Source organism: Setaria italica, chromosome V, assembly GCF_000263155.2.
Source record: "Setaria italica strain Yugu1 chromosome V, Setaria_italica_v2.0, whole genome shotgun sequence".
NCBI classification, from domain to species: Eukaryota; Viridiplantae; Streptophyta; class Magnoliopsida; order Poales; family Poaceae; genus Setaria; species Setaria italica.
Genome location: NC_028454.1, coordinates 491586 through 559594, shown reverse-complemented (window position 1 = coordinate 559594; position 68009 = coordinate 491586). Strand labels below are relative to the sequence as shown.

The 68009-nt window shown below is 44.9% G+C and overlaps 9 protein-coding genes and 1 long non-coding RNA gene across 24 annotated transcripts in view; 8 read left to right on the top strand and 2 right to left on the bottom strand.

The window, feature by feature from the left end:
- Window positions 1–8349: 8349 nt before the first annotated feature.
- On the top strand, window positions 8350–9365 carry LOC101785680 (protein SPEAR1). Its single transcript, XM_012845875.2, has 2 exons — window positions 8350–8803; window positions 8897–9365. Exons 1-2 carry the CDS (start codon window positions 8537–8539, stop codon window positions 9131–9133), a joined length of 504 nt encoding a protein of 167 aa, XP_012701329.1. The 5' UTR covers window positions 8350–8536; the 3' UTR covers window positions 9134–9365.
- Window positions 9366–9775: 410 nt separating this feature from the next.
- Window positions 9776–18454, top strand: LOC101765968 (casein kinase 1-like protein 3). 10 transcript variants are annotated; one of them, XM_022826978.1, is made up of 19 exons: window positions 9779–10109; window positions 10229–10269; window positions 10977–11046; window positions 11133–11281; window positions 11529–11624; window positions 11712–11782; window positions 11893–11954; window positions 12035–12098; window positions 12644–12728; window positions 12808–12934; window positions 13026–13090; window positions 13594–13648; window positions 14355–14494; window positions 14899–15093; window positions 15178–15674; window positions 15769–15866; window positions 16338–16449; window positions 16779–16929; window positions 17964–18454. In XM_022826978.1, exons 1-14 carry the CDS (start codon window positions 10034–10036, stop codon window positions 15088–15090), a joined length of 1293 nt encoding a protein of 430 aa, XP_022682713.1. In that variant the 5' UTR covers window positions 9779–10033; the 3' UTR covers window positions 15091–15093; window positions 15178–15674; window positions 15769–15866; window positions 16338–16449; window positions 16779–16929; window positions 17964–18454. The 10 variants fall into 10 exon arrangements, with proteins under 10 accessions (XP_022682721.1, XP_022682713.1, XP_022682719.1 ...); XM_022826984.1 differs by lacking the exons at window positions 16779–16929; window positions 17964–18454 and having other exon boundaries at window positions 15178–15348; window positions 15597–15674; window positions 16338–16599; XM_022826980.1 differs by lacking the exons at window positions 16779–16929; window positions 17964–18454 and having other exon boundaries at window positions 15178–15348; window positions 15588–15674; window positions 16338–16599.
- Window positions 18455–19531: 1077 nt separating this feature from the next.
- LOC111257429 (VAN3-binding protein-like) lies at window positions 19532–20284 on the top strand. Its single transcript, XM_022827191.1, has one exon. The coding sequence runs from the start codon at window positions 19532–19534 to the stop codon at window positions 20282–20284; it is 753 nt and encodes a 250-aa protein (XP_022682926.1).
- Window positions 20272–21170, top strand: LOC101765556 (VAN3-binding protein). Its single transcript, XM_022826987.1, has 3 exons — window positions 20272–20531; window positions 20626–20683; window positions 20784–21170. Exons 1-3 carry the CDS (start codon window positions 20322–20324, stop codon window positions 20987–20989), a joined length of 474 nt encoding a protein of 157 aa, XP_022682722.1. The 5' UTR covers window positions 20272–20321; the 3' UTR covers window positions 20990–21170.
- Window positions 21171–26218: 5048 nt separating this feature from the next.
- Window positions 26219–31746, top strand: LOC101764886 (activating signal cointegrator 1 complex subunit 1). Of its 6 annotated transcripts, none has more exons than XR_002677928.1 (14): window positions 26220–26450; window positions 26610–26676; window positions 27071–27212; window positions 28010–28269; window positions 28388–28425; window positions 28526–28605; window positions 28719–28831; window positions 29343–29619; window positions 29938–30050; window positions 30137–30202; window positions 30621–30711; window positions 30899–30974; window positions 31130–31167; window positions 31260–31302. XR_002677928.1 is itself a non-coding variant. In XM_012845721.2 (14 exons), exons 1-14 carry the CDS (start codon window positions 26422–26424, stop codon window positions 31444–31446), a joined length of 1569 nt encoding a protein of 522 aa, XP_012701175.1. In that variant the 5' UTR covers window positions 26223–26421; the 3' UTR covers window positions 31447–31746. The 6 variants fall into 6 exon arrangements, 4 of the variants coding, with proteins under 4 accessions (XP_022682875.1, XP_012701175.1, XP_012701176.1 ...); XM_012845721.2 differs by having other exon boundaries at window positions 26223–26450; window positions 30907–30974; window positions 31260–31746; XM_004967339.2 differs by having other exon boundaries at window positions 26225–26450; window positions 28719–28786; window positions 30907–30974; window positions 31260–31746.
- Window positions 31747–32238: 492 nt separating this feature from the next.
- LOC101764478 (aquaporin TIP4-4) lies at window positions 32239–33410 on the top strand. Its single transcript, XM_004967338.4, has 2 exons — window positions 32239–32567; window positions 32670–33410. The coding sequence occupies exons 1-2, from the start codon at window positions 32441–32443 to the stop codon at window positions 33293–33295; spliced, it is 753 nt and encodes a 250-aa protein (XP_004967395.1). The 5' UTR covers window positions 32239–32440; the 3' UTR covers window positions 33296–33410.
- A 514-nt stretch (window positions 33411–33924) lies between these two features.
- Window positions 33925–36409, bottom strand: LOC111257288. Its single transcript, XR_002677713.1, has 2 exons — window positions 35783–36409; window positions 33925–35272 (listed from the first exon to the last, which is right to left on the bottom strand). It is a non-coding gene; the product is annotated as an uncharacterized LOC111257288 (long non-coding RNA).
- A 3564-nt stretch (window positions 36410–39973) lies between these two features.
- LOC101763394 lies at window positions 39974–49079 on the top strand. The gene is made up of 4 exons (XM_004967335.4): window positions 39974–40321; window positions 40915–41153; window positions 41246–41613; window positions 47987–49079. Exons 1-4 carry the CDS (start codon window positions 40192–40194, stop codon window positions 48801–48803), a joined length of 1554 nt encoding a protein of 517 aa, XP_004967392.2. The 5' UTR covers window positions 39974–40191; the 3' UTR covers window positions 48804–49079.
- Window positions 49080–50439: 1360 nt separating this feature from the next.
- On the bottom strand, window positions 50440–51954 carry LOC101785277 (protein JINGUBANG). Its single transcript, XM_004971413.1, has 2 exons — window positions 50671–51954; window positions 50440–50565 (listed from the first exon to the last, which is right to left on the bottom strand). Exons 1-2 carry the CDS (start codon window positions 51952–51954, stop codon window positions 50440–50442), a joined length of 1410 nt encoding a protein of 469 aa, XP_004971470.1.
- An 8380-nt stretch (window positions 51955–60334) lies between these two features.
- LOC101762991 (tRNase Z TRZ3, mitochondrial) overlaps window positions 60335–68009 on the top strand; it is an 11668-nt gene continuing 3993 nt past the window's right edge. Inside the window, exons 1-13 of the mRNA XM_004967334.3 lie at window positions 60335–60706; window positions 61295–61384; window positions 61654–61698; window positions 61838–61892; window positions 61997–62040; window positions 62141–62530; window positions 62939–63204; window positions 63550–63685; window positions 63768–63818; window positions 64267–64700; window positions 64795–65398; window positions 65720–66016; window positions 67740–68009. The exon at window positions 67740–68009 is cut by the window's right edge and continues 489 nt beyond it. Coding sequence (XP_004967391.2) covers window positions 60368–60706; window positions 61295–61384; window positions 61654–61698; window positions 61838–61892; window positions 61997–62040; window positions 62141–62530; window positions 62939–63204; window positions 63550–63685; window positions 63768–63818; window positions 64267–64700; window positions 64795–65398; window positions 65720–66016; window positions 67740–68009 — 3021 coding nt within the window. The 5' untranslated portion in view covers window positions 60335–60367. The remainder of the gene's footprint in view (window positions 60707–61294; window positions 61385–61653; window positions 61699–61837; window positions 61893–61996; window positions 62041–62140; window positions 62531–62938; window positions 63205–63549; window positions 63686–63767; window positions 63819–64266; window positions 64701–64794; window positions 65399–65719; window positions 66017–67739) is intronic.

Here is a 68009-nt window from a genome sequence, read left to right as displayed (position 1 = left end):
CAAGTAATAATAGATGCTGTCTCATCGAGGGCTAGACAACCTACACAGCAAAGAGCTGATTCTGCTTGGTACCAAGCTAGAGTAGCAACGGGCGAATCCGCTGGCCCAGGATCGGAGATACATGTAAACTGAGCTCTTTGTGAAGCTAGGGTGCAAGTGTTAACTCATTATTTTGCTCTTTGCCGCTATATATGATCTGTATCACTGGGAATCTGCACCTTGACCTTAGCTCCGTTCAAGATGATGTCTGCAAAAGGAATAAAAGGCATTAGTCTTAAAATGGATGGCTGACCAACCATCTAAGCAGCAGCATAAATCGCATAGCGTATCCATGCAACTGTAAGGCTAGCTACTGCTAACAGCCCCAATACTTCAGGGTGTTGTACCAACAGGACATAGGAAAGTTTTTGCTAAACCACAGCATCACCAATACAATATAATTCACTCGAGGGGAGACATGCATGATCCCTCAATCGTATTTTGCGACTTCATCTGTACTCGAGTAGAGTAGAACATTGGCTAGAGCTAGTTAGCGAGCACTGAGCAGCACACCTTAGATCATAGTATATCCACAGTAATCAAGGACTAGGGCTGGTCATGAAGTGATCCATAGAAACTAGAAATGATAGCCAACAGAAGTTATTTTGCATCACTACGTTCTGTTACCTCCTTTGGATCAGTCATCTTTACCCAGAAAAAAAGAACATTCCTTGAGAACCTGGTTAATGCGGCTGGTTTTCTTATTCTTGTACTTACCATCCACTCCTTTGAGTCACTGGTGCTAATTACAAGGACTAAACTTTAGCTCACCCATTAGTTACGCTTTTGCTTCAACCTGCTCGCATCGGGCAGGCCCTTTGCCTTAGGGCCGTCATAGGCCTGGCCCATAGCTCCGCTTTGGTCCCCGTGTTGATCCTCGGGCCGCTTGGTCCCCGTGTTGATCCTCGGGCTGGCGCTGTGGCCTGTTTGCCTCGATGTTCGAGCGGCACGCCCATGCCTGACGGGTCAGTGAGCTGTTGCCTCGCTGGATGGGTTTTGATCATTCATGTTTATCTGTAGAGAAGTAAATGGGAAAACACCACCTAATGAGGGGGTGACCTCTATATATATGGCCAATATAGCTTGGAGTACAAGAAATACATCAAGTGTAAAGGAAAGGATAAATACATCCTAATATATACTTATACTTCCTAATACCCGCCCGCAGTCAAAGCGGGAGGATCACGGACGCACAGACTAGACCTAAACTCGGTAAACAAATGAGTTGGCAGGCCCTTCGTCATGATATCCGTGAACTAGTGAGAGGACAGCACATAGAGGACCCCGAACCTCACCTAAGGCCACCTTCTCACGAACAAAGTGAATATCAATCTCGATGTGCTTCGTGCGCTGATGATGCACCAGGTTGGCTGTCATGTAGACAGCACTCATGTTGTCACAGTAGACAACAGTGGCCGAAGCAAGCGGGACATGAAGCTCCTGAAAAAGTTGACGCAGCCAGCAACATTCTGCCACAGCATGAGCCACAGCCCGGTACTCCGCCTCAGTACTAGAACGAGACACCGTGGTCTGGCGCTTGGAGGACCAAGGCACCAGATTGTCGCCAAGGTAGATGCAGAAGCTGGAGGTGGAGCGTCTGGAGTCCGGGCAGCTAGCCCAATCGGCATCGAAGTAGGCAGTCAGAGACTGAACAGGGCCGATGCCGATGTGAAGCCCGGAGGAGAGTGTACCCTTCACATAGCGTAGGATGCACTTGATCAGGGTCATGTGGGTCTCACGCAGGTCATGCATGAAGAGGCACACCTACTGAACCGCATACGCCAGGTCAGGTCGAGTCAGAGTAAGGTACTGAAGAGCCCCAGCAAGACTCCGATACTCAGAGCCGTCCTAGAGCTTGGCGTCGTCGTGTGCCGAAAGCTTGGCATGAGTGTCAACAAGAGTTGCTGTAGAGTGACACTCAGCCATGCTAGCACGCTAAAGTAGATCTAGGGCATATCGTCGCTGAGATAGGAACAGGCCCTAAAAAGAATGCGTGACGAAGATGCTAAGGAAGTGGTGGAGGTCGCCAAGATCCATCATGGTGAACTCAGAGTGAAGATGCCCCATGATGTGCCGAAGAAGAGTCGAGGATGAGGTGGTGAGGACGATGTCGTTGGTGTAGAGCAGCAGGTAGGCGATGCTCGACCCCTCTTTGTATACAAAGAGGGAGGTGTCGGAGTTGGAGGTGACGAAGCTGAGCTGGCGAAGGAAGGAGGCGAACCACTGGTATCACGCTCTCGGGGCCTGCTTCAGTCCATACAAGGACTTCTGCAGGAGATAGACGTGATCGGGGGCGGCGAGGTCGACGAAGTCGGGAGGCTGCTGGCAGTAGACAGTATCCGCGAGGTGTCCATGAAGAAACACATTCTTCACGTCCAGCTGGTGGATCGGCCAGGTGCAAGAAGTGGTGATGCTGAGGACGGTCCGTATTGTCGCCGGTTTGATGACTGAACTGAAGGTCTCGTCGTAGTCGATGCCGTGACGCTGGGAGAAGCCACGAACCACCTAGCACGTCTTGTGCCGGGCGAGGGAATCATCGGCATGGAACTTATGCTGGAAGATCCACTTGCCTGATACGACATTGGCACCGGGCGGCCGTGAGACGAGCGCTAGGTGTAGTTGTCAATAAGGGCCTGGAACTCATCGACCATGGCGGCACGCCAGTTGGCGTCAGCCAGAGCACTGCGATAGTTCGCCAGAATCGGAGAGGGCGGAGAAGAAGTCGAGACTCTCATCGTGTGCGTGTGTGTACATATACATATATACATACAAGCACCACCGGTCGCTATCTGCCATTCATCAGCAGATTATTAGCATAATAATATTTAACATCGAACGCTCGCGGTGGCCTTGGCTGGTTGATGGGCAGCAGCTTCGCCGCCGGCGAGATGTGCATGGACAGCGGCCGAAGGCGCGGGGGAAGAAGGCGGCGGCGAACCACCACAAGGCCAACAAGCAGCCGCAGCGAGGCCTGGGCGTCGCGCAGCTCGAGAAGATCCGCCTCCACAACCAGATGATAACCGCCTACCGCCACCACCAGGATTCCAGCCCCAGGGCGCAGCAGGCGCCGTTCGCCGCTGCTCCGGCCCTCCTCGTTCCAGCAGCCAGCATACCTCACGGTACGCACCTGGAAATGCATTTCTCCTCTCAAGTTCTTATATATGCCTGATCAGCCATTTAATTTGCAGAACTGCTTCGAGGAGACGGAGCGGGGCATCGTTGCCGTGCACTACTACGACGGCCATCTGCCACACCGCCGCCGTCGCTGTTCGCGCACGACGTCAGGGATTCCTCCGGCCACAGGCTGGGCCAGCTAGCCGCAGCACCAGCAGCACTACTGGATCTGCAGCCCGAGCGAGGGGTCCAGGTCCGGCGGCAGCGCGGAGGAGCTCGACTTGGACATGAAAAGTGAACCCACAAATGAAATTTGTACGTTATGTAGATCGAGCAAAGCAAACCGAGCAATGGTGGGAGCTCCCAAGCAACAAGGCCGCCAGCCCGCCAGAAGAAGCCTCGTCGATCGATGCCAACAAGATTCGCTGTAAGCGTCTTCATCCGCAGATCGAAGCCGAAAAGGCGTTGTTTTTGGGCCAAGTACACCACATTCGTTTTTGGGCGTTGTAAGGGTGCAGCCCAGTCAATCCAAACACTGGGAAAGAAAAACTTAAAGAACTCGATCTGTAAGCAAACCACGACTGGCACAAAAATGTGCAAAGAAAAAGAAAGGCAAGATTCCATCTGTGAGCAAACCTGGCCCTGGAGACGAACAACAGATGGAGATGCAACCTTTGTTTACGCATGTATTCACTGCTTGGCGTGAGAACATTTCACCCCACGAGACACCTACGCACCAACATTTTCGCAAACCCCGTACCACAGGGCACATTTTGGTTGGCCACATGGAACCCGACCCGTATAAACAAATTGAAACTTGCCAAACTTTTGGATTCCACGTCAGATACCTTTCCCATATCACGAGAAACCAACACACCTGCATATCATACGATAAGGTCCGAAATATCTAACTATAGAATCTTCTCTCCTCCTTATCTAATTCTCTACCATGTAAAATATCTTGTTCTAGAGAATTCCACAACTCACCATGTATTATGGTAACAATGGCTCATGCAAACACTCTAATCTTCTATAACCCTCTTACCTTACCATGATCTTATCTTATGCATGGCAAAGTTAGTCTCTTGTGATTTCTACAATCTTCTAGAATGTTTCCAGTATACATTGCATATTTCAACAACTTGTACTATTTTATTTAGTTATTCCTTCTATATATGGGTGAAGAACACGGCGCAACATCCTACTCAAACACTAGTTTTTTTTTCTATCTTATTTATGATGTAATCTTTTGGACGATTCTTTCACTAACAGGTGGTAGTTCTCAGGACTGATCAAAAAATATTAACACATAAAAGGAACATCTTGGGAATTGTTATTATAAGCAGGTCTTTCAAATCAATACTTGGAGAGTCAAATGCAAGAAAATTTTGAGTGTATTTTGCATCTATGTATCAAGTATTAGCAAAGAGATAAGAGCTAATACATCTTTCCTATTTTGAACCAAACTAGAAAGAACTAGGAGGTATTGAGAAAAGAAAAGAAATATGCACCCTAATTTTAGTATAATTTTAAACTGGCTTCGCTTGCAACCAGCAGCACATTATGCGAAATACAACTAAGAACATGTTAAACCAAATACAAGAGAAATTATAAATTCATACCACCATTGGCATAGTTCCAGTCATAGCGCACTTACTAATTGATGCTGGTGTGTTGCGGTGCCCTTACGCCCCACAAATTTTGTGGAAAATAGATGCATAAGACCAGTGCAATATTAGCAAATTTGATCTTCTCTACTATCTTAAAAATAGCACTATTCATCAGAATTGAATCTCTTCCTTTCATATATCAACTCATTCAAATAAATATGATACATGCTACTACAACATCCTCATCCTAACCTTTTTTTTGAAAAAAACATCAAAGTGTCAAATTCACCTATTTTTAATCACAATAATAATATCGCATGCTAGAACTTTTGACATACCTAATGGTGTCAAATTTATTGTATTAGTTAGGCCATCTTCTCCACTCAACTCAGCAAAGAAAAGTTGTTTCTCCTTTTCACCACTAGAACTTTTACCATAGAAGTTGACCATCAAATTTTTTACTACAACTCTCATTGAAGGCGCATTGCTATCCATGTATTCCAGTCAAATAAAAATGAAAATAGATTCATTAATACTTACATTTGCTCTGTTCCAATGGTTTACGACTTGAGACGCACAAATCATTGTCTGGCTGTTCTTTCAACTGTATGCATTGATCGCTTCCACTTCTCCTTGTTCACGCAGTCATTTACCATAAAGTGACTCAAATAGTACACCTGTGAGAAACGAAGCAAAGAAGTAAGAACTATCAAAATGAATGATATCATAGATAGATTCAATGTGCTTTTTTTATCATACCCTTGGAGAAAGTCTAAATTTACTCCACCCGCGCTACCTTCTAATTTAAAATCTACGGTTGAAATTTGTCTGAGCTGTTAGCAACTAGAAATAGTAGTAGTACTAGAAATAGTAGCAGTATGCAAGTGGTTTGCATCACCTGAGAAAGTGGAACTAGCGTCCTCCTACTCACGCTCCCACGCGTGAAAGAAGAAGCTAGAGATATCACTGGAAGGCAATACCGGCCGATAGTCATCACACTCGACAATGACAGGGTTGGAACCTAAGATTTTATTTTTCATGAAAACCCAATCAACTTGTGTAGATATCCATCCAATCAAGCCAATTAGATTTTTCCTGCCTTCAACTCGGCCCAGTTAAAAGATATCCTCCTATGCAAAGAGGCTCGACTATCTTTTAAAAAAAAGTGGCTTGAAAACCCAATCAACTTGTGTAGATGTCCGTCCAATCAGGCTAATCAGATTTTTTTCCATACCTTCAACTCACCCCGATTAAAAGATGTCCTCCTATGCAAAAAGGCTCGACTATCTTTTTAAAAAAAAAGTGGCTTGACTATGCTAAAAAAGTTACAAAAGGCTAGACAATACTGAGGAAAATGTGGAAAGTTTGAACAGTGATTCGTGAATCCATGCATCTCTCAACATTTCAGTGAATTGTTTAGTTTGAGAATCCAACCCAGCTAATTTCACCTGGTGCTAGAAGCGATTAACAAGTGCTTATCACAGCGGTTAGCATGACTTGTTGCCTATAGATCGATCACATGTGCCCTAGTTATACATGACCAAACGGGCTGGGCCTAATGGGCGGCACGATTTGGCCTGGCACTAGCACGGCCCGGTATGCCGAGCCAGGCTTGGGCTGCTACCGAGGCACGCAGACCGGCACGGGCACAGCCCAATTGGCACGCTATATCTTCCCGCACCCATTAAAAATAGCCCTGTGTGTGATTGTATGAACATGTTATACTTATATGTAATCAATATATGACATACATGTATATGTATATCACTATGTCTATGTGAAAGCCATCAAAATTCTGAATGTGTGGACATGTTATATGTATTATTTATACATCACTTGCAATCGGTTTGGAGGGGTCTTTTTTGTTGGCGGGCCGATGGGTGGCCCAGCCCACCTAGCTCGTTAGGCCAATGGGTCGGCATGGACCATATAATTACTACAAGGGCCGGGCCTAGGCCTATGAGATGGAATGGCGGGCACCTCAGTACAGCCCGTGCTAGGTTGGGTCGGGCTGCCCGTTTGGCCATGAATAGCCCCAGCCCCATAAAGATCACATGCGTCTTGTTTATCTACCTTTTGTTCTCCTACTGCTAACTCATCAAGAAGTAATGCCATCATGTTATAGGCCGCACCGAGATTCTAGACATAGCATGGCCCTCGCGTTTGTGCCGTGCCAATATGTTTCAAAATTATCATGTCATGCCATACTTTAGGCTATGCCAAAAGATCGAGCTTCGAGCAGCCCGAAAATGGCACAGAAAGTCCTAGCCTATCGCTTATAGTCAGCCACAGATCGGAGTAGCTGTGCATGTATCTTGTTGTCCCGATGGTATATATTATGTCTAGATACGTAGTAAAAAGTTATGTACCTTAAAAAGTCAAAACGGATAGTAATTTGGGACAGAGGGAGTATTCGACCAGACCAAGTTATATGTGTCCCTCTTATGCAAAAGCTCGGCAATGCATACTCTAAGCCTGAAGAAAGATAAAGTTTGAACAGATGAATTGATAAAAGATGTAGATGCCGCAATCTTTGAAATGGATCTACGTACCATGTCTCCCAAGATGATTCTGCAATCCATCTCTCAACTACATTCCGGTTGAGCGGCAACCCCACTCCTAGAAAAGATCACATCTGAAACCCGCACAGTACCCGTTGGGGAAAAAAATCAGCAAAATCTGCTGTGATCTGCGCAAATCATGCGCTCTAATTACCGCGATGATCACCCCGGATCGGTCACACACACACCGGCAACTTGCAACAGGGAGGATCGGATCGGAGTAAGGAATAATTTAGGCGCGTGAAATCCAATGCAGTTTGAACTCCGTACCGGTCGAAAACTAGCCTGCTAGCTAGCTCGATCTCCAGAACGAGGCAGCTTCTCCAAGGCTAGCTGTGGTGGATTCGACGACGATGATCGAGACGCTTGCGATGGCTGCAAAGGTATTAGGGTCAAACTGAAACCAACAAGAAGCTAGGCCACGCCGCGCGCGTATCTGCAAGTCATTAACGTACATATCTCTGCTTGTAAACAAACAATATCCCAAGGATCTTGATACGATTCCTAGCTAGCTACCTCCTGCCTGCTCCCCGTTTTGTTTATGGCATGGCCACCACCTCCGATCCCCCTGCTTGCTACGTCAAGTAGACGACTTGGGCATTTGTTTAATGCAAATATAATGGACCCATGATCCTTGATGCCATGCTCTCTGATCACCGTGCAAATTGCGAGGCGCGCGACATGCGTGGAGGCCTTTGTTTTTGTTTTTGTTTAGGAGTAGAGGCCGCACGGGATGCGTGGCCCCTTATCCTATTCGTCTGCTCCCTTCCAACTTGCAGGCGTCCCGTCCTTGCTCGTCGGAGCTGTCAGGGACCGGCCGGCCTCCATAGGTCGCTGCCGTGTGGGCTCAGAGCCTCAGGCTAGCCACGCGCATCAGTCGGGGTAGCTGGCTAACCACGGTGATCACCAGCTGATTGGCCATTTTTAAAGGACATGATGGCACCACAAGTCATCATCTAGTACCAGTTGCCAGGAGAGGGAGAGTAGAGCGATCGGATCCTTCTTGGAAGCTGGGTGAGAGCAGCTGGAGGAAGGTGGCACGGCATGCATAGAGAACAGAATCGGGAACCAGATCGCGCTCAATCTTTCCCCGGATCCCATGACAGCTAGCCACGCCAGCGCGAGATTATAAGCACCACCACCAGTCGCTATCTGCCATTCAGATTATTAACATACCATCACACACGCGCGCGCGGCGGCCTTGGCTGGTTGATGGGCAGCAGCTTCGCCGGCGGCGAGATGTGCATGGACAGCGGCCGAAGGCGCGGGGGCAAGAAGGCGGCGGCGGACCACCAAAAGGCCAACAAGCAGCCGCAGCGCGGCCTGGGCGTCGCGCAGCTCGAGAAGATCCGCCTCCACAACCAGATGATGGCCGCATACCGCCACCACCAGGACGCAGGCACCAGACAAGTGCCGTTCGCCGCCGCCCCGGTGGCCGGCGCCTCCTCCTCCTTCCAGCAGCCAGCGGCATACCTCACGGTACGCACCTGGAAACGCCTTAGCGCCGCCGCATGCATTTCTCCTCTCAAGTTCTTAACTTCTTATGCCTGATCTCAGCCATTTAATTTGCAGAACTGCTTCGAGGAGACGGAGCGGGGCATCGTGGCCGTGCACTACTACGACGGCCATCTGCCACCGTACGGCTCGAGCCCGCCGCCGCCGTCGCTGTTCGCGCACGACGTCAGGGATTCCTCCGGCCACAGGCTGGGCCAGCCGCAGCACCAGCAGCACTACTGGATCTGCAGCCCGAGCGAGGGGTCCAGGTCCGGCGGCAGCGGGGAGGAGCTCGACTTGGAGCTGAGATTGTAGCTAGCCTAATTAACTACAGTAGTTGCTGATTTTGTTCTTGGCTTGGGGTTGGACCTCCTACTGTCTACTACTAGGCTAATCGATGCGCATGGGCGAAGCATCATGCATGAGCTAGCACTGTGGGAAAAATTAAATTAGCTAGCTAGCTTTTTATTTTTCCTATCTGCAATTAATGTAAAGAGATTTAATGTGACAGCATTTTGATTTGGCACACACGAATATAATGCGTTTGGGGCTGGGAATATGCATCTTGACGATGACTAGCTTTGTTCACCATCTTGATTACAAAAGCTCATCAGTACGAATTTGCAACTTTACATTTTTTTAAAAAAAAAGCGAAGAAGAACTTGTTTGGGCCAGGCTGAATTCACGTTTGGAGTTCGCAAGAAGGCCCATTTGTGTAAGTTTTCAAAGCACACCACCGAGTCTCACTCTCTAGCCCATGTCCACATCGTCCAGCCCAAGTCCAAAAGCAGGCAGGCGCACCGACACGCGACACGACACGGGCGAAGGGCACGCCGCACTGCCGCAGCTGACGCCGAATCCTCCTCACCCGCTCCCCCCGCGGGCCCCACCCGCCCGAACTGCCACCTCACCTCCATCAGCTGCGAGGGCGGCGAGGCGGCCACGCGTTAGCTTTGTCTATTCCTCGCTTGAATTCAGACTGGACTTGACTCCCACCACCCCACCCCGCGGCGCGGCTGCCAACCCGAACCCCACCCGCTGCCGCCGCGACGTCGCCGCCAAGCAACCGGAGACGCGGGAGCCCCACGCCGCCCTCCACTCCACCCCACCCACGGGCGGCCTCCTCCTCCTCTTCTACATCCCCTACGACGCATACGCAGGCGTCCAAACAATAGCCCGCGGCGGAAAGCGATTCGCCTCACCGGAAGCGCGCGCATGGACCGCATCGTCGGCGGCAAGTTCAAGCTCGGCCGGAAGATCGGCTGCGGATCCTTCGGCGAGATCTACCTCGGTGAGCGGCCGCTCCCAATTCCCAATTCCTTTGGTTCCCTTTGGTTTACTGTTGTGCCTGACTGACCGCGCCGATGTTGTTGCTCCTGCTGTCGTCTTTGCCCCTCTGTTATGTTTCAGCCACGCACATCGATACCTACGAGATCGTTGCCGTGAAAATTGTGAGTTGCCTTGGATTCTCCTCTTCCTACTCATCTTCTCGTCTCTTGCTTTGCCTCCCGTGATTCAGTGGGTTGCTTTGATTCGTTACGTGCGTGTTGGCCTGTTGAGCTGGGTGTGACAGTGTGAGGATGAAATTTGACGGATGGCTGGGTTGCTCTGTTCAAATGTGCCATGATGTTCCTAGTTGTTTCCATGAACAGAGGATTATTCTCAAAAAAAAATCCAAGCCCTGATTTAATTTCAAAAGTCCATTCACCTCTCTTTATGTTTTTTTTGTTTAGTTCTGCTGTGATGATAGTATTTGACTAGTTTTCAACTTGCTGGTGGTTGATGGCCATGATTACGCTTTTCGTAGGCATACCGTAGCTGCTCGCTCCTTCCAGGAATGCTATGATTAGGACAGCATGGGTGAGAGCCGCAATTGCAGTTAGTACTTGCGTGTTAAGTAAAACCTCTCCAGCAGCCTGCTTCCTAGTCTTTTTACTTTAAGCCTTAATTAATTCTTTCTTTGTTCATACTCCCTCCATTCCAAATTACAGGTCGTTTTGACTTTTCCAGATGCATAGATATTATTATGGGTATATCTAAGTGCATAACAAAGTCTATGAATCTTATAAAGCCAAAACGACCTATAATTTAGGACGGAGGGAGTATAATATAATTGGACGCACCGGAGAAACTGACATTCGCAATCACCTCCCTACAGGAGAGCAGCAAGACGAAGCATCCCCAGTTATTTTACGAGGCAAAGCTCTACAACACTCTCCAAGGAGGAAGTGCGCCCTGCTGTTTCACACTTGCAATTGTTTTCTAACATAGACAAGCCATCATGACCTTACCGGGGAAAGCTTCTCCAATCCAGGTGGCATTGCAAACGTCAAGTGGTGTGGTGTAGACGGGGAAGAAAATGTTCTCGTCATTGACCTGCTGGGGCCGAGTTTGGAGGACCTGTTTGTCTACTGCGGCAGGAAATTCACACTCAAGACTGTCCTAATGTTGGCTGATCAGATGGTAATTATAATATCTGTGCTGCCTTTTCATTTCCTTATGGCATCCTGTGCATGATATGTAGACCTTGGAAAATTTTTTAGTAATGTTTGGAAATCTGACTTCGTGAAACTGTTTTCAATAATATGTCTGACAGACTTTCAAACCTTGCTTTCATTTCATTGTTGATCATTTACATTGTTCACTAGTTCCACAAATAACCTCTCTGTATTAACTGTATTAACGTTTTGATAAATAATCATCATGGCAGATTACAAGAATCGAGTTCATGCATTCCAAAGGGTACTTACACAGAGATATAAAACCTGACAACTTTCTGATGGGTCTTGGTCGGAAAGCAAATCAGGTACCTGGCTGTGATGGCATTCAAGTTTCCTATTAGGATGGCAATCTACTGAACTGGCTTACCTACAGCTCCACTTGTGATTATCAGGTATACATAATTGATTTTGGGCTTGCCAAAAGATACCGGGATTCTACTACGAATCGCCATATTCCTTACAGGTGCGATTATATTTCTAAGATGGCATTTTACTATATTCCTGACAATGATTTAGGCATTTAGCTAATCTTGTACATCTGTGAACTTTGCTTACCAACCTGCTTTTCTGTAGAGAAAATAAGAACTTGACTGGCACAGCACGCTATGCAAGTTGCAACACCCACCTTGGGATTGGTAGGTTATAACCCCCTGAATACCTGTGAAATCACCATCTGAATTCGATTTTGACCATTATTGTTGGATTTCATTGGCAGAACAAAGCCGCAGGGATGATTTGGAATCTCTTGGTTATGTCCTTCTGTATTTTCTCCGTGGAAGGTAAGTTTATGTTTTATGCTGTGTGATAGCACATACTGTGATGTTGCTTGTGGTGAAGTCTGTTAGAGACAGTGTGGTGCAATATCTGACAAATGTTACCAGGAAATGCCATTAGCTTGCTCTGACGAATAGCAACTTTGGCAACTTAATTGCATAAAACTGCATACCACTTTCAATAAAAATAGGTTAGTACTAACAATTGGCAATTATTTGAGAAGGGTTGTCGACTTGTCGTGTAGCAAGCTTATCTTCTAAGAACTACCCTTTACATTTGAGAGTTACATATTCTAATCTCAGGCACTTGACCAATTTTTTTATTTTGCGCAACATATATATGCAAATGCACATATTACACTGAAGTTTTACTCTCAAGGTTACCAAACTGTTGACCTATGTGACACTGAGGTAATAGAGCTTGATGTCCACCTTCGTTTATGTTAGGTCCAAAATCAGAGCTGTCATACTTTTCAAGTCTCAACATTTTTTACTTCAATTCATGATAAGTTGCTAACTCTAACTACTCTGTTATATATTGCTGGGTGAAGCCTCCCGTGGCAGGGACTAAAAGCTGCAACAAAGACACAGAAGTATGACAAGATATGTGAGAAAAAGATATCAACTCCTATCGAGGTTATCTCATGAACATATTAGACCATTTTATCTGTGTGCATATGTCTGTTTATTACTGATCAAGAAAACCCATGGTCAGGTCTTATGCAAATCCTGTCCAGTCGAATTTGCATCTTACTTCCATTACTGCCATTCATTGACATTTGATCAGCGACCGGACTATGCATTTGTGAAGCGACTTTTTCGTGACTTGTTTACCCGCGAAGGTATTCCCTGATTAAGTAATACATGCATGATGTCTCTAATTTTGTTATTCTCCTATTGTTCTAAAACCAACATTTTACTCATTTTTAATAGGTTATGAGTTTGATTATGTCTTCGACTGGACAGTTTTGAAATACAAACAAGGGCAAAAACAAAAGGTATGCCTGATTTCTTTCTTTGTGCCCTTTTCCTTTGGGGTGATGGGGCTGATGGTATGGTATCTATTGTTTGTACCTCTATAAGGTTGCAACTTCAGGCATGTGCTTGTGCTGTTCGGTTCTAGAGTTACTCCATTTGTTTGACTCTGCTAGTTGTTATATAACTTCGGGAATTGAATGCATTCTGCAAAATCCTAAAAGAATCCCTGAACCATCTTCTCGAAGTAATAAAGCTCCAGTTATCTCTTGTTACAGTTGCATCGTATATATGCATGTGGTGATGTTTCGTAAAGAGCAAGACTGTTGCTGGGCGAAATATGGAATTCACTTTTCATGCCCGCGTATCTACAACTCTGCTTTCTAAAACATGGAAATTTAGCCAATTATGGTCTGTTTTAGGAAGGATTTCACAGAACTTTTGGCAGTTCGTGATAGTTATTAATTTGGGCGATGGTGCAAGTGCAACTCTGATGGCTACTTAACAAATTGCCTTCTATTTGCAGCAAAGCCCTGGGGCACCAGCTCGACCAATTCAAGCAGATGTACAGAAACAAGCAGGTAATAGGGCCTATGCACTTTTTGATGCTCAGCTACATATGGGTACATCTGTGATTATCATTTCATGGTGTGGTTGGTGTCTTGGTGATTATGAAGATCAATAAAATATCTTACATAAACTTGCCTGTCATTTTATTTATTGTTTCTGTATTTCTTAGGACTGAGATGAACCAAATCTTGTGGTTCGGTTACTGTCTCGGTTGGTCATGTTATTATTGCTGTATCCAATAGGACTGAGAGATGATTGATGAGATCAACCAAATTTTCATGTCTGTTTACTGTTTCGATCTGCTATAGGATTCAGACTTGATTGGTTAGATGAACTAGAATGTTGTCTTGTATTTTCTATTTTTTTTATGTTTGCAATGTGTTATAGAATAGGTAGATGATTGATGGGATAGACCATATGTCTTGATATAAATCTATAATTTATTATCATTTCATCGCAGTGTAGATTGTGCTTATCAGCTGATATATAGTTGGACAAGAGGCACTTTTCGCTTCTATTCAAAAAAAAAGCCATGGTTTCATCCACCAAATATGGTATAAGTATAACGTTTATGTTAAGCGTCGGGATCCAACTTCTACTTCTTGTTACTTTTAAATCTGGTTGTAGTACATCAGATTAGAACATTAGAAATCATCCCTCGTGTTTGCCAAAGTTTGGATATAGGTTGATATGCATTGGCGGCTTTATGGTTAACAGGTGTAAATGGTGTTTTTCATCATAATGAAGCTCGGGAGCATGTAGAGACAAGCCATCCAGCAGATCAAGCTGTACAGTCTCAAGGCAAACAGGCAACCAATAAAGATTGGAATTCCAGCATGCAGCGTACATTGAACCTTGTAAGTTCTACAGATCAGTTTAGCATGTCTAATTTTCCTGTGACCAATAAGGCGCATTTACTTTCCCAAGGTCCAATTCTTTTGAGGTATATTTTTGATTTCCTATACTAGTATTGGATAGGAACAAAAAGTTTGAATCTGATTCTTCTTTTCTTGTTGGACTTCCTGTTCAGTTTTTTGTGCTGACTTAGCAACATTAGAGTGCAATTTGAGTTTGTCGCACCTGAATTAGTGCCTTTATCATATATAGAAAAATGACACTGTTTTATGATAACTCAGTTTGAGGAAGGTGACTTTGCCCTACTTGAAGAATGCTTGTTTCATGCTAATGATTGTTTCCTCCTATATTACTTTGGTTCCTTGAGCAGTTGTATGATATTTAATAAGATAGTTGACCATTTCAGAGACAAGATGTGGCTGCTGGAAAAGCACAGCTGACGTCTGTCCCGCTTCTTAGTTCCCCGTGGAAAAATGATGGTGATTCAAGACAAAATGGAAAATTTGATGCCGTTCACCACAATCAGGGTTTTGTAAAAATAACTGGCTCATCTAACAGCTGGATTCCTACATTCCAGCACAATGCCCCAGCAAACTGACAGGTAAATCTGTAAGATTAGTCTAATGATTGTTTTTGCTCTTGTTCTTACTTCTAGCGTCCTTAATGAATTCCTGTTCCTATATAGATCATGTTTGGTGGAGGAAAGAGGAGATACAAAGAGTTAGAGAAGGCCCCTGTTCCTTTGAGGTGGTTCAGAGTCAAGTGTCGCACAGTCAATGTAGACTCTTGTTTAATCTGTGTTAGTGAGGTGGCTACTGATGCATTTGATGATGATGCTGCCTGCTAATTATGGAAGGTTTGCTCGCTGTTGTGATGAATGCTTGGGCAGTTCGTCGGACTGCTGCTTAAACATTTCGTTGTAGGAGTCCTGGATGCCTTGTAAATTGGTTACATGTTAATAGATGTATGGTTTGAGCATATTGCAAATAATTATGATCTGGATTTCTGCACTTTCTGCTGTCAATTAAATTACACATGTTACAACACGATTGTTTATTGAAGTTAGCTTTGTCATCTGAAATGTTTTAGCATTAGGTACTGCAGAGGCTCAACTGAACAGGGGTAGAGTATGCCATTCTTAAGTTGACTTTGTCGACATTGGTATTTCCGTATCTTTAGCAGGTGATGCACAATTGGTGAAACTTTTATCTTCACAAATTTTACTCTACAAATGAAGTGCTATGTTGCTTATGGATGTGTTTCATATTTATTGCAGCGTGATGCTGGCAAGCCTTGGAAAGCAGCTGAATATCTTCTGATGTCATCATTTCATTGTGGAATCGTTCAAGTTGCCAATTTTTTCTTAAAAAAAAGGTATGAATGGTTTAGTAAGTAAAGTCATGGAAGGTGGTATAGTTTCTTATCAGTCTTGCTCTGGCAATGTTTCTGACATTACCTTCTAATGAAGGCTTTAGATAAACTTGACTTTTGTTAAAGCGTCTACTTTGATGGAATATATTTTTATCAGAACCAATAACTAATGGTTGATCTTTTGAGGGTCTTCCTGTTAGTTTGTTTGTCCTTCTCTTTCACATAAATATCTTGTAGCAGAGTAGCTAAAATATTGGGTACGTTCAGCAACCTGTGTGGCCAAATATTGCTATAATCATAACAGAACCTACTACCATTCTTTCTTCTATGTTGCTATTATCTTTTTTCATTTCATAAGCTTTGGTGATCCTTTCCTACTCTATTTGACTCATGTTCCAACAAACTCTATATTTACATAAGTTTGCTTGCAGAAAACTTGACTGTTGATAGATGACGAATTTTCTGGTGCTACAGGTTTCCATGTCACCGTTACACTGGCCAAATCCAGCCATCGGAGCTGTCATGACATTGTTGCTTGCCTGGTTGTGTTAGTGTAGTTTTGTATCATCCATCCCGACAATCCTAGGTATGGAGTAATGTTCCTTTCTAGTGCTATGTAACATACTGAGGTGATGTGTGTTCCATATAATTGTCAGTGTATATTGGTGATTGATATTGATTGCAAAGTTGTAAACGAATTCATGCATGCAAGGAAAGTAAATTTTAAAAAACCTCATCTGCCTTGCAGCCAGCACTGTTTGCATTTGAACATGGGCTGCATCAATGAACCTTTGAATTGTTGATTGCTTATTATGTACTCCTAACAAGGTCCAGTCATTTTGTATGCCCACTCTTCGTTTGTTTGCACACTACTGCCTGATTGGTTCATTTGATGACTCGATCTGAGCCTTACAGTCGCCTCAGACTTGTTGCTGCCTCAAATGAGGAGATGCTCGACAGGGGGCCTGGGGCAGTGAAGCTGTGGTTTTCATCCAAGTAAATGATGCCAAGTCTACCGATTTTTTTCATGTAAATTAAGTCGTGGAAATCTGGGAGACGCCAGGAGGTATGTAATCTCCCAAAATTTCGAACTCTGCTCCTCACTCACTTTACTGAATGGGCAGTGCTCCTGCTGTATTATTCATTCATAATAAAGATAAGACCCTAGAAATTTAAGCTACCCAATCCTTTGCTGACAATGTTGGTGCAAGGTTATCATTTGAATTTCGTAGCACTGTGTATGTATACTGTTCCGCCATTTCCTTTTACTACCTGTTATCTTTCTCGTATGTTATGCTGTTTGTACAATAAGCTGCATCCGTCTATGCATTTCCTTTCCTGGATTAAAAAATGCAGCTTTTTTTTAAGTTTCCTATGCTAACTAGTGTCATGTATGTACTTAAGACATCGATAAGGTTGCTTTGGTTGGGCACTGGGAGTTGGTGCCCCCAAAATTTAGGGTCTTGTCGAGCGAACGAACAGCTGCTTCCACTACCACGAAAGAGTCTTATCATCACGTTGTAGCAGCACCTTTTATCTTTTCCGTGCACGAACGGCGATGATGAGACGCTTGCTTTCTCAAGCGTGTAGTATTTCTTTTGGCATGCTGGAGTGGAAAAAGGAAGGAAAGCAAAACAAAGCTTGTCAATTGCTTGGGGTTATATTTTTCTAGGGAAAGCCAACAAAAAAACTACTAACTGGAAACAAGTTTTTGCCTTATGCCTCTTGATCTTGATGTCACTAAGCACTTAGGACAAGCTCGATGTATATCTGCATCATGATGTTGCTCACTAAGAAATACAGGAAAGATGGGATGCAGAAGATCAAAGATAAATAAACCTTGTAGCATAATGTGTGGGATCATGAGCAGGTGGGTGGTGGACTAGCGTCGGCCAATTACTCAATTTGCTTGCTATTCGGGGAGCTTTAGCCCGAGAAAAAACATGTACGGGCAAATGAAGCAATTATGAAAAAGACAAGATAGCGCTCCTTGGTGCAGCTCTTTATGTTTTTCTTCTTTTGAAATGGTACCAGAAGATACCAGTCCAATGTACCTGCAAAATTGAAAGAAAAAACTGATAGTTATTTTATTTCAACCAGGAGGAGAACAATTCTTCTTGCACAGGATTGATTCCCAGATTCGTGTCTCCAAATGCCTAATGGGCCCCTTGACGCGAGGAGCTAGCAAGAATTCTTGGCACGAGCTGCAGGAAACACGGATTGCAGGGCGCATCATTCCCTCCAACATGAAAAGGAGGAAGCCCTGAATCATTCTCTTTCCGTAAGCACCCAATCATACGGACCATTAAAGCAGACAAAGAAGAGATAAGCAAGCCCCATCAGCATATTTCATGAAAATACGAAAGCAAGTCGCTTTGATCACCAGGATGCTAATGACAAGGCATATTCCCTTGTTTGTTTCATGTGATTCAATTTCGTCACTAGTTGATGCCAAACACTTTTGTCTCAAGTACTTGTAAATGCCATCAGGCATGCGCTTAGCTCGATGTCATGGGCACAAGTACTGCACTTTATTTTGTTGCTGACCAATGATTCAGATCACGCGCACGTAACCACATCATCACCCAGTATATACTAGCAGTGTGCAATTATCTCGCATCTAATGATCACGCCCTGCCTGAAAATTGAAGACCAACAGATGCAGATCCATGTTTCTCTTCCTCTGCTCTGTTCCTTGTTGAGCATGGTGTTCAGTTCATGGGTTCAGTAACTTCAGTCTTTCGGATGCCAACACTGCAAATGCTTGCAGAATCAAACTGGGGTTGCTGTGCTTCTGTCAGAGAGGCTTCACCTCTGTACTGTATCAACTATCAAATGCTGCACGATCATATTGCCTTGCTAGATTGAACACCATACTCCATACTCCAGGCACCATAGGCGTGGCACACAAAGATGCTGGCCACTACGCCGTTTTACTTTGAAAAGCAAAATTTGAGCTCTTTTCATGGGAGGCCTTGGGAATGAAAGGCATTGCATTTGATTAGACTTGTGTGGAGCAAATGGATCGACATTATTGTTTCTTGATGAAAGAGATAAGTAGCAGGCAATTAGGCATTAGCTGCAGAAAGCCAGGATGTAACTGTAGAAGAATATAGAATTAGCTCGCCCTTGCTAGATGCGCGATAAGTTAATGATGCTGCCTACCAAGCTTGTCTCTTCCTAGCTTCCATATATAGGACAAACCTGACAGCAACTTCCTCCGTGGTGCTCTGCAACTGCTTCCTCTGACAAGAGAAGAGTCCATGTCACTGAGCCCCATCCTAGCATCAAATAAAAACCTTTGGATTCTCTCTCAGTCTACAAGATCCCTCCCTGACATCCTGTTAAGCGTGTGTACGTGCGTACATTATGGCACTCCTCTCCTCTGTAACTGCATGCTCATTAGTGCAACTTTCTTGCTTCACTGGTTGCTAATGTAAAGCTAGCTGTAACCATCAGACTGACTTTTACCCACTGATCACTACATGCAAATTTCAGTTGTTTAAATAAGCAATTCAGCGCCAACCTTTGATTCTCGTCAGGCAATGGAGCAATGCACCGAGCACAATGCGCCGCTTCCCAGGCTCGAGGGCATCGAGGAAGAAGGCAGCCCGGCCGGCAAGTGGGCTCCGACGTCGGTCCGGCAACCAGAGACCCCGACGGAGACGATGGAGTTCTTAGCAAGGTCCTGGAGCCTGTCAGCAGCGGAGATCTCCAAGGCCCTCAAGGTGCTCAGCTGCGGCAAGGCCGCCTCCGATTCTCCTGCTGTTGTTGCTACGACGGAGAAGAGGCCATCAACGCTGCTTGATAGTAATGATCACCGCCAGCAGGTAATAAAAAGATCAAATGATGGGCAAGAATACATGGTACATGAACCTGATCGATCGCTTGGCTGCCTGCTGCAGGGAGCAGACGCCGCCATGGCGGTGGCGCAGGCAGGTGAAGCCGGCAGCGCGATGAGCCCGCCCGTCTCTCCCAGGGCCAACCTGGACGTCAAGCTTCTTCGCGCCGCGGGGAGGGGGAAAACGGTGGGCGCGTGGATCAAGGAGCAGCGGGAGAAGAAGCGCGCCGAGGCCCGGTCCCGCAACGCGCAGGCGTACGCGGCGACGTCCGTGGCCGGGGTCGCCGCGGCGGTCGCGGCGCTGGTGGCCGGCGCGGTCTTCTCGGCGCCTCCGCCGCCGGAGCAGCGGCCCAAGAGCGGGGGCGCGAGCAGCGCCACCAAGACCGCGGCGGCCGTGGCGTCCGCGGCCGCGCTGGTGGCGTCGCACTGCGTGGAGATGGCGCAGGGGATCGGCGCCAGCCACGACCAGATCCTGGCCGCCATCCACTCGGCCGTGAACGCGCAGACCAGCGGCGACGTCATGGCGCTTACCGCCGGCGCGGCGACGGGTACGCACCGCACGACAACCCGGAGAAACTGAACTTGACCATTAAGCGAGACATGAGACATGGCCATGGATGGTTGCAGCTTTGCGCGGGGCTGCGATGCTGAGGGCGAGGCTTCACAAGGAGATTCAGGCGACGGCCTTGCCCGGTGACGGCAGGGAGCCGGAGAGGGACATATCGCCGTTGGTCTTCGTGTCCAGGGGCGGCGAGCTTCTCAAACGCACCAGGCAGGGCATCCTCCACTGGAAGCTCGTCACCGTGTACATAAACTCCAGCTTCCAGGTAGTACAAACAGAGGTTCAGTATTAGCACAAATTAAAAAGATGGATCAATGGGTGCTGATGTCGACCAAACATGACCTGAAAATTCTTTGCAGGTGGTTCTCAAGATGCAGAGTGCACATATGGCCGGCACCTTCATCAAAACAAAAAAGTGTAAGATTCAAAACTTCTAGTAGTTTCATCTGTTGCTCTGAAACTTGATGCTATACATCCCCAACTCACTCACCATCAGGTCTGTTTATTTGCATTCCAGGTGTGATCCTCGATGTCTGTTCTGAGATACCGGCATGGGCTGGCAGGGAGCTCGAGGATGGAAGCCATAAGAGAGGATACTTTGGGATCAGGACGGTTGAAAGGGTGATCGAGTTCGAGTGCAGGAGCAGGTATGATCAGCATAAGTGGGTTCAGGGCATCACGGAGATGCTGGTCCGCCGGGATAGCATGAACAGTGCCTTGTAAAATGACGATCGAGCATTTGTGAGATGCGTGAAACATTTGCCTTGTATATTTGGCTTCTAATTGCTGAAATGGGAACTTCAATTTAGGTTGTGAAAACCAAGCAATCACGACTTAAACGGAGAAAATCTTTCGATTCCACATGGAATTCACAACCTTGCATGCAGAAAGATCCAATTTTCAACTCAAATTTTCTCAACTACGTATGGTGCCGGTCATCCGGTACATTAGATCACACGGAAAGAAGCTCTGTATCGCCTCTCCTGGCAGAGGCAGCCGCAGCGACTAACGCGGCCTCAGAACAGAGACCGATGGCTGCCCGGCCGCGTGAGCTCAAGTGTGTGGCTTCGATGCCACCGCGGCTTGCTGCAGAAGCATAGCAGAGGAGTAGAGCTCTCGTTGCAGGGAGCGAGCGGAATCTGCGGCGGACGGTAGCGGAGGCGGAGCGGTCCAGGGGCGCGGCGGTTATAGGTCGCCACAGTCGTTTGTCACCGTGTCCTCCTTGGATTAGTGGCCTAATAATTAGCCGGATGAGGATGCTATTGGCTGGACTCTTTCGGCTTCTGCAAAATCTGCATGCATGCAAGGAAGACGGAATTGATGATATCATCCTCCGAGCATTCAAATTCTGAATTAAAAAAAGTTATAAATCTTAATTAAACTAATTATTCAAATTAAATTTCGATTGCATCATTAAATTTTTTATAACAAGACCCTACTTCACAATGTTTCGAGAATATTTTTAAAAAATTTGTTAGATACGAATCAATTAGTTATGAGTACTGCAAATAAATGCTTGAACACCATGAACAAATAACTATTTTTTGCGAACAAAAAATTAAACATAACGAAAAAAAAGTATAATGAGAATAAAAAGATTGAGCATCACGAACATTTGATTAAAAACCTGTTGTACACATGCAACAATGCTCATGGGGAGAGAATTACTTGCATGTGATTGATGATGCCATCCCACATGCAAGAAACTATAGATCTCAAACGAAACATTCAAATTAAATTCCGATTGCAACATAGGGTTTTTGAAAATAAAAACCTTCAAAACAAGAACCCATAACGAATTTTATTTATCATTATTTTTTAATTATATTTAAAAAAATTGAGATATGTACATCTAAATAAATTATACGAATTCAAGGAACAAAATATATGTACGCATCACACAAATTGTATATACTCAAAGAACAAAAATGTCAACACCCGGAACAAATTATACGAACTCACGGAACAAATATATGTACGCATCAAACAAATTGTATATATTCAAAGAACAAAAATGTCAACACCCGGAACAAATTATACGAACTCACGGAACAAAACATCAAACATATTATAGGTACTCACGGAACAAAAGATCCATATACCTCAAACAAATTGTAGAACCCACGGAACAAGTATTTATACACCTAGAACAAAATCTATGAACTCACCGAATAGAAAATTATACACTTGGAATAAATAATACTAACATATAACATTATTTTCATCCATTAAAATAGAAAAATAATATAAGAAACATGCATGAAAAAAGAACTAAAAAGAAAAAAGAAAATGAAACTATAAGATACCAAATGAAACAAAAGATAAAGAAATAATATACAAATAAATAGAAAAAAGGCACCACAAGAAAACAAAGGAGAAGAAAAGAAAATGAAATTATAGTTCGACATTGAAATTCTCTTCTAAATAATTTCATCACGGGAAACATGTATTTATTAATATAAATACAAAGATTGATCGTAGTACTAGCTTTTGAGACCGCTTGGAGGTGGTACCTGGTATTCCACCAAAGATGACGTTGATAGTCTTGGATGGGGTCTGGAACTTTCTCTCACCGTCTTCGCCTTTGTCTACCTTGGTTTTCCCCTTATCATTGGTACTCGAGGGTTCTGGCAACTCCTTCATTACTCTGCGCAGGTTGTAGCAGTCTATCGCAGTGTGTTTGTGATAAGGGTGCCACGGGCATTGTTTCTTCAGAAGCTCGCTAAAAGCAGGCCTGTCTTCATGTTTGCTGGACCTTTCTTGACCGATTGCGACATCGCTATGACAGTGTTGTCTAGCTTGCGTTTGCGATTTTGACCTCCTGAGTAGTTATTTCGGTGGTCACCGTTACGGTTCTTGTCGTGGTCCTGACCGTTGCCTTGATTGTTGTTGTGTTGGCCTCGATTGCGATTCAACTTGAACCTTTCGATCTCTTTGTCTTCTTCGTCTGCCCAAGATTGTGCCACGGTGTTGAGCGACTTGACGTCCTGGGGGCGTCGTCTGCTGAAGTCTTGGAACATACAGTGATCATAGATACCGTTCTGAAAGCAGTCAATTACGTCTTCTTTCTAAGATGTCTACGATAGTGGCCTTCTTGTCGAAAAAACAACGCAGGTAGCTTCGCAGAGTCTCGTCTCACCACTACTTGACTTGTGCCAAGTTGATTCTATTGCTCGAGCGCTGCATAGCTCCTGCGTAATTGTTGGTGAAAGCCTTCTTCAGGTCTTGCCAAGAGTCGATCGAGTTTGACTTCAATGATTCGAGCCAAGTGAGTGGCGCTGATTCCATGCAAATGGGAAAATAGATGACTTTTGTATCGTCGTTCCCTCCTATAGCTTGAACTGATAATGAGTAGCATTGGAGACATTGAACTGGGTCTTGCTTGCCATCATACTTGGAGATACCCAGATGTTTGAATTTTTTGGGTAGGATAGTCTTTCTGACCTGACTTGTAAAGGTAGGGAAGCTATCGTTGTCGTCACCTCTGTAATCGTCTTCGAGTTCGCATTCACGACGTCGTCCATTGATGATGTTTCGAGCATCGCGATTGCTGTTTATCTTCTATCGGAGATCCTCGACGTCACGTGCGGGTTCGGGATCAACTCTGCGGTGGCGCCGGCCTCCTGTAGGAGTTGCCCGACTACCCTTCGATATATCTCTGTTCTGTCTTGGGCCTTCAATTGCATCCCGGTTGTGTCTGGCATCCTCATGTGGTCGAGCTGAGGGTCTCACGTGGTCTTTGTGGCTACTGCCATGCTGAATTCGCACCGACGGGGTGTGTGACACTGAAGGAATTGGGTTCTGCCTGTCGAGTAGTTCGTAGGCATGTTCCGCTAACTGTGACAATACTGTGGTGTACTTGTCTTGTGGCATGGCACGAGTGATGAGGTCGATGGAAGCGATCGTGGTGAGGGGCGTTCGGTGCTGCCGCATTTGCACGACCTCAAAAGCTTTGTCTAGGTTCATGATCGGGAGCTGTTCTGCCAATTGTCGGCGACGTTTTGCTCTCGATGCATTCCTTGCTCGCCGTCGGGTTCTCTGCCCTTCGGTTTCTTCCCCGACGACGTTGGCGGAGAGTTCATCCTATGAGACATCATTTGGGTGACGCTCCTGGCAAGGATTCCTCTCTGGTTGTCGTTGATTGCCGTCCTCTCCATCACCCGCTGTGATAAGAGTGAAGAGTTCTCTATCTTGAGAGTAGCTACCAGAGCTCAAGGTGATGACTTCTGTGGATCCATCGTCTTCATGGATAGGAGATAGGGGTGTTCCCTCCTATTACGGGAGAACGTCGAGGTGAGCGATGAGGCGTGATTTGTTGTCCTGGGCAAGAAAGGATGGCTTCATGCCTGGCTAGTAAATGAATCTGCCTTGCGGTGTTAAGGTAATCACTAGGCCTTGCTGCGGATCTGATAAAGGAGTCTCCTCGACAGAATCCGAGTAGAGATCGAAGTCACGGTCCTCAAGTGCCTCCCAGTCAGACTGTAATTTGGACAGGGTTGCTTGATGGATAGAAACCGCGTTACAGAGTCCGAACGGGAATTGGCTCGGAGTTTGATTTAATTCATACGATGGCTGAATTGCCTGCTCGTGGGAACCAATTCGAGCGGATGTAGAGTTCGAGTTGTACTCGGAGTCGCTTCTGGTTAGATCGAATTTGTTAAATTTCTTGACGGAGTCCGCCGTAGCTTGGCAACGAAGGCTGATGTCGTGGGGCTTCTCCTCCGGAGCTTCCGTGATGCAGCGGTGGAAGTTTCCAGCGCCATCTGTGACGCAAACCTAGGAGCCAAAGATGAACGTCACGCCTGCTTTGAACGCGACTGCGAGCTTGATGATGACTTGAGCCAGCGAACTCGCATGGAAAATTTTAGTGACTCCCCCTGCCTAGCGCGCTAGCTATCGGTGTTTAAACCCGGCAACTTACCAAGGGAGTACCCGAGGTAGAGTTTTGGTTGGTGGGTGTCTCTGAAATTAGGAGTTCGATGGTGTACGTAGGCACGCGATTTAGACAGGTTCGGGCCGCTAGATCGTGTAATATCCTACATCCTGTGTGTTGTTTGCTTGTATTGGATTGAACTTATCTGGAGGGGGTCCCTACCTGCCCTTATATACCGAGGGAGTAGGGTTAATAGTCGGTTTTGACTAGAGAGTCCTACTCTAACTGTTACGACTAGTTTCCTTATACTCCATATGAACTACGTCGTTCTGCACCGTAGTCTTCATGTCTGATACGTCTCGGCGTACAGCCTCACATGCGGATCTATCCAGACCTTCCAGTGAGCCCATGGATGTATGTACATATGAACTATGAAATAAACCATATAAAGAAAGAATATATACATAAGAATTAGAATAATCAAAGAGAAAGAAAAAATAAAATAATATATATCTATAAAAATAATTAAAAGGGAAAACATTAAATAGAAAGAAATAGAAAAATAAACAAACACAAGGAAAGAAAAGACCAACTCAACCTTATAAAAGAAATAAAATAAGCTAACTTGACTGCCTTAGTCAAGGAAATAAAGATGTGCGAGAGGATTGGAAGGAATTAATGAAAAAGAAAAAAAAGAAAACTAGAAGATAAAATAACTAAGATATAAAGAATAAAGTATATGCATACGAATTAAAATAGAATATATATCTAAAAGGTTCATAAATAAAAAATCAAAACCGACCCTAGCATGCATGCAGGTGAGGACATGCATGCTGCGGTCAATGGACACCATGCATAGGTCGCTAATTAGTGTTACATAGGGCAACCAAATCTTTATTGGGCTGACTGACCTCTTGATGGCCCATATAAATGCTTTATGTGACAAGTCTCCACCGCGGTTCAGGGAGGTTTATGCAATTTTACGACCGGGAATTTTACAAAGGGCCCCTAATTTGGATCGCGATCCAAACTAGGGTGTCTTCCGAAAATAGGCAATCCGACATTTTACAGAAGGCCCAACCAGGGGGTATTTCGCAAATATTCGGCGCCGGTGTCGGAGCAGAGCAGCTGACGAGTCCTCTCTGCGGGCGGCGGTCGCCGTTAACGGTTCACCGGAGTAAGCAGTGGATCGCCTATTCACCGCAGCCGCAGCCGCAGCCGCGTGTCCGTCCGCCCGTATCAAGCTCGCCCAAATCTTTTCACTTCTCGACGCGTCCCATCCATGCTCGCCTGCAGGTCTCTGCTCGCAAGGTGCGCCTCCTCCCCTCGCTCCTTCCCTCCCTCTCCAGCGAATCCTTGTTCCCTCTTGTACTACCGAAACCTCTCGTCGCAAAGGCCAGAGCTCAAATCGCCTTTAGTTAGAACCTCCCCGGTTTAATTTCTCTTTTTCTTGTTTTTCATCTGAGTTAGGGCTAGTCGGCTCACTCGGCCTCTAATTCCATGCGCCGCCGGCCCGCCGCTTCGTTGCTTCCACCAGGTTAACCGCTCTGCTCCCAAATTCTTTTCTTTACCCGCACAAGCTTCGCCTGTTAATTTCTGTACCGGATTTGTACTAGCGAGGTCTCACTGTCACTCGTCGCGGCTGGTTCCGAGCAGACACTGACGATTTACTGTCGCCAGATTGTTTACTTGGGTTGGGTTGACAGTGAATTTGTTGGGCATTGCAGTTTTATGTAGCAGAATTATTAGGACTGCCTACACAGCAACCTTGTAGACCTATGTTTCCACTGGATTGTTCTAACACCCCACCTTTTCATTTGGAGGTTTATATGCTCCGGCCAGTTCTCGTCCTTCACATTTTCCCACTTTGTGCTTCACAGTTGTATCCAACAATGCGATGCTTCGCTGAATTAGTGTGTTGTTCATTGCAGGGATCAGTTGGTCAAAATAAGTTGGCGTCATTTGTGATGGAAGGAGCGCAAGGAGGGTCAAGTAATCTGGCAAAACACAAGAAAAGAAAGTCTCCTGTGCAGAGATGGAGGCCAATCTCAACAGAAGCAGTTCCCCAGAAAGGTGTGCATTCCTTTTGTATTCCATTTGCAATCTGCATTCCTTTTGTTTCAACAGATTAAGTTAATGAAATTAATATGAAGTAATATCACATAAGTGGTTTTGTCAGGGAGGCCAGCTGGCCGGCCATACGAGCCATCTATCAGGAATAGTTTGTTAGTTTCTTAATTGTTAAGTTAGCAGATTGGTTAGGCAGATTAGGTTGGTTAGATAAGGTTGTTAGTTTGTTAGCTCACGTGTACTAGGACATGGCTATATAATGCCAGAGGCATGTTATCAGATGAAACAGGCAGGAATTAAGAAGGATAAAGCCTTCTTCTTGCTCGGCCATGGGCAGAGGCCCCTGGCTGGTGATCTCGACCCCCTCAGCTCCCTCCTCCTTGCATCGCCCACCATAACAGGTTTTGGCAAATTAATGGTATTCTAGAATAACATTGCTTACCTGCTACTCTGAAGTGACATTGTTTACTTTCACTGTACTCGATACTTCCATGGCTTTCTATCATGAGCGTCGCCTTTAAGATCTCGATCCCTTGGCAACCTGGCTTGAATTTCTCTCGGATGCTCCTAACCATCCTGTTTGATAACTAATTGTTGTTGATGCATAGAACTTCAAAAATAATTTTGAAAGCTAATCGCCCTTGTTAATATAGATGGTACCTTTCTTATGGCCCTTTGTTTTCCCTTATAACCTATCATTAATTTCTTGCCATACTTTGGTTCCTGTTTCATTTAACCATCTAGTGCGTGTGGTACACTGGTGCCATTTCTCAACTTTCTTATAATGCCACATGATGCAGATGACGCTAATGAGATATCAAATTCTGGAAGCGGACAAGTTGTAGAAGAGTGCATAACTTCTAGCGAGAATTTGGCATCAGATGGAGCAACTAATGCTGTTATTGAAGTTACCACCAACGATGCATCATTGTCAAAAAATAATATAAGTCTAGAATCCAGTTCAACTAAAGTAGTTATAGAAGACAATGAGGAGGTATCTGGCTTCAATAAAGATCTTGATGAGTCCAATGTCTATGAAACATATTCATTCTCTATTGAGGTATGCCATTCAGATGCATTTATGTAACCTGATTTTTTCACTAATCACTTTGTAGTTTTTTCTCTACCTGCTTTACAGTGTTTGAACAGTATTAATAGATTCAGCCATTCTGTTTTAGGTAGATGTTCCTTTGATGCGCTTTGTGAAAGGAAAGGGGTATTGATCTCAGCTGTTTTACACGTGTACCATTCATTATTCATTTGGCATAATGCTAGGACTTCACCTATGATCTTACTGTGTATTTTTTGGTATGTAGTGGGTCTATGCAGAAGAAGATTGAAGAGGATACTGGAGTGAAAATTATCTTCCCATCATCAAGGGAGGAGACTTCTGTTGGTATATATACACTCATTTTTCTATTTAAAATTGGTTTTGATGTGATAATCTTCTTTGCTATTTTCAGATCTAACTGAAATTACTTTAAAAATGCTTCACTGAATGTTTTTCAGTCCTTGAAGGAACAAGTTCTGAAAGTATTAGGAAAGCATCACAGATGATTGCAAATGTTCTTGAAGAGGTAGATATTCAATGTAATGCTTCAACAGATGGTTACTTGGTTAGCGTATGTTTACATCGCATGCTGAATCATTCTACATGTTAATTTATCTTTGTTACGGTAATGCGGAGAATAATAGTGTGCTATGTTTGGTTTTAAATATGAATTTGGTGAGATTGAAAACTTTTTTCTTATCCATACCGACTATCATTAAGTACAGAAGCTTAATGCCATGCTAACTCCATAATGTACCAATGCTTTAAGTGCGAAATCGACATGGCTCTGTACATGTGTCACAAAATTTTTAGTGCCAATTATGAAACGCATCACATAGAAGAGAATGCTACTGCTTACTGTGCACTAGCTGTTATTTCAAAATGGCATCCTTCTCATTTTGTTCCCTCGCGGTTGTCAAAAGATACTGTCCATGTCCGTGGAGGAATTTGAATCCTTCATTCCCATTCAGCAGCTCAAAAAGATGTACCCGCTGCAGTCTGCAACTGCTTGTTTTCTCATTTCCTGATCTTGTTTATTCACTGGGTCATAATAATTACTCTGTGCTTGTCTTATGTTTCAGGCTGTCCAAAGTCGAATGCTGGACTACTCCCATTTCATATCACTTCCATTGGCTATCCACCCGGATCTTGTTCACAAGCTCAACTACTTCCAGAGCTCAATCCTTGGGGCTTCTGCTTCTAATGAAGAAAGTGATCAAGACAAGAGACGAAGTGAAGGTTCTATTGATGAAATGGATCATGACCACAAGCAAGCAGATGGCTCAAGTGTTTCCATCAACCTTCAAGTTCAAGAAGAGTCTGTTCAAGTGAAAATGGATAGCAAAGGCTCCCGATCAGGTTTAAAAGCTTTTCAAGTTTACATAAGTGCCTTGGATTCCTTGTTGGAGTTATTTCTAGAGTTAATACCGACAACTTTGCTATGCAACTTTGATGCTATTATGAAATGGTGTGTTATCTCTAGCTATAAGATGGATGTTTGGAACTTATGCTCTACCTTAATTCGAGTGTCCCATGAGCACAAAGCATTATCTCAGACGGAATCTCTAGAAATTTGCCTGCCCTTTTGATTAGCATTTTACACATAATTTCTGTTGTTCTATGCATTTCCAAGTTATTCCTTCAGGCTTTGATTTAATTCTTATTTGTCACCTGTAGATTTTGGCATTGACAAGACAATATTCATCAAACCCAAAACATTTCACCTTACTGTTGTTATGTTGAAGTTGTGGAACAAGGATCGTATAGCTAAGGCTTCGGAGGTGCTCCAGGTATTGTGATGCTTCACTGAACCGTAGTAAGGAATGTATGGCTGTCACAACAGTAAGGAATTTAATGCACCATTTTGTGGATGCAGTCAATATCTAGCCAAGTAAATGAAGCTTTGGAAAACCGACCTATCTCCATACAGCTTAGAGGTCTGGTGAGTCTCCTTTGGATCTGAAAGTATATGATTCCTGAATATCCAAGTTATTAGCAATAGGAACTTATTTATACATGAATACTTGGAACAAAAGAAGTCTCAAGAATCTGAGCCAAATACTGAATGGACAATTGTTGCTTGCCTGTAATTTGAAGATACTTTTTTACAGTATTTACCACAGATTTTGTGATGATTTAAACTTTTAAATTTTCAATCAAAGTCAGACATGCATGAAAAGCTCTCATGTTATCAGCACTGGACCCTTATTTATGCATGAAGTGGAAGATAATTTTTTTTGAGTTTTGCCAAAGGGAAATTTGATGTCACAGTGCTATGATACTTGCCTGAAGTTCCAAGATAATTTTAGTAGTTTTCCCAAAGCATTTGTGTGACGATTCATAGTTTCGATGAAATTCAGACATGCATGAAAGGCTCTCCAGCTAAGGCCCGGGTGGTGTATGCTCCAGTGTTGGAAGTTGGTGGGGAAGGACGCCTAGCACGTGCATGCAGTATCCTTTGGATCTTCTGATGAAGTGATAGCTATTAAGCAGTATGCCTATTTACTTTTAATCATTTGGATTTTTCTAAGAAGCAATGTGTGTATTTACTGTTAGATGTCATTGTCAGTATTACTTTATTGATATGATACAATCAAACCATCTTAATATGCATATGTTTCTCTTGACTAACTTGCATTTTATCAGAAGTCATAATTGATGCCTTTGTCAAGTCAGGCCTAGTTCTCGAGAGGGATGCGAGACAAGAGTTGAAGGTGTGTAATTAGATGGTTAAGTAGTTTCATTTTGGTCTTCAGGTTTTTCACTTTTGCAATGTACTTGGCAGTACATATAACTCGTTTCTATGCCTGCCTGTTTGTATTTCATTGTAGTTGTTGAGCTTAATTGTTTTGTCTCTTTCTTATTGCAGCTGCACGCGACCATAATGAACGTGCGGCACCGAAAGAGGTGAAAGCAATAAATTTTTTTGTGCTGGAGACTTGGATATTGGTAATGCTGTGCAGTTCACTCACATTGTGCCTGGCTTGTTCTGACTGCAGCAAGCAACGGAACCGGTGGAACGATTCATTTGATGCCCGGGATATATTCAGGAAATACGGGAAAGAGGAATGGGGTGAATATCACATTCCTGAGGTCCACCTCTCTCAGAGGTTCAAGTTTGACGAAAGCGGGTACTACCATTGCTGCTCGTCGATCCCCTTGCCCGCAGAGATGCGGGCTAAGTGAGGGTCTGCAATTCTGCTTGTTGTAACATACACACTCAGTGTTGGAATCTCTCATCAGGTTTTTTACTTTGCTTGAGGCTCTTCCCATAGGACCTGAGTTTCGGTGGATTTACTGTTTTGAATCACTGATTTCAGTGATGTCCTGTCGTTGGATGCTGTTGCTGATGTTGTATGAGCATGGCAATGTCCTACCTGTAGAGTGTAGAGGGAGGTGGATCTCAGCTGTTGGTGTTGTTGACATTGTTTGTGACCTGGCCCATCCCATGTGCAATAATAAGCCCACGGCTGTGTTTCTGGCTCATATTCTGTGTGCAGTTCGTCTCCAACAGGGTTACGCTTTTCGTCATGTGCTTCAATTTGTCTCCCTGGTCATGCTTTTCAGTGGAGGGCACTGGTGATCATCTGTCGTGACCATCTATGCTCTATCCTGGTCAGTAGTGGTTGCTTGCTAGTGATAGCGATAGAGGAGAAAGTCAGTGGACCTGGGCACTAGCTTGCTTTGCAGAGTGCGCTTTCTGCCGGTCAATGGTTTCGGTTGTTTTCGTGTGCTGTCAAGTGAAATGGCGACGCGAGGTTGAAAAGAAGCTAGCTTTATTTGTGCTAAAATTCTGGGTCCAGATGCTACGGACAGGCTTGTGAGCCTTTCTGCCTGGTATGTTCACAGCAATATCTCCAAGTAGAGATCATTCGAGATATTGTGCAAAGAATATCTACTCGTAGCTTGGTTGGATCTCTCAATGAATAATCTCGGGCATTGGCTAGGCTTGGTTCCCGTGGGTTGGGTGTTGTCGTTTCAGCGACAAGATGTGACCCCTACCTAGGGCTCAACCCATGAGCCATGATCGCAAAGGTGGACGACGATGGCGCCAATCATGCCGACGTTGAAGCAGAAGAGGCTAGACTAGTGCTCTGTCAGCCAATATAATGCAACGTTGCTGCTTGCGTTGTTGCTCAGTCAGCAGCTCACGCACAGATCGATCCACCAGCAGCTAGCCATGGCGAAATTCGCTCTCGGCCACCACCGCGAGGCCGCCGACGCCGGCTGCGTGCGCGCGGTGCTCGCCGAGCTCATCCTCACCTTCCTCTTCGTCTTCGCCGGCGTCGGATCCGCCATGGCCACCGGTAACGATCGCTGAAAAATTAAAACTTGCATGTCGTGCTTGTACGTACAGAGATCTATTGGCATGAACTGAAACACCGCGAGTCGTCCATCCATGCATGCAGGGAAGCTGGGTGGCGGCGCGGACTCTGTGGCGGGCCTGACGGCGGTGGCGCTGGCGCACACGCTGGTGGTGGCCGTGATGATCTCCGCGGGGCTCCACGTCTCCGGTGGCCACATCAACCCTGCCGTCACGCTGGGCCTCGCCGTAACAGGCCGCATCACCCTCTTCCGCTCCGCGCTCTACGTCGTCGCCCAGCTCCTGGGCTCCGTCGCCGCCTGCCTCCTCCTCGCCTTCCTCGCCGGTGGCGCTGCCACGCCCGTGCACGCGCTGGCGGCGGGTGTCGGCACGCTCCAGGGCGTGCTCATGGAAGTCGTGCTCACCTTCTCACTGCTCTTCGCGGTGTACGCCACCGTCGTCGACCCGCGCCGCACCGTGGGAGGGATGGGGCCGCTGCTCGTGGGCCTCGTCGTCGGCGCCAACGTGCTCGCCGGCGGACCATTCTCCGGCGCCTCCATGAACCCCGCGCGCTCCTTCGGGCCGGCGCTCGCGGCAGGGGTATGGGCCGACCACTGGGTCTATTGGGTCGGGCCACTGATTGGCGGGCCGCTCGCAGGGCTGGTCTACGACGGCCTGTTCATGGCCCAGGGAGGCCACGAGCCGCTTCCAAGGGATGAAAACGACTTCTAGGTTCTATCTAGCGATTCTGTGTTCGTCGTCGGTGTCCGCTTCCAAGGGATGAAAACGATTTCTAAGCTAGCCTGTAGGCAGTGAATAAATTGGAGTCTCTAGTTTGTTTGTATCATTTTCTGGACTTTTGTGTGTTCATACCTGCGATGATCGTGCAAGCAAATTCAGACTACGTACGTTGCAACAAGGATCACCTACGTTGCAGTGTGGGCTTTCCACGTTTCAAAAAGCTCCCTCTGTCCTCTCTCACGACTCTCCTTACCATCCATGGAAGGGTAACAAAAATTATGGATGCATAATTGCGGAAAGGCCGTAGGCGCTACGACTACTTAGTCTTGGACCTGACGGCGTTGGCGGCCCGACTCGATAATTTAATCGGGAGAAATCCTACATGGCATCAAACCAACGCATATAAGACACTTAATGAACCGTTAAACTAGTTAATTGTGCCTAATCACTGACAAAACAATAATTATTCACACACGTATTTAAAACAGTTTAAGTTTGGCGATCCGTCGAGTGTCCCCGGGATAATCCGAATCATCCACGTACAACTTGAATCTTAATCATACATCAGGATCGTTTTCACGATGGGAAAGCATCACCAAGCATTCCCGTTTACATAAATATTGGAAGGTACGAATTATTACATACCATATATTGAAACAAACCCAACCATTCTTTACATAAATATTGGAAGGTACCATATATTGAAACAAACTTAAATAGAAGTCCAACCATTCTAAGGAGTTTCAAACTTAATACAAGCTAGGGATAGTACTGTTATAACTTAATTAAACATCTAAGGTCCAACACTAGGGCATTTTGGGACTCATAAACACCCTAATTCTTCAGGTTCTCCTCCTCAAGACAGTTTTGGGTCTTTTGAAAATAACTTAAAAAGGATCCCTTAAGTACGAAGGTACTCAGCAAGACTGACCCGTCGTATAAAAATAACTAAGACCTCAAGGAGTATGAAAGCTTTTTTGTGGACTCGGTGACTCAACATTCTACAAAAAGCTTACTACTTGTGGAACCTTAGTTTTGTCATTTTAATAATAATTAAATCTTAACTAACCAGCCTAGGTGAATATATAAATCATTTGCTCAAGCAAGTGGTACTGATCATCATACAACAATATAAATTCAAGGAAAAATATTATATTCAACTTGTTACTCCTACGATGCTTAAGCGACGATCAAGTGCATTCATAACCAATTGCAGCGATACGGACCGATTTACATCCTGCAGGATATACCTAATCACCAGCTATGCACAACTGCGCGGGTTGTACATAACAACCTTTCAATTAGCCGTACCCAAAGACCGAAAACATAATTACCCAAATCCGGGAATGCACCCCCACGTCTGGCTCCATGTGAGTTTCAGGCTACGTCCCCACCTTTCTCCCACACGCCAAGCACGGGTAAGAACATTTCCAATCAATAAGCCAACTAACCTACCGGGCTTGCTGTTGATCAAAGGTTAAGACAACGAACATGCATTAAACCATATTATTCTCAGTAGATAGAACTACCATCTCTAGCTTCTATCCACATTCTTCGAAATCAAGCCATTTCCTTGATTTAAGTGTATGAACCAAATTATCCTTAAGTGATTGAGCAACAAAAGTTACTCAAAGGTAGAAACTAAGCAAAACTAAGCATAGGATGATTACTAATTATTTTTGAACAGGTGGCAAAGATGTCCTCACAATTAAGGTTGGATTGTGCATAAAAGTAATTTTCAATCAACTTTTAGACTTAATGCATGAATAACAAACAACCAATAATGTGGACACATGAATTATGGATTCTAAAAATAGTAGGCTTAGATGCTCTAGGGCTTGCCTGGGGTCACGAAAAAGATAGTATCTTCAGAAGACCCTTCAAATATAGGAGCAACTTCAATAACCTCCTCGTACTCCTAAGGTTTTTCAGATAATTCCACAAATTCAACTCCAGGAGCTTCAGATTCTAGATATGATGCAAGTCATAGTTAGAATATACAAAACTTTTTGAAACACTGACTATACAACTTATCTTCATGATAAATTTGCAAGCCAATACTAATCTACCAATAAAAGGTTAACCCTCAATTTATTTCTTACTAAACTAACCTTAATTATTTTAATTTATTATAAAAGGGGTTATCAAATAATTACTAATCTCAAAACCTAATTCCTAATTATTATTATTTTTAATTAAGAAATCATTATTCAGAATTTTATACATTTTATAAAGATTAAATATTTATTTAAACATAAGGCACTAAATAAACACCTAATATTTATTACTTTTTCCTAGGGTTTAAGAATTTTAATGCATACAGATAAATAAAAAAAACTAACAAAATTGGTTTCACTAATTTTGAACTTTTCTACAAATTGTGGTGAATTAAACAAGAAAACTGGAATTTAAATCTATTTTCTAAACACCTAAAACCATTTTCACCCGAAACCCCCTGGAAACACTCTTCTAACTCACCCTCTTACGCTGACACGCGGGCCCAACCCAACGCATAGTGTACCCGCCCCAAACTGCGGGTACACCGGCGGGTAACTGCGACGGCTCGTCGCCGGCGAAGATGACACCACGGCTGGACTCCCTACGACCGTGCGCACCTACTGGGTGTGTTGCTGTCCCAGGTCGTGAGCTGTACAGGGGGTGTGCGGCGGTGGCGGTGGCGGTGGACACGGCCGTGACCCGACCGGCGCGGGCGACGACAGCGAGCGCTCTCCGGCCAGGGACACGCCCAAGAGCTTCTACAGCACCTACACTAGCATCTAATACCAAGGGCTCAAGCAAGCAGAGGCAGCGTATAGGGGCTCACCGAGGCGGTAACTATGGCAGCCGGCGGACAGGAAGACGGCGAGAACCAGCTCGCCGGCGGGGAGCAGTGGAATTGAAACACGTGGGGCGTGGATTAGGTTGTGGCGGACCTGTGTGCGCGAGCGATTGGAACGGGATCCAGCAAGGCTCCCGGAATCGAGCGCGAGGCGGCTTGTGTTCTTGCGGTGGGGAAAAAGAAAGAGATGGCAGCGGCGGCTTGGATCTTTATAGGCCAGGGAAGGCGGTAAGGAGGCCAGCTGCGGCTCGGTGGCGTGTGCGCGACGCGGAGGAGTCTTGGATGGCAAGGCGGACAGCTGCGTGACGGTCAAGCGATGTAAGGCGGCGGCGCCGGCAAGCAGGCAAGCGAGCTGCTGGACAGAGGCGGTTACAGGGCAATACTTGCTTGGAAATTGGACTGTTCGTCGACGAATTCCATCCAAACCGATCACCAATATGTCATAATTCTTTAACAAAAGTTGATTCTGGTACTATCAGCTACAAATCTTAGATATACCTTTTGTTCTCAAACTCAAAGGATTTTGAGATCATAAACTCTGAACTTGGGCAAAAACTCGAGCTTTCTCTGAATCTTTAGAATCTGCTCGTCAGTTTAACATCCAATGCTGAAACAGTGCAAACTTCCATTTTTTTTGAGCTCCAAATTAAATATCCAAACTCAGTTTTCTTTGATCAAGAGCTACTGTAACTTGTTATTTATAGATCATACATCCCATTTTACTTGGACTTGTCCAACATCCACATGTAAAAATCTTCAATCCTGAACCAAAATAGGCCACTCATCACTGCATTTTAGAGCTCAATGGCATTAGCCATTCAGTTTCGTCAGTGATCACTCAAACAGTGTGAACTTTCAAACTTTGGGCCTCATTTAAAATTTTAATTATTTGATTTCTCTGGCCAAAAATTTCTCCAAATTATACACTGACTGTCCAAGTTTACTTATTTTCCAAAAACAGCCAGAGTTCAAATGTGAAAACTTCCAGAAATCGAACTCAAAGTTGACTAGTTGCCACTGTTTTCAGACTTGCGAATTTTTAGACTCTGAATAGTTTGCCCAAGTCAACAACTTTGACTATGCTTTTGAGGTCCTTCTGACTTGAATTTGATCTCAAACTTGATTCCTTTGAACTCTAAACACCTTCAACTCTTGATCCAAATTTGGTCAAATTTTTCCAAGTTTGAATCTTTAATTTGAATTTAGGTCAAATTTGCACTCAACTCATTTGACCTCTTTTTAAGCCAAATTTCATTGTTGACCTAATGATGGCCTTCTTTAGATCTTATACACACTTGGTGTTACAACCTCTCCCCCTTAAAAGAATCTTATCCCGAGATTCCGGTGCTAGATTCCTTCTTGACAACGGAAAGGAAAATGCATCATGTACTCTTCTTTATATTACTTCTCAAAAAAATTGATAGGCTGCTTTTGTACATATCATACATGTGCTCACTAAACTCAAAGTTCTTCAAAGAGTTCAGGATACTTGGATTCCAAATATTCTGCTTGGTCCCAAGAAGCCTCATCTTTAGTATGATTCTTCTATTGAACCTTGTACAAATTTGCTACTTTTGGTTCTAGTGTCTCGAGTCTTCTGATTCAAGATCTTAATTGGCCTTTCTTCATAGGTCAAATCTGATTCTAACTCAAGTTCGGGGTCTTCTAGAGTCTCTTTAAGAACTCTTAAACACTTCTTAAGTTGAGATACATGAAACACGTCATGTATAGAGGCAAGTTGGTCTAGCAGTGAGTGCTTGTAGGCAAGTTGGTCTGGCAGTGAGAGCTTATAAGCAAGTTAACTCTACATCATATCTACCGGAAACATGCATGCGCAACAATATTTGACTCTATAACAAAAAGAAGCCGAATATTATCCAACCCTAAAGAAACATTATAAAACTATTCATTTGATTTAACGCTATGTTTGCATTTAGAATACGGAGTAAGGCGTGGATGGATTTGGACTTGATGCAATCCTAGCTCGACAACAGCAAGCCCTTAATATGTTAATATGCCTCGTTGTCAACTTGTTATTAGCATTCTTATATATTATATCTTACTATTACTAATTGAATATTCTTCAAGCAAGCCCTCCATGTTAACTTTGGGATTGGACGTGCTAAACAAAAACCAAACTCTGGTGAAAAGGCAACCACCTGACTATTGATTTGGTGGATTCTATCAGTGATCGATATAATATGTTTGGACGTGCTAGATATAATATGTTTCTAGATTATCCGCCTATGTTATTATGAAAAATTAACCCAACGTACCTCTAATATATGCTTCTAAATTATACACCTACATCATATTAGGAAAAAAAAAAGACATCCAAAGTACCCACAATACATGCATTTTTTTTAAAAAAAATAGCCTAAAGTTCCCTTAACGTCCATCTATGAATTACCAACACCTATTGTATGAAAACCTAACCCAACTAACTCAAATACATGCTTGTAAATTACCCGGTATAAAAAAAAAGAATCTAAAGTATCACCTGAACATGATTTAGTTAGAGGTCTCTCTCTAAAAGAAAAAAGAAATATATACTCGCAAAAAAAGAGAAAACAAAAATAAAGCATGGATAGCCATGCAGATATATAATGAACACCGCACATGTATTGAAAAACAAGAAAATAACTTTAACTTCATGTTTTTTGCGCATTACTCTTGCGTAATTTTGACCCAAAAAAAAAACAAGCGCAGCATGTTTTTTAAACAAAAAGATGTACATGTGCAATATTATTTGACTCTCTTAAGAAACGAACATTATCCAAGACTAAAGAAACATCATCAGACCTATTAGAGTGCTAAGTATTTTCGTGGGAGATTAAGAATATATGGGGTTAGGGGTGGTTAGGCATGCTACAATCCTTGCTCGACAACGCCGAGCTTCGTAATATATATATTATGAAGGAATATGACGAAAGGTAGGAAAATAACGAGAATGATGATTTTATACTACGAGACTCTGATTAAATTGTGATTAAATTGTGGGCGGCAAACCTGATGAATATATAAATTGTGATTAAATTGTGACATTGCTAGCTCCTGCTGAAGACTGAAGTAAGTCGTAGTACCCCACTGGAGTACGTGCCTGTTCTATGGCGGCAAGACGGGTCCTATGGGAGCTCGACACGCCAGCAAGGCAGGTTTCAGTTTGAAAGTGCTCTGCCGTTTTGTGTATGTTACGTTGATATTTTCTCGACGTGACAAATAAGATTGTTTATTTGATATAATGCGTGTTCGTGGGACACACTAACAAAATATAATGCGTACCAGGAGTAGTGGTTCGATATGATGCTGTGCAATAATCCTGGCTTCTTGATCAAAAAAAAATCCTGGCTTCGATTCAATTCTTTAGGCAATGCCTTGCTAATCTACATCGATCTTTGGCAAGTCGTTACTAGCTTTCTTATATGTACATGCACTAACAGCAATTGAACTCGGCAAAGCTATACAGACGAAAGAACTAGGCATTATATTTTGTTAGTGTGTCCCATCAGGTAGCCCAGCTAGGCAACGGACTAAAGGCAAAACTACCACTGTGCATATGCATACGATACGACGTGGACCGATCGATCATCGGCTGGGTCGGTTCCAAAGCAAAGTGAATCAATCATCGATCAACAGTCACGAAAACATGCTCCGTATGCATGTGCATGGTACTTGCATGCACCTGCACATCCTTTATTTCGTCGTTAGTTTTTTTTTAACAACATTTCGTCGTTATAGTTTCAACCTCGGGTAACATGATTCTTCATCCACAAGTAATAAGTTGCATTGGAAAGACGCAATGCAAGCACGTACCATTGAAAAAAAAAGAAAAAGAAAAGAATGGCTTGCCGAATATAAGATCCCGGCCGGGCGGCTGCTGCTTAGCAGATGCCCCCCTCCTCTTGCCTATATAACAAGAAGCTTTCTTTCTTTCACAGATGGAACAAGCAAGCTAAAGTGTGCCATCGAATAAAGATCTCTCTTAGCTTATTCTCCAACGCCCCCTGCTGACCAGCTGCTATCTCTTGTGTGTGCCTTTAATTTGCCAATGGGAAAGCTGGCACTTGGTCGCCGCGGCGAGGCGTCGGAGCCGGACTTCTTCCGCGGCGTCCTCGGCGAGCTCGTCCTCACCTTCCTCTTCGTCTTCATCCAAGTCGGCGCCGCCATGACAATCGACGGTATGCAGCTACATAGGCAGCTCGAGAGAGTTTCAAGTCCATGCGAAATGATCATCCATAAACCTATTAAATAATATGACACAGCCACTTCTATTTCTTTTCAAATTATTTGTTTAGAGGTAGTGAGTGAAAAGCTACTAAAATAACCACACTCTTTATATCCTCAATGGACAATTATTAACAGAATGGAAGGCGTAGTATTGACAGTGCGCAGACGTATAGTATTAACAGCGGCACAGCGAAGCTACTAATTTACAATTATTAGTAATTAGTATGAGCAATATATAATACTTATTACATTTTTAATTTGTTGGATCATTGGGTCGACCACACAACTCATTTAAATGAATTAATCTTGATTTGAAAACAATGAGACGTGGGATAAAAATAAACTACAGCTGCTAACCCGTTGCTACCAAATTAATGGTGAAATTAGTGGTGTCACCACATGCATCCTCTTTCATAACTTAGGCGAATGCATCACGATCTTAATTCTTAAGGCTATTTTTAAAGAGCATTTCATATTTATTATTATGTTTTCAAGGATGTCAATTAATTGCTACGTAAGCAACATGCCATTTACGCGTCTGCAGGAAAGACCAACGCCGGAGGCAACCTAACGGCGGTGGCGCTGGGGCAGGCGCTGGCGGTGTGCGTGATCGCGACGGCGGGCTTCCACATCTCCGGCGGCCACGTGAACCCGGCCGTCACGCTGTCGATGGCCGTCGGTGGCCAGATCACCCTGTTCCGGTCGGCCCTGTACATCGTCGCCCAGATGCTCGGCTCCTCCACGGCCTGCGTCCTGCTCCGGTGGCTCACCGGAGGCCTGGTGGTACGTTGGCGCCGCCGCCGCCAGCAGTCATGGTCGTCGTCGTTAATCTATCCGGTATATAATTGTACATACAAATCGATCTATATATGCAGGCCACTCCGGTGCACGCTCTGGCGGCAGGCGTGGGGCCCATTCAGGGCGTGGTCGCCGAGGTCGTCTTCACGTTCAGCCTGCTGTTCGTGATCTACGCGACCATCCTGGACCCTCGGAAGATTCTCCCTGGCGTCGGCCCGCTGCTCACCGGGCTCCTCGTCGGCGCCAACTCCATCGCCGGCGCCGTCCTGTCCGGCGCGTCCATGAACCCGGCGCGGTCGTTCGGCCCGGCGTTGGCCACGGGCGTGTGGACCCACCACTGGGTGTACTGGGTGGGGCCGCTGGCCGGCGGGCCCCTCGCCGTGGTGGTGTACGAGTGCCTCTTCATGGCGCCCGCCGGTGCACATCAGCTGCTTCCCGAGGAGGCGTGATGAACGCCACGCGTGCATTGGAGGAACTTTGATTTGGTTTGGGCTTGCTCCGATCCGCCTTTCGATCTGCTTCCCGAGGTCGTCTGCGCGAGCTTGGGTTTGTTTCTTCGGTTTGGTTTGAGACTACGTACTTTCATGCTATGCATTGTATCATGCTGTTCTATCGTATAGTGCCACGTCAGATTGGGTGTAATGTAAGTTCCTAAAACGTACTTCCAATGCACTGTGTCAATTACTATGCTGTATCATCAAGACCGAGAAATTAGTTAATTGTCGCTTGTATATATTGTGATTAAATGGTTCCATGTGAGGGGCATCTCCGCGCACTGCCAACTGCTGCTTCCATCGGCGGCCTTAATCATGGCGGCGCCCCACTCCTCACCATTAGGTCTGGGCCACCACGCGCTCATATATCTGTTTGAGAGATTAGATGAGCAATATTTGTAAGAAGCTCAATGTTCAATACGCAGAATACTTCATCTTATCTTATAGTCTACTATTAGTTTAAGATATTTGTGATTCAAGTAGTCAAATTGTCACGTTGCATTAGGTAAATAGCATCAATTATATTTTCTCGCTATTGTTTTACTTCCCCTGTAATGCACGAGCATTTACCTTTACTGCATCATGTGTCTTAGTGTTTTTATTTACGATTCTTTGACACCTTTAAGTAAAACTGATGTTTATGTATTTCGCTGCGGTTTTGAGATTTGGTATATTGTGGTGCCCGTAGCAACGCACGGGCTTGCTAGTACTAATAATAGTTGGAGATTGTCTTTGAAACTTCAACATTAATTCTTATTAGATGACAATGCATGCGCTAGAAAATAAAATAAGGAATTCTCAAACAATCAAAAGGTCTAACTAATTAAAAATTTGGTGGATAATAATTATCATTGACAAATTGGATCCAGCATGTGTCTAAGACACACCCACACCTTGAATATTTCATTAGAAAAAGATAAACAGAAACAAATGTGTCATTAAACTTATTTTGGTCTCCCGCTTATATGCTGAAGTCCGGAGACCTAAGGCCAATCCCAATGATAAGTTTCATTTCAATACACAGTACTATCTCTGAATCTCTGAATCCCTGCTTGGATGTCCAGGTCGTCCATCAGTAGGCAACAGGCTTCCAGCTATGGGTGGGTCAGCCACACAGCTTGTATCGCGCTCTAGATGTCGTGTTGTGCAACACACACGGCTGCTCCTAGTTCTTTTTTTCAAGTGAGGCTGCTCCTAGTTGATCTTGAGCATTGCAATAGCTGCTGCACGCATCGTGCCACCCGCAATTCTCTAAAAACACAGGGTTCTTTTAGAGAGAATGAAGCGGCGATTTCATTGAATAATTATTAATTGAAGCCCACTGCATGCATTTGAGCATATGTTCACTTCAGCTTTGATCCAGTTGCTCAAATGCAGTCGGTTGACGGAGCTGTCTGCGTCCCTTCTTCTCTCTCGGGGGAAAAGGGGCACACACTAAATACTATTCCCTCCGTTTCAAATTGTAAGTTATTCCAAGTTTCTTGGAAAGTCAAAACATCTCAAGTTTGACCAAATTTATACGATAAAATACTAACATTCATAATACCAATTAGTACCATTAGTTTCTTCATTAAATATATTTTCATGGTATATCTATTCGGTGCCATACATTTTTTGATCCTCTCTATAATTTTGATTAAACATAAAATAATTTGATTTTTCAAGAAAATTAAATGACTTACAATTTAGAATGGAGGGAGTATATCTGTTCGTTGCTAACAAATAAAGATTGTGGTGATATGTCGTAGTAAGCACCAAAGACATATGTTGCTTGCTAAAAATCAAAGCCAAAGCTTTAATTTGCAGTTGAGCCATCGGGTTCCATCTTATTTTAAAGTCCACCTATTAATATATTGTCAGAAAAAAAATGGACAGCGAAGTCACGAAAGGCCGTGCGAGCGAGATGGGCAAAGCCAAACTAAATCCAGCTGAATTTCTGTCAAACCCACGGATATTTGCACTGACTTCACCAAACGACCCGACACGGAGATCAACTTGCACTGCATCATCGTCGTCGGTTCAACCAGCATCAGTTCTGTCGATCGGCATCGAGGTCGTATTTGCTTGTGGGATCTCATGTAACGCATATTTAGCGTGTATATTATTTTTTTTGCCGAGGATTAAGAATACATGTCACGAGAGGTTTGATTTGGGTGTTCTGCAATATAATAATCCCGGCTCGACTTCATCAAGTCTTGTTAATCCACATTATATATCTTAGACATTATATATCTTACTTTTACTAATTGCATATTCTTTTCTAACATTAGTATGTTCTTCATAGAGCCGCCACATTGCTTCTCAAATTGTACTCTCTTGAAAATGAAAAATAAGGCGGATCTCATGTAACGTATATTTAGCGTGTATATTTTTTTTTGCCGAGGATTAAGAATATACACGCCAAAAAAATTTAGCGTGTATATTTTTTTTTTGCCGAGGATTAAGAATACATGTCACGAGAGGTTGATTTGGGTGTTCTGCAATATAATAATCCCGGCTCGACTTCATCAAGTCTTGTTAATCCACCTCATTGACAACTTGTTGTAGCTTTCTTAGACGTTATATATCTTACTTTTACTAATTGCGTATTCTTTTCTAACAATAGTATGTTCTTCCTAGAGCCGCCACATTGCTTCTCAAATTATACTCTCTTGAAAATGAAAAATAAGGTTAGGATTTTTTTGAAAAAAAAGCAGAATTCTTACTAATAGTTTAGTTTATTCCGTTTTGCTATTATGAAGGAAATAAACTAAAATATCCCTCAATATAAGATTTTTAGTTACACGCATGTTTTTATAAAAAATGAACCCAAAGTACCAGCAATGCATTCTTTTAATTACCTATATGTGCCTTCTTAAAAAATAAGTTAAATAAAAATACTAAAGTATCTGCCTTTAAGTTACCCAGTGTAAGGCCCCTTTGGTAGGTAGGGTTTCTTATTAAAGTGCTTCTCCACCAGTTTTTGGTGAAGTCCTGCCAAATGGGCAATTTCAAAACAGCTCCACTATCGAAGTCAAGGAAAAGCCACAAAATAGTAGCTTCACTAGCTTTTCCTCTCTCTCTCTCCAAATATTAAGTGATCGTAAAATTACCCATATTGTCATTGAGAAGCCTTTTTACCAAATGTTTTGCAAAACGATTTCAACTATACTAGAAAAGTCACTCCACCAAAGGAGCCGGAGCCTAAGCCATTTTAGCAGGAGCTGTAGCTCTACCAAACGGGCCTAAACTTCGAACAGTAATATTGGTACTATTTACCGATGGTCAATGCTTTCAATGAACTTTTGGTCAAGCTCCGCCTTTGGAAATATAGGAACATAAGAAACCGGAAAAGCTGAATAGTTGATGTGCGTGCATCAATTCTGTGTTGAGTGGTGACGAGGCGGAGATGGCGTGTATACTTGCTCTATCGGCGACGGCGAGATGGATCGTGTGGGAGATCGACACGTACGGCGACCAAGGCAGCCGGTAAGCTTTCAGGTCCAAGTGTTCGGTTCTGTCGTGTAGGCTGATATTTTTAGAGAGGGCGACTTCCATTCCATGCGACAGATAAGGTTGTTATTTGCTTGTAGTATTTGATTATGTTTATCATATCGTGGGACGGACTTAGGAGTGGATCTGATTTGGACGTGCAAAGTCGAAAGCCTTGCTAATAACTCCTTCTGATAGTAGTATGTTTAGATGCGTAGTAAAAATTATGAATTTAGAGGAGCTGAAATGATCCATTCCTCAAACGTATTATGCTAATTTGTTACTTATTAAAAGTTACTGAACTGACAAGGAGACAAAGTGATAAAAGCACAGAGGGCAGAATAATTACATGCACGATGAACGACAGCATATGTGTGTGTGTAGCGTGTACCTGCACACAATATACAGAAAGAAAGGAAGGAGTACAGTGCAGCACTATAGTGTCGGGGTAGTGCGGAGGCCGGCATAGAGTAGCGAGGCCCGAAAGTGGTGCTTCCTGTAGACCGCAACAAAAAAAGTGAAGATGCATGGTTGTTGGATCATGTGCATCGTAGGTTGGGTCGTTGGTGCCTTCCAAGCAAATCAGTTGAAGTGTGAGTCCATCCATCCATGGATCGATCAACCGCCATGAACGTACGGCGACATGACGACAGAGCTAGAGCAGTACTGTTGCACCACATGTTGCCGCCGTACAATTCCTCTGGCCGCCCGGCCAAAGTAAAGTAATTCATTTGCCAATAATGCAAGAAACTTTTTGACTTGCGAAATAATATATATACTTATATATCTTCCTCTTTCCTATATATATACATATGCAACACTAGCTTTAATTTCTGTCACAATATAATAATGCTACTGTTCCATCACCTTAGCTTAGCTAGCTTGTGGTGATCCATCCATCGATCTATCGGTTAGCCTTATTTCCGGAGGGATAAGCGAGGATGGGGAAGGTTGCGCTGGGCCACCGCGGCGAGGCGTCGGAGCCGGACTTCTTCCGCGGCGTCCTCGGCGAGCTCGTCCTCACCTTCCTCTTCGTCTTCATCCAAGTCGGGGCCGCCATGACCGCCGGTCGGTTACACCTTATTACCTCGATCGTCATCTCTTCTAGCTGCTTTGCTGGCTATTCATCCATCTCCCTACTCTTTTTTAATTTGCTTCCTATACCTTATCAATAGTAAATTGAATTTATTTACTGAAGCAGATCGAGTAGTAATATATACCGCCTGCATGCAGAGGCCGGCCGATCTGCGGCTATTGTGTCGTTTATTATTACATGCATCCACTAGTACTAGGGGTTGTACACGTCAACTAATAAACGCACGCGGTGGTGGTGAACATCCCTGCTAGCTTTACTTACGGAGGAGACAGGACCGGCCGGACACCGCCCCCCACGTAAAGTGATGACACATTTTTCGCTTCATTACTAAACGAATCTTGCCACACATACTACTTCGTTTCAAAAGTTACCAGGTGAAACTATATAATTTTGTGTCATTTCAAACTTTAACTTGGTCAAAAATATATAATAGTTTGTCGACTTATTTAGATATTGGCGAGTTCACCACCGCCCTGTCGACACAGACACGTCACCGACCACTCAAAAAAATAGTGCCGGCTGAAAATATAGAAAAATGCAACCACCCATGCCGAGTCGAGGACTCGAACCTGGGTAAGTAGGTTCTACCACAATAAACTTTACCAGTTAAGCTACTCCTGTCCATTAATTTTACTGTCCTTTTTAGGTAGTCGTGACCACTCTACGTACCTAATGTCACCTTTGATACAAGAAGGATTCGTAGTAAACCTACCCTATGCCACCCCTTGTATATAATTTGCCCGAACCTAGCACATCCTCCATTAACTCCGGCCGTCGTCACTTTAGTCCATTGTATTGCCATCCTTATGTAGTGTAGTCATTGAATTTACCACACCACTAGAGACAAAAACCTAGAATTTTTAAAAAAAATATCAAGGGAGCCAAAGAACCAGACCTAAATAATAAGAGAGCCAAATAGTTTATTTTACCTTCATTGCATCCAAATAAAATTAAACTGCTACCTGCGGAGTTAATCAAGCGGCAGGGGAGGGGGGGCATGCCTCCCGGCCCCTTGACCAGCCTAAGCCTTCGTCCCAGCACAGAGATGACTCCAAACCACAATCACAACACGTTCAACCCACCCCACAACCACATTATTACGTACCTAGTGTTGGACCCCATGGGTAGAAACACTGTTACCCCAAAGCTCGTGGGAGAACAAATCATGAATCAGAAAAGATGCCTGACATGTGTCCTTCCGAATCCAGGGATGAAAATGCTATAATGTGAATTTGTTTTCTGTTTATAATTAAGACGAAGGTGTTTAAGTTCACATAGGTACCCATGGAGAAGAGAGTTTTCTAAGTCACGGTTCATCCAGGTAAATAGGGTGCATGTAGCATGTGCTCCAATTGTAGCATGTAGCATGGCCTTTATGATATATTTATTTGGTTTTGTATATGCTAATTTATTCTTTTAAACTTAGTCAAACTTAGAAAATTTTTACTTATGACAAAACTAAAACGACATATATTTTGAAATGGTAGGAGAAGGTAAACAATTATCATTACCATAATAGCTAGGGGGAGTGGTATCGCCATCATGATCATATGGGAAATTTTCATTGCCTCGCATATCGGCATATGTGATTCGACACACAGTCCATCCCTGCCAGCCAATTGATCGCCGGTTTGAGGGTCCGTTTGGTAGAGTTGCATCTGATTCTGCTTTTCTATAAAAGCTGATTCTCTGAGAGAAGTGATTCTATGGTTGAAAATGATTCTCTTTTATTCTTTAGCATAAACTTTTAAAATCAGGATGGAGAATAATCTCACAAAATCAAGAGAAACTACTTTTTTCAACTCCCAGCCTCTTAATTCAAGCCAACGTACCCGAATTCGTGCGTGCAAAACGCCGAACAAAATCAAATGCCGATCTGATCCAAAGTACACATGGTATATTATACATATAATCCCTAATCCGATCCGTACATTCATCTGCATGCGTATCTCCGCTGCAGGGGCGAAGACCGACGCGGGCGGCGACCTGACGGCGGTGGCTCTGGGGCAGGCGCTGGTGGTGTGCGTGATTGCGACGGCGGGCTTCCACATCTCCGGCGGCCACGTGAACCCGGCCGTCACGCTGTCGCTGGCCGTCGGCGGCCAGATCACCCTGTTCCGGTCGGCCCTGTACATCGTCGCCCAGATGCTCGGCTCCTCCACGGCCTGCATCCTGCTCCGGTGGCTCACCGGAGGCCTGGCCACTCCGGTGCACGCGCTGGCGGCGGGCGTGGGGCCCATCCAGGGCGTGGTCGCGGAGGCCGTCTTCACCTTCAGCCTGCTGTTCGTGATCTACGCGACCATCCTGGACCCCCGGAAGCTGCTCCCCGGCGCCGGCCCGCTGCTCACCGGGCTCCTCGTCGGCGCCAACTCCATCGCCGGCGCCGTCCTGTCGGGGGCGTCCATGAACCCGGCGCGGTCGTTCGGGCCGGCGGTGGCCACGGGCGTGTGGACCCACCACTGGGTGTACTGGGTGGGGCCGCTGGCCGGCGGGCCCCTCGCCGTGGTGGTGTACGAGTGCTTCTTCATGGCGCCCGCCCGCACGCACCAGCTGCTGCCCCAGGAGGCGCCGTGACGTCACCACTGCCAGCTGCATTTCATCGGAGGGGCTTTGGTTTGATCTGGCCCGTCGGATTGCTCCGTCTCCTCGCTCGCTCTGTCCGTGTGTGGTTTGGGTTTCTTCTTCTTCTTCTTCCTCTCATCCATGCTATGCTTGTTTTGTTTTGTTTGAGAGAGGCCGCTTCCTCCTTGTCATGTATTCCGTACGTGTTCCAACCAATTGGTTGGGGAATCAACAAGAATGCTGCTTGCTTTCATTTTTGCTATTGAGAGTTAATGTAAAAAATTATGACAGTGCATACTACAGGTGTACCGTACGGCTTCTTTTCGATCGTAGTATCGTTTTGCCGAAAGAAATTAAAGCTGATGATCCATACTAGACACCGTACGTCTTTGTTTCGTCAGCAGAGCGTCGTACCAAGGCCGATGGATCGATCTGCAGACCCTGCAGATTCCCTTGTCGCCGGCCAACTTCTGCTTCTGCGTAACCCTCTTATTCAACTTTGACCAGACTGGTCTGTATCTCCTGATGAAAGCCTTCTCCCACCAGCATCCTCCGCTCATGGTCCGCCTTGCATGCTAAACCAGTTTTCGAGACACTGGAAATTACCACTACGTTTTCAAAAGTGACATGTCATCTTTAAAGATTTAAAGATTTAAGTTGATGAATGAAACAGCCTCTTACGATACACAGTTTCATATAGGTTAGTATAGTATTTAGGCCCTGTTTGGAGAGGGGTGTTAAACTTTAGCACCCACTTTTTAGCATCTTTTAGCACTTGGGCTTCCAAACAGGGGTGCTAAGAGGGGTGTGCTAAAGTTTAGCACCCTTATTTTCTTTAGCACACCCAAGGAGGGCTAAAAGGTGCTAATGGGTGCTAAAATTGATCCCAAGCTTATTTTTTCCCTTGCTGCCCCCCTCTCTCTCCTCTCCACTTTTCCCCCAACCCAGTTATAAATGAGGGCATTGTAGTCATTTCTCACCCAATGTGCTAAACTTTAGCACCCTCAAATGGAGTGCTAAAGTTTAGCATTGTGTATCCGAACGGGACCTTAATTGTTTTACTATAATTGTTTTATAGTGTTGAGATCAAATATGTCATATGAATATATAACCACTTACAGTTGTACCTCAATTAACTAGTGGCACACTAGTCATGGCCACACAAGATCAATAAAAGTTAAGGAGATGAAACAAATAAAAGTTAAGGAAATGAAACAAATCGTTCTCAATGAGGTTTTCATCGTACTTTCAAAGTTAATGCATAATCAGCGGGCGACTAGCCGATGCATTAATATTGTAGATCGATCCAACTCAAGAATCAAGAGCAATAGTAAGAGGCAACGACTTAACCCTAAATAATTATTGATTAGTTGAAATTAACGATGACAGGTCCTAATAATTAGCAGTTCATCCTACCTGCAAAACATTCTTCTAGCATGCATGCATGCATTTTACACGTGGATCTAGCTAGCTATCGCACACATCCATCCTTGTGCGTGGAATGGCGCGCATGCCTGCCACATATCGTCCTGCCGTTGCGTTGCCACAGTGCATGCATGTCGCAGGAATGGAAGATGGTGCATGTCACTAACGACGACGACGACTGAGCAGTAGCCGAACGTAGGCGCCAAGGCATCATCAGTCGTCGTCACCCGCGGCTTGTATGCCGGCGCTTCTCCACCCAGACCGGCGACAGAACCGGCGTCGGCCCCACGAACTCCGGCTCCTCGTTGTCCTCCACGTCGTCCCTCACGGGGATGGCGTCGCCATCGCCCTTGCCGGCCATGATCTCTGCCGCCTCAGCGTCGTCCTCGACGTCGTCGTCGTCGTCGTCGTCCTCCTCCTCCTCCTCCTTCCCCACTACCCGTATCCTCCACACCTTGACGCTCTTGTCCAGCCCGGCGCTGTACACCACCATGCTGCCCTCCACCTCCCCGGCCTCGCCGCCGCCCACGGCCAGGCACCGCACGGGTCCCCGGTGTCCCTCGATGACGGCGAGGCACGTGTGCGTGGCGCCGCCGCCCTTGCCCTCCCGCCTCCACACGCGCATCGTGGCGTCCTCCGACCCGCTCACCACCACCCGGCCGCCGCAGCCGGAGGCGAGGCAGAAGACGGCGAGGCGGTGTCCCTTGAGGTACCCGGCGTGCATGGGGCGGCCCGCGGTGGCCTCCTTCTCCCACACGTTGACGTAGCCGTCGGAGGAGCCGGCGTAGAGGAAGCACCTGCGCGTGCCGCCGGTGGCGGCGTGGCAGAGCGCGAGCGCGTTGACCGGTGAGAGCTCGGAGCGGAGGACGATGATGAGCGCGTGCGCGGTGCCGCCGTAGACGCGGCGCCACATCTTGACGGTGCCGTCGGCGGAGGCGGTGAAGACGCAGCCGTCGGCCTCGTTGACGACCATGGCGTTGACTGGCCCGTCGTGCGCGGCGAAGGAGTCGACGCAGGTGCCGTCGGCGAGCTTCCACGCCTTGACGGTGTGGTCGTGGGACCCGGTGTAGAGGAGCCCCGCGACGGCGTGGAGGACGAGGCAGGAGACGGTGTCGCGGTGGTGGTGGGCCCGCCTCTTGCCGAAGGACAGCAGCGAAAGGCTGCCCTTGGCCGGGAGCGTCGCCGCCTTCTTGGCGCGGATGTGGTCGCACACGGCGGCGGCGCAGACGGTCCAGACGCGGACGTGGTGGTCGCGGCTGTGGGAGGTGACGAGGGTGCCCCCGCACGCGGCGAGGGCCGGGACGCGGCCGCGGCCGACGTCGAGGTAGCCGCGGTTGAAGCAGCCCGGCGCCGCCCACGCGCGGACGCGGCCGCTGTCGGAGGCCGTGAAGAGGACGCCCCGGGCGACGGCCAGCGCGTGCACGTCGCCCTCGAGGCGGTGCAGCGCGGCGAGGCAGTGGTAGATGGCGGCGGGGGAGGGAGGGAACCGGAGGCGGCCATGAAGCGGCGACTGCACCCAGGGGGAGCACCCGCCGCCGCCGCCGCTGGCGAAGGGCGGCTCGGCGGCCACCCCGGGCACGGACGACATGCTGAGGCGCGCGGGCTCGGCCGCCTCGCGCACCGGCGAACGGGCGGCGCGCGCGTAGTACTGGTGCACGGGCGTGTGCGCGCCCGCCGGGCGCGCCGACTTGCGGTCCTCCTCGAAGAAGCTGAAGCTCTTGCGGCGGCCGAAATCCATGGCCGAAATCGATCGTCCCGGCGGCCGGCGGCTACGACAGCTAGGTAGCTGTTACGAGTTACGAGCGGGGTGAATTGAAGGATGGGAGGCACGCAGAAGCAGCGGCCAGCCTAGCGTCGTCGTCGAAGTCAGCAGACGTATAAATTGGCATATAGATGCGGCGACGGACGGATCGCCATGGGTGGTACGGTGGCACGGCGCACGGCGGTGGCCATAAACTCGGCGCGCGGCCGGGGCCGGGGCCCAGCCAGCCGGAGGCACGCAGGATCGGAGGAGTAATGGAGGTCAGTTAATGCGGCTCCTACGTAGGCTGTGTACGTGGACCGTAGCAAGATATGGTGGGAGATTACGTGCACGTGGCGGCGCGCGCGTACGACGAGCTGACCTTCGTTCTCCGATGCCCCGGCGGGCGCGGGGCCGGGGGCCGCCGGTGATCGAGGAGATGATGCAGACGATCGAGGAGGATCTCTCGCCAGATTCGATGATGATCGACGAGACGACGACGCTGGATCGGGCTATACCGTCTGCTCAGGTCTGCTCTCGTACGGTCTACCGCCATTGATCTTGATCGATACATGGCCGGCCAACGAGCCCATGACGGCTATGCAAGAAAGAGTATGTTTTCATTTATTATTTACTGCGGACGGACGGACGGACGCACTGTGTACCTGCATTATTTGCAAGAAAATCTTGCAGAGTATATGCAGCTGGCAGGTAGTACCATGCATGGAGTGTGCGCATTCACATTTAGCTTCATTTCTTTCATGCATATATCGTGTAAAATCATGTACATTTCCAATATATGTAAGGGAGGAAAACCTGAAATAGTTATTACTGTAGCAGCTACATCGCTCATCACTCAAAGAAATATATGATTTTTCGGTGGTCAGGTGCATATTGGGGCGGCAGTCAATTAGCACCAAATACAACAAATAAATAAAAACAATCAAGGTTAACTTCTTATTAATCTATCCTAAAATTGGTGATTTGTTTTTGACAGGGAGTGCCGAGGTCATGATTATTATAAATATGATCATATCCAACTGTACCACGTACTCTATACTCTATATATACCTGGCCCCTACCTACGAACGTAGGTACGGCAAGTAGATGGATCATGATTATTACATATATTTTTTGTTTCTTTTTAAAAAGGTATATATAGAGTATAGAGTACGTGGTACAGTTGGATATGATCGTATATACGCACTACATTAATTAGTACTAGCCGTAGCCATATAGCTAACTCAGTAGATATATACACACAACATGTGACCCGTGGTGCGGCTGTCTCTGCTGCAACGAATGAATTCACCTTGCCCCGCCGGCCTTATTATTAGCTCGCGTGTGAAATCACTATCATTGTTCACTATTTTGCCCTGTGAGTACATTGCCTGCCTCGTCCTGCCCTTGTATATTACTATGTTCATATATGATACATGGATATATCATATATGGTCATATGGATATTTCGGATTCTCGGTCGATCGACGATCCGCGTGCGTATGCCAAAATTAGTTAGTAGCTCCCCTCCGTTCTTCAATATTTTCTTTTACGAATATAACATTTAGAACAAATAAAATATTTTTTTAAAACTAGTTATCTTGTTCTTAACGTCATATATTTAAAGATGGAGGTTTGTAAGGGGGTGTTTGCTTCTTTAGTCCAGACTAAAATTTATGTCATATCGAATATTCGGACGTTAATTAGGAGGATTAAACATGATCTAATTATAAAACTAATTACATAGATTGAGGCTAATCACGAGATGAATCTATTAAGCCTAATTAATTCATCATTAGCACATGTTTACTGTAGCACCATATTGTGAAATCATGGACTAATTAGGCTTAATAGATTCGTCTCGTAAATTAGTCTCCATCTGTGCAATTGGTTTTATAATTAGTCTATGTTTAATACTCCTAATTAGTATCAAACATTCGATGTGACATGAATTTTACGAGGTCCTAAGGAACCAAACACCCCTAACATACTCCCTCCATCCCAAATTAGTCTTCGTTTTGACTTTTCTAGATACATAACTTTTGCTATGTATCATGTCAAATGTTATGTATCTAGGAAAGTTAAAACGAATAGTAATTTGGAACGGATGGAGTAGATGAAAGGGAGGAACGAAAACTATTTACACGAATGCTAGCTGGTTATTCAATTTGGTGAAGAAACAGCAACGAGATTCCTCTCAATTGCATTGCTTTATTAATAATTTTTCCGGTGACTATTAAGCAGATTCTCTACTGAGTAATTAAAATGTTTGCATGGTGGTAGAGTGGTAGTAGTAGACACAGTACCAACGACAGGGATAGGACCACTCGCTCCTAGCTAGCTATATGTTCTACCCACATCATCGATCAGGGCATTATGCTTTACCCCTGTCCTCTTGGCTTCAATTATATTGCTTTAAATTCGCACATCTTCGGTTGGATCTTGTTTCAAGGTTGTGGAATCCAGCATTTGCTAGGTAGGAGTACTAGTACACAACTTAATTAAGCTCATGGAAAAATTCAACTCAGTTTACTTTGCCTAATGCCCCCCGTTCCGATCGTCGTGGTTAAAGCTTAACCGATCGAAACCCATGAGAGTCAAGCCGTGACTTATATTTTTTCTTTCTCACCAAGAGACCATATATGTTGTTTAATTTCTTAAGACCGTTTTTAACCTGTTGGAATATGTCGCACTCGTAGCACATCACCCACCACGCTTCAATTCCCCACTATACATCTTTCCTCCTCGTACTACCCCTTGCGTCCTTGTTGTCTTCTACGATACTCTTGGCTTGGCTACCAATATAGCACCATCAATAAAGATGGTGTCCATTTACACGTACTACATAATAAGTGAGCTACCATACAAGTTATCTGAGCCATTTTATATCTCGATCGATTGGTGCCAACAGGGGTTTTGCCTCTACTGACTGGGATCTTGATCGACAACAAGACATGAGATAGATTTATATAGGTCCGAACCTCCTTTAATTTACCAGAAGAAATAACATCGATCATTTGATTAGTTCTACGCGCTTCGCCATATGCTTTTTTTAATTGGTGTGAGTGTTGCTTTAATTTTCCTGGTGGGTTTTTATCAAGGTAGAGGTCAGCATATATTTGTGCAATTTCTGCAGCACCCAAAATAAGAGTCATCACTATCGCTCTCACTTTCCTATAGATAAGAAACCATATGACAAATAAAATAAAATAAGTATCACACTTAAGTTTCAATGACAATAGTTCATATGAATAAAAAAAATAACATTAAAAGAACACAATTCCTCAATTGTCATACTTGGCATTGTACTTCCTGCGAAGCCAATTAAATCTAATCTCGTTTGTAGGAAGGGTCATGACATTTCCCTTTGGTCCTTCTTCACAAACAACTCAGTAGTAATATAATGCTCATCTGTATCATACCCTGCCCCACATTCCAAAACAAGACTTGTTGGACAGTAACTTCACCCCATTTTTTAGATGCAAAAGAGGAGGCGGATTCAGCAATCTTGGTTACTTGCTCTTGAATAACTTGTGCTGTTCCAATTCTTTGTTTCTTTGCTGGTGGGATTCTTTTGTTTGCCAACAGAATAGTAGGAGAAGGAGAAACCTCTTGGACCTCATCTGTTTCATCCAAACCAGCAACATCATTATCACAATCATCCGGGACATCATGAACCTCATTCACAGGTCCGTTGTCAACATCCTCTTGAAATGGTGGTACGATAGGGTTAGAGCTCATAGGATTATAATGATCTGATTGATTATCAGTGATGTCAACAAACATCATTGTCAAGTCCTCCTCATTTTGCAATGGTTTTTTCTTAAACTTGCCGCAACCTGGAATATCCTGAAAGGAGGCAATCATTGTTAGTACAATAAATGACATGAACCTATTGAAGAACAAAAATAAAATAGTTTCGAACTCCCCGCCTTTGCATTCTTCCACCACTCATCATCCATATCAATCACACCTCTTGCTCTATCCCATCCCGCTCCCGTTTGCTTCCTCATTAATTGCTTCCAAACCGTTAAATCGATCTTCAACTTATCCCACTTGTTCTTCATTTGCCGCTTGGTCAAACAAACTGCTGTGAGGTTGATCGCCGACCTCATCATATCCTACTGAGTTCAAATGGGTGTTCGGCCTATTCCCTTTCTTAACTTATTTGGCAAACAACGAACATATGAGCGTCGTGTTTACATCAGTCCATTCAATTGAATCACCCTGACCAAGATATGACAGTAACCAGTGCACTAAAGTTGTATATATAAGACTATTTGTTTAGCTTATGCATGTCATGTACACTCAGTATTTTGTACATTTGCTGAAGGTGCAAACTTTATGTGACGCTTCGTTTCAGTATGCACCTGACCTGTAACTTTGTAAGGCGGGTTACCGCTGTATTGCTTTAGCTCGTGAAAAGTAACATTTCAAAGACTTCTAATTTCTAAAGTACACTATGGTTTATTCAAAATCGGGGGTTTTGTCCGTGTATCTTCAGAAAAATGTCCAGGTTGCACATTACCATGCTGAAGCTGAACTATGAGTACGGCACATGATGCAAATTGACAAGGCAGCAACTGCCATTCCAGTAAACTGTCCATTTTTCAGTAAAGGTTCTCTCGACAATATCAGAAACAATAGTTTAGGTGAACTAGATAGGGCCATCACTGTTATACTTCAGTTTAACAATTTGCAATGGTGAAAAAATATAGTGGTTCAGTTATGTTTGCAACATCAATATTTTTGAGTGGTTCAGTTATGTTTGCAACAGCAATATTTTTGGTCAGGACACTACCAGAAATTGAATTTACTACTTTCTTGAATGATCACAATTCACCATACAGAGTTTGTCATCCACAAGCAGCACAAGAAAGCAACACAAGAAACCATTACCATGTCAGGAGCATTTCTCTTTGATGCCTTATTCATGCCTGTGAGTTGTGCAGCGGAGGCGGCAACATCGTGGCCGGTGGGCTAGCTGCCAAGCCCGAACACATCCTCGCTGCCAAGCCCGGCGCCACGACCACGACCACGGCCGCCGCCCTGGCCAACATAGCCGCGGCCTTGGCCGCCGCCCCTGGAATTGCCCAACGCACGGGCTGCGGCATCCCTGCCACCTGCACCTCGTCTGTCGCCGCCCAGGCCACCTCTTCCGCTGCCGCCCAAGCCACCTCGTCCGCCGCCAGCCAAACCACCGTCGCCTTCTTCCTAGCCCCCGAACCCGCCCCTAGCTGCACCTTCTCCCTAGCCCGTGACCGCACCCAAGGGCCCACAACTGCCAACGCCCAAGGCTGGTACGCCTTCTTTCTGCGCGGCGACGCCGCCCCGGGCCGCACCGCCCAAGTTTTCCCGACTGACGGCGCCAGCGAGCATCCTCTAGGTGGCATGGCCCCCCGCCAAAATAGAGCCTTGAGGATGAGCCGAGGATGAAATTGGAGAAATAGGTGGAGGAGGGTTGCCGCCGCCGTCCATCTCGCTGGGAAAGACCGCCGGCGGCGGTCGGGGAAGGAAGGGCGGCGCTAGGTTTTGGGGTGGTGGAGGAAGAGGAACGTCGGGCAGAAAGAAAGGGGTGACGGGGAGAATGACGGTCTGTTCTTTTTGGATCGAATCGGTATGTGCAATCGATGGTAATGGTGGGTAAATACCCACCAACTCCACGAGGAAGTCTGAAAAGGGGTTTTTTGGAGCACCTCTTGAGGTACTCCAAAAAAACGTGGATTTACCCCCTGCTCCACATTTTTCCTGGAGCCGGAGTTGCTGAAGCTAGATGCGTTTGGCTGCGAAATTTTTGGAGTTGGTGGAGTGGAGTGCTCCCAAACAAGCACTTACTAGGAGGTAAAAGGACATTTTTTGTGGAACAAATTTGATTTTAGAATATAAAAGGACACTCTTCGCGGAACGGAGGGACTACATCTTATTTGTGATTGTTTATTGGTATATATGGATGCACAGGCGTCTATCGTGCTGCAACGAGCACAGAACTGTTTAGCGCGCAGATAGAAACTAAAATGTTATTGCCCCATTTCTTGGTTGGCTAGGGTTTCATGTTGTGTTGCCTTTGGCTTCCTGATAGATAGAGTACTCCAATTGAATTCTGTCTTGCCCATCCAGCTTGTGCACATTTCCGATCTTTATCTTACATGATGTGTTGATTTTCCTTCCCTCGATGAAGCGCACAAGGGGTTTAAGCTTCGTTGGATGATGTGAAAGTGAAACCGTTGCCGCACGGAGAATGCTATCTCAGTCAATTTTAGCCATCTAGTAGGTGCGAATTCGAATAATCTTGGTGAATTTCGTGTGTATATGATCTGCTCCATCCAAATTCCAAAACGATAAGGAAATAGTGCAAGTACCAGCGCATTACATTTTACTGTCCGCAGCCTGCAGATCAAGATTCATATGGACACGAGGTGCATAAAGACACAGCTGCATGCGTCGACTTGGATCATCACCATTAATTAGATTATTTCCAGCCTGCACGCGAGATCACAGCCGTCACATCAAGTTACTGGGTTGGATCTCATCCGGCAGCCTAGTTATTATAGATCAATTTTCAGTTCCTGTATACAGTAGTTACTGCTGAACCTGATGAACGGGTTGCCGGATCCTTGCTTCAATTCAGGAGACATGCGTACATATCAATACAGGCCCTCTAGCTCTAAGCCAGCTGAGAGAGTTTTTTAATCGATGAACAGTGGAAAAAACGCTAGCTCTCTCACATTGCGTTATTCGAAGCTGCTCTGCTATCAGTTCTTTCGCCTCTCTCGTGCTGTTTGAGCTAGCACCTATCTCTTACCGTTGGAGAGGGCCTAAGATAAACCGTTGAGAACGTTGCAAGGGAATCACAGCTCAGATCAGTTGGTGAAAGACTGGAAGGGGATCTGTTGTTTCTGCAAGATGTTTTTACGTACTTCAGGGATAGACATTTCCAGCAATTGAAGCTTTTGTGTGTCCAGCGATCGAGTCATACAGGGTGTTTTCCTTTCATCTTGTTCTCTTGAATGGGTGTTTTGACATCTTGCTTCCTAGTTTTTCCCCACTTTTCATTTTAATTTTTTTTGGAAAGGGAATACTACCCGTACAAGGACACAGATGTCAACTTGTATGCAAGAATAATGAGAAACAAACACTGATCGACAACGCACTAGCCCTAACTGTTGATATCAGTACAGTAATCAGACTGAACACTGATGTATCAGTTAACGGAGGGATCCAAATCCAACCAGATTATTAAAGCTTGAATTCCAAACTAATAAACAAGTACGTACTCCGAGGACTTCTCGAGATGCCTTACGTTTTGCAAGAATGTCCACTTCCAACAGACATGCTACTCTGAAGCTCTAGCATCAACCATGGCCTAGCTAGGTGCCTGCTTCAGTCGACAACCTTCACCATCAAAAATTAAATGTACTGGGTGAGCACCACCAACCTTCACCATCACCGGACCAAAGAGTCTACGACTTTATTTTGGGTTCTGTTTGATCCCCGACCACGCCACACCATTGGCCGTGGCGTGGCGAGCCACGGTCGGGAAGCAAGCACGCCATTTATCTCTCTGATTCAAACATAAGTTATCGACCACATCAAATCCTTAACTTGCGGTGAAATTACACGCTATCACAAGAACAATCAGTCAATAATTCCTTAACTGAACTTGTACTCCAAGGAAGCATGAAACCAAACAACCTGTTTTTTTTATTTTTTATCAAAAAGGGGCACTAGGAAAGGACATATGAGCAGAATCATCCGACGAGCAGCTCTGAACTTCTGAACCTCTGTAACATGCTCCTCAACTGGGCCGGTTTGGGCCACCCTTGACCTTTAAAAGGAACAGAAGAACTAGTTTCGTAGTCTAGTATAGTATGTTCCTCAACCGGGCCTGTTTGGGCCACCGTTGACCTTAGAAACAAACAGAGCAAAATTTGACCGTTCCTTATTTTTTTATTCTCCTTGACAAATTTTAATTTCCCTCTTTTTTTCATGGCTAAATGTCTTTTCTTTTGATGACTGTGTATATACATAACTAAAACACATAGATAGAGTAAGTAGCACAGCTGCACATATCATCAGCAAGCAATAATTATTATTAAATTTTAGTAAATTTGATTCGACTATGAGGAAAACTCTACGCGAAGTAGATAGATATAAAATGCAAAGAGATAAGAAAGATCAACAAGGGCCATGTACAGAAAATTTAACACCAAAGATTCAAATGTTGCAATTCGAGCAGCCATGTATGGCAAATGATTGGAAATGAGAAAAGTATAAATAGAAAGGAGAAAAAAAGAAGAGGAAAAAAAAATCTAATCCACCCCTGTCCCCGGCTCGGCTCGGCTGCCCCTCCGCCCTAAAACCCCGCCGCCGACGCAATAAAACCGCCCAGCTGAGCAGGTGGCCGCGAGCCATGCCGCAGGTGGCGGCCCCTCTCCGCCTCCTCCTCCCCCTCTCCCAAACCCTAGCCCCCGCCCCGCTCCTCCACCTCTCGCGCCGCCTCTTCACCTCCTCCTCCCCCTCCTTCGGCCGGGCCGCCAGCCTCCGCGCCCTCGCCTACCGCCGCCACCACCACCCCCGCCGCGGGAGCAGCACGCTCAGGAAGCCGCCCAGGGAGGAGATGGCCGGCGGTGGGGATAAGGAGGTGGCCTTCAACAGGAAGCGGGCTGAGGGGAATGACGGCGGGAAGCGCGGTAGCATGGAGCTCAAGACCCGCAAGCTCAACCCCGTCAACACCACCTGCTACGTGCAGGTGAGAGAGACTGACTGATTTTCCCCAGGGCCGTCTCTGCTTACTATGGCGCCAATTCAGCTCGATTTCGTTCTAATAACCATACTAGTTTGGGTTTATTTTGGGTTGGATCATTCGTGCAATACCGTGACTTAGTTCCAGAGGCTGCATTTGCTTCTCTTAGCTAAACGTTTTGAGCACGAGACAAGATGCTATCCCAAATGCATCGCATTAGTGGAGTTAAATTAGTATAGCATGAATCCGGACCATAAGTCCTTAGCATGTAACTTCTGTTGGTATACCTTTTAGTTGTAATCTGTTGATATGGTGCCCATTCCATTGGAAAAAAGAAACATCAAAGCACTTGATCAATAATAACCATAAAAGTTCAGGATGCTCAATAATATTGTTGTAATTTGTAAGCCTTGCACAAGGGTGCTGTTTGTGGCCTTATGGAGTTGTCCTATTGCTAATTCACTACATTGGTTTGGTTGAACCAAACATCTAGTTCAAGGCAATTTCTTCCCTTGAACTGACCCATGGGAACGGGAACTGTTGCCATTTTTTTGTTTTCTTCTGGTCTTACACCCCTTCGCTCTTGCCGTGCAGATTCTTGGTACAGGGATGGACACACAGGACACTTCACCTTCAATTTTGCTCTTCTTTGACAAACAAAGGTTTATATTTAACGCCGGCGAGGTATGTTCTGCTGTGATATGGTTCCATTGTATTTGTTCGCACAAGCTAATAACTAATAATTGTACACCCTGAAAATAACTAACAACTGTAGTTAGCTGAAAACACAATTTATTTCTTTCTCTTTTTTGAGCTGTTGTGCAAAGGATTTTGAAAATAATGGTCTTATGTTGAGCTGAAGTGAATATGAGATTCATCTTAAAGATCTGGAGAACATTCATCTTGCTTTTGCCATTATGTGCTGATTAAACTCCAATCTTGCCATCTGACAGGGTCTTCAACGTTTCTGTACTGAACACAAGATTAAGTTATCAAAGGTATGTGAGTGGAATGCCCTCCACCTTACTCAACACTCACATTCATTGCCTTGTTTCTAAATTTCTTATATCCTAATCTTATTTATCATAGTATTGTAAAATGTCAACTTTTCTTACAAAACAATCCCCCGCTTTCCAGATTGACCATATCTTTTTGACTCGCGTGTGCTCAGAAACTGCAGGGGGGCTGCCAGGTATTATTTTTTAACCGCTTTTATCTAATAACTTGATTATTTGTTTTGCTTGGCGTGCTGATGCTACACTGTCCTGACATCGTTATTTGCATTAAACATTGTAGGCCTGGTGCTAACTCTAGCAGGCATAGGAGACGAGGGCATGTCGGTGTGTTTACTTCCTTTTTTTGGTGTCTACTCATGCATCCAGCATTAAATGTATTTCAGGAGACTAATTGTAGTCCTTTTCCTGTTAACTGACAACACAGGTGAACATATGGGGCCCTTCTGACCTTGACTTTCTAGCCGGGGCAATGAGATCTTTTATCCCAAATAGAGCAATGCTTCACACACATAGCTTTGGTGCTGAACGGAGTGCATCTTCTTCACAACCTAAAGACTCCGTTATTATTCTTGATGATGAAGTAGTTCGGATATCAGCAATGTTTGTCAAACCTAAGTACCACAATGGAGCTGGTAGCTTGAATGATATTGACTTGAAGCCAGGTGATACTGCTATAGTCTATGCGTGTGAATTGCCAGATATTAAGGGAAAGTTTGACCCTGCTAAGGCTGCTGCCCTTGGTCTGAAGCCTGGGCCCAAGTATCGTGAACTTCAACTTGGGAACTCAGTGCAGTCTGATAAGTTTGACGAAATGGTTAGTTCTGTATAAACTTATATATAGCTGACAACTTGGTTATCTCTTTTGTTGCACCTTCTCTTTTGAATGAGGCTTGTGCTGTCTAGGAGATTACTGCTGCCTCTTATTGAACCAATGTTGTTAGATCTTTGGAGTCTGTTAAGTTTGATGTTGCCTAACTACTGTATGAAAGCATATACTAGTTGTCCATGGAATCATTAATTATGGCCTGGCTATTCTAACAATGAAAGTATAAATATTAACTGTAGTGGCACCTTTGAGAATCTGATGCTTTACCCTAGATACCATTAAAATGTTTAGGATAATGTAAGTTTTCAATATAAGTTTGAATATCAGTTACATACACCGTTTATCTGGTTTGAATTTCTCATCTAAAGCTCCTTTTGTTTGTCAATTAACCTCTAGGTTCATCCAAGTGATGTTCTTGGCCCGTCAATTCCTGGACCAACTGTTCTTCTGGTGGATTGCCCTACACAATATCATATGCCAGAACTTTTCTCACTGCAATCCCTTAGCTGCTTTTATGAAGACTCTTCGGACCCAACAAAGAGTGGCAAGACAGTAAATTGTATAATCCACTTAGGTCCATCATCTGTGACTAAAGCTGTTGACTATCAGAACTGGATGAAAAAATTTGGTGCAACACAACATATTATGGCAGGACATGAAATGTACGATTCAGTTACATTTGTCTTTTTTTTTTCTGAAGCGCATTCTTAGTATAGATTTTTACTTCAGTTTGAACTTTATTGACAATGTTTGCTAATTCAAAGTTAACTACTCTGTTGCAACACAAACAACAGATGAACAGATTTCACTTATTGAAATGTTGAACACAGATGAATTAAAATGATTATGTTAGTGACTGCTTCTTCTTAGGGTTTACTTTACTATATGTTATGGGAAAAATATGTTCCATGCCACTGCTTAAGTTGCACGCTCAGTTTGTGCCATGTTTTTTGGCGGATTGGTTTCATGCAACCGGTATCTTACTTTCCCTTCTTCGATCCATGCAGTAAAAACATGGAAATTCCAATCTTGAAAGGTAGTGCAAGGATATCATCGCGCCTCAATTTTGTATGCCCTCAGCTCTTCCCATCCTCTGGATTTTGGTCTGTGGAACCTGCAAATGATGTCATGGAGAATGATAAGGTAGGTTCCAGTAGCCTATAGAATGCCTTGAATGTCTCACTACTGCTGGTTATAGATGTAAAATATTCTGTTGGTCTTTCAGAGGACTTCATCGGAAATCTGTGGAAGTGTGTTTGCGCAAAATCTGCTCAAGGTAATTCTGTGCCTTTGTCCTTGCTGTATCACTGTGTCCGTGTCAGCACCTGTTATCTGATCATATACAGTAATCTGGCATTCTGTCTGGAGAGTTATTAGTTACTTTTTTTATTGAGCATCATATTATTCAGCTTTCCTACCATGACACTTGGAAAGGTCGAATTCCTGACTAAATTTTTTTTTGGGATCTCTACCATCATTATAGCTTGAATAATTTTCAAAGTTGATCCTTAACATCTTATACCTTTTCCATGATATGCAATGGCATCAACTATGACAATGAGATATGTAAAGACTCTTCAGTCAAGGAGGAATGTATTAAAAGATGCTGAGGGAAGGAGGGATACATATGAGTGTGCTGATGTGTCTTTGAAACTAACTGCAAGTTCAACTTAATTTTATTTAGTTCAATATATGACTGATTATTAATGTCCTTTTTCTTGCAGTTTCATCTGCGTCCATATGCTCAACTTGGGTTGGATAGTGCTTCTATTCCAAGCTTGTTCACCTACAAGGATATTGTAGAAGAGCTTGTATCCGAGATCCCAGAGGTTAGAGAAGTTCCTGAACAGGTTCACAAATTCTGGCAAAATAATGTGAACTATAAAAATACACTGATGGTTGAAGAGCCATGGATCAATCAAAAATCAGATAAGCTAGATGATGGCACTATTTTCCAAAAGCATCCAAGGGACAATCAAGAGATCCCTTGTTGTGTGGAGGATGCAACGAGGGAAGATATGGAGATTACATTTTTGGGTACAGGTTCATCCCAGCCTTCAAAATATCGGAACGTAAGTTCCATATATATTAACTTGTTTGCTCGAGGAGGTATACTTCTTGACTGCGGTGAAGGAACTTTAGGACAACTAAAAAGGAGGTTAGTACTTGCAGATATTCTAAGACTGCATTAACTGATATATAAGTTCTAGTCATGAACTCATACGGGAGTATGCTGTCTTTTAATGTAATAGGTTTGGTGTAAATGGTGCTGATGAAGCTGTAAAAAATTTGAGGTGTATTTGGATTTCCCATATTCATGCTGATCACCACACAGGGTTAGCTAGAGTTCTAGCTCTAAGGTCTAAATTGTTAAAGGGGATGCCTCATAAACCGTTGCTTGTGATTGGACCAAGACCACTCGAGAGATTCCTAAATGCATATTCAACGCTTGAAGATCTTGACATGCAATTCCTAGACTGCAGGCATACTTTGAAGCCTAGTGTTGAGGCTTTTCTCAGTGAAAATGTTACTGGATCAGCCACACCTCAACTGGAGAACACCATGTTTGCCCCTGGCAGTAGAATGGAGAACTACAACAGGAAGCCTGCAAGTCCAAGGGATACCACAGCTCTTGCTAATTTTAAAGAGGTTCTGCTGGAATCAGGTTTGGAGATTCTGTACAGTGTCCCTGTAGTACACTGTCCACAGGCATTTGGCGTTGTTTTGAGAGCCATGGAGAAGGTGAACAGTGCTGGAAAGGTTATTCCAGGCTGGAAGGTTGTATATTCTGGCGACACAAGACCCTGTCCAGCTCTTATAGATGCATCCAGAGATGCCACAGTGCTAATACATGAGGTAAGCTTCAGCACACCACACAGCTTTTCTTGCAATAAGTGGCATCGAGGGTCATTGCTATGTTCCAAGTCTAAATGGCAGCTGGCTTCCAAAAAGTGCAATATATATGATAATAATTCTCCACTTTCCTCTGTCCACACAGCTGCTCTAACTAATTTGGACCACAAGCACCATTGTACCGTAATAAACTAATCCTGCAGATATTGTATCATATTGTTAGCTGCACAATATTCTCTTCTAACTATTGTTGATGGTAGATGACATTAGAATATGGTGTTGTTTCCTGTTCTTAGCTGTCTTTGTTATACTCTACTTCATCAGGCAACATTCGAGGACAGTATGAAGGACGAAGCGATTGCGAGGAACCATAGTACAACAAAGGAGGCAATAGAAGTAGGCACATCGGCTGGAGCATACCGGATCATTTTGACCCACTTCAGCCAGCGATACCCGAAAATCCCAGTTATTGACGAGGTCGACATGGAGAAGACGTGCATTGCCTTTGACCTGATGAGCGTAAACCTCGTGGATTTGCCGGTTTTGCCAAAGGTCCTGCCACACCTGAAGGTCCTATTCAAGGACGAGCTGGTAGTTGAGGAAGCTGATGAGATCCAAGAGGCTGCTGCGTACTGATATAGATAAAAACAATGTACATTAATTTTGATCTCCTGATTATAGCTTAACATTGTTTTCGAGCTGAGAATGTAATTGAAGCATCGCCAACCACTGCCAGAGCCAGAAGCAGGAGCTACATCTGCATGGTTCCTGTTTTGCAGAATAGAATAGAGCTGTATCATCTTTTTTTTTTTTTGTCGTTGATTGTGACGGTTGATTTGTTGTGTAGGTTGTGAATTGTGATAATATAAACTTGTGTCAATTTGCAATTCTTTTGATGAACGAACTGCAGGGAACACCGGTGAGGCGGTGAAGCTTTGGTTAATATGGGGTCGGTTCGAAACTGACGGGTGTTTGGTTAATAAAATGCTCTATGCAGGCCAGGAGTGCCAGGCTAGCAAAGCAGGTGGGCTATTTTGTACTTGTACAGGAACAAAAAGGAAAAAAAAGCTTCCAAACCTCAAATCTCAACTGAATTCAGTACGAATTCAGTGAGTTCATAAGAATTTCAGTAATTCAGTGGGGGGTAGCCGTAGCATGGCAGCCACATGATCCAACGGAGGGAGACAGGATCAGGAAGCTTGTGGCCGGTTCGTTCTCCTCGTGGGAAGGAAAGGAAGCAGCGTGAAAGCGAAACGGTATAGGCGAGCAGAGGCTGACCCGCCACTAGAACCTTCCACAGATCCACCTCCTCCTCCTCCGTCCTCTCTCCCTCCGGCGGCACGTGCCGCTCACCCCTCGAGTCGAAACCAACCCTCCCCTCCCGGCTCCCGTCCTCGTCCACGCCGGGACCCGGTCCACGGCCGCCCACCCCCCTCTCCCTGCCCTCCCAGATCGCCCCCGCCCTCCGATCCGTTCCGTCTCCGATCGGGGCAGGGGCAGCCATGGATCAGAGCCGGCGGGCGGTCGAGTCCTACTGGCGCTCGCGGATGGTGGACGGCGTCACGGCGGACGACGACAAGGTCGCCCCCGTCTACAAGCTCGAGGAGATCTGCGAGCTCCTGCGCGCCTCCGACGCCAGCATCGTCAAGGAGGTCGCCGACTTCGTCCTCAAGCGCCTCGACAACAAGAGCCCCCTCGTCAAGCAGAAGGTGCGTGTGCCGAGCACCGATCGGATTCACCTGGCTGCCTGGCCGGTGAGGGTGCGTGCGTAGCAGCGTAGGTGGGGGATGATGGCGAGGATGTCTAGCTGTTCCGATCCCTAGAGCATCTACTTCCGATAATCCGATCTGAGAAGAAAGTTTTTGAAAGGGCTGTTTGGATTGCTTCTCATGGAATGCACAATCTGATGTGGCCACAGAATAAGCATGTGCAAGCTTGATTCGTTACTCAACCGCGGGTTAATGGATCGGCTGGCTCATTAGCTGTGTAGCTGGGGAGGAGGATTTGGGCGGCGTTTCCAACTCATTTGTCTGACTACTTGTTCAATTGCTCATGAGCTGTGTAAATTAGGCATTTATAACATTATAATTTGTTAACACTGCTAGTGGCAACACGAAATTGAATTAGATTTTGTGCTGGTATGATTAGTTTTGAATTCAGTTCCCTATGTTGTCTCTGATTTATAGATTACAAATGTTTGCAATGATTTTGTAGATGCACTAACTTTCATCTTGTTTTTCAAGTACATTGGTTGCTCAATTTTTTTTTTTAAAAAAAATTTATCATCCATTCTTCCAGCTCAATAGTATATTAGTATATAACCCCATCTATACTTGCTATACAGGCCTTACGGTTGATCAAATACTCAGTTGGAAAATCTGGTACTGATTTCAAGAGGGAGATGCAAAGGCACTCAGCTGCTATGCGCCAACTTGTTCACTACAGAGGCCACCCTGATCCCTTAAGAGGAGATGCCCTTAATAAGGCTGTCCGTGAAACTGCGAACGAGGCTATAGCTGCAATTTTCTCCACCGAGGACCCTAAACCTGCTGTTGCAACAGAAAGTCTTGGCAAGCGTATACAGGGCTTTGGAAACACAAACTATGAACCATCT

Excerpts from the sequence above, each read along its gene's own strand:
- LOC101765556 (XM_022826987.1), top strand. The coding sequence starts at position 20,322 with ATGGTTGCAGCTTTGCGCGGGGCTGCGATGCTGAGGGCGAGGCTTCAC. Across the intron at positions 20,532-20,625 it reads ACATAAACTCCAGCTTCCAG|GTGGTTCTCAAGATGCAGAG; the intron begins GTAGTACAAACA and ends AATTCTTTGCAG. Across the intron at positions 20,684-20,783 it reads CTTCATCAAAACAAAAAAGT|GTGTGATCCTCGATGTCTGT; the intron begins GTAAGATTCAAA and ends TTTGCATTCCAG.
- LOC101765968 (XM_022826978.1), top strand. The coding sequence starts at position 10,034 with ATGGACCGCATCGTCGGCGGCAAGTTCAAGCTCGGCCGGAAGATCGGC. Across the intron at positions 11,625-11,711 it reads TTGGTCGGAAAGCAAATCAG|GTATACATAATTGATTTTGG; the intron begins GTACCTGGCTGT and ends TGTGATTATCAG. Across the intron at positions 11,783-11,892 it reads AATCGCCATATTCCTTACAG|AGAAAATAAGAACTTGACTG; the intron begins GTGCGATTATAT and ends GCTTTTCTGTAG.
- LOC101785277 (XM_004971413.1), bottom strand. The coding sequence starts at position 51,954 with ATGGATTTCGGCCGCCGCAAGAGCTTCAGCTTCTTCGAGGAGGACCGC. Across the intron at positions 50,566-50,670 it reads GGCTGGACAAGAGCGTCAAG|GGCGATGGCGACGCCATCCC; the intron begins GTGTGGAGGATA and ends ATGGCCGGCAAG.
- LOC101785680 (XM_012845875.2), top strand. The coding sequence starts at position 8,537 with ATGGGCAGCAGCTTCGCCGGCGGCGAGATGTGCATGGACAGCGGCCGA. Across the intron at positions 8,804-8,896 it reads AGCCAGCGGCATACCTCACG|AACTGCTTCGAGGAGACGGA; the intron begins GTACGCACCTGG and ends TTTAATTTGCAG.
- LOC101764478 (XM_004967338.4), top strand. The coding sequence starts at position 32,441 with ATGGCGAAATTCGCTCTCGGCCACCACCGCGAGGCCGCCGACGCCGGC. Across the intron at positions 32,568-32,669 it reads CGGATCCGCCATGGCCACCG|GGAAGCTGGGTGGCGGCGCG; the intron begins GTAACGATCGCT and ends CCATGCATGCAG.
- LOC101763394 (XM_004967335.4), top strand. The coding sequence starts at position 40,192 with ATGGGAAAGCTGGCACTTGGTCGCCGCGGCGAGGCGTCGGAGCCGGAC. Across the intron at positions 40,322-40,914 it reads CGCCGCCATGACAATCGACG|GAAAGACCAACGCCGGAGGC; the intron begins GTATGCAGCTAC and ends ACGCGTCTGCAG. Across the intron at positions 41,154-41,245 it reads GGCTCACCGGAGGCCTGGTG|GCCACTCCGGTGCACGCTCT; the intron begins GTACGTTGGCGC and ends CTATATATGCAG.
- LOC101764886 (XM_012845721.2), top strand. The coding sequence starts at position 26,422 with ATGCTCGCCTGCAGGTCTCTGCTCGCAAG. Across the intron at positions 26,451-26,609 it reads TGCAGGTCTCTGCTCGCAAG|GGCTAGTCGGCTCACTCGGC; the intron begins GTGCGCCTCCTC and ends CATCTGAGTTAG. Across the intron at positions 30,051-30,136 it reads AGGCTTCGGAGGTGCTCCAG|TCAATATCTAGCCAAGTAAA; the intron begins GTATTGTGATGC and ends TTGTGGATGCAG.
- LOC111257429 (XM_022827191.1), top strand. The coding sequence starts at position 19,532 with ATGGAGTTCTTAGCAAGGTCCTGGAGCCTGTCAGCAGCGGAGATCTCC.